Source organism: Manis pentadactyla, chromosome 9 (assembly GCF_030020395.1).
Source record: "Manis pentadactyla isolate mManPen7 chromosome 9, mManPen7.hap1, whole genome shotgun sequence".
NCBI lineage: Eukaryota > Metazoa > Chordata > Mammalia > Pholidota > Manidae > Manis > Manis pentadactyla.
This window is the reverse complement of record NC_080027.1, coordinates 91,492,085-91,564,173: the sequence shown is the minus strand read 5'-3', so window position 1 is coordinate 91,564,173 and position 72,089 is coordinate 91,492,085. Positions and strand designations below refer to the sequence as shown.

General features: G+C 43.1%; 1 protein-coding gene across 1 annotated transcript; it reads right to left on the bottom strand.

The window, feature by feature from the left end:
• Positions 1-22,073: 22,073 nt before the first annotated feature.
• ACBD3 (acyl-CoA binding domain containing 3) lies at positions 22,074-69,721 on the bottom strand. The gene is made up of 8 exons (XM_036903657.2): positions 69,378-69,721; positions 37,238-37,379; positions 36,419-36,559; positions 34,314-34,472; positions 32,463-32,637; positions 29,138-29,324; positions 27,459-27,743; positions 22,074-24,134 (listed from the first exon to the last, which is right to left on the bottom strand). Exons 1-8 carry the CDS (start codon positions 69,649-69,651, stop codon positions 23,923-23,925), a joined length of 1,575 nt encoding a protein of 524 aa, XP_036759552.2. The 5' UTR covers positions 69,652-69,721; the 3' UTR covers positions 22,074-23,922.
• Between the last annotated feature and the right edge of the window lie 2,368 nt (positions 69,722-72,089).

The following is a 72,089-nucleotide window of genomic DNA, read 5'->3' as shown; positions in this document are numbered from 1 at the left end:
ATTCGAGGTTCCAGCTATCACCCTACCAAGCTGTTACAATATCTTGACTATATTCCTTATGCTATACATTACATCCCGGTTACTTATTTATTTTACCATTGGAAGTCTGTCCTTTTTTTTTTTTTTTTTTTTTTTTTGTGAGGGCATCTCTCATATTTATTGATCAAATGGTTGTTAACGACAATAAAATTCTGTATAGGGGAGTCAATGCTCAATGCACAATCATTAATCCACCCCAAGCCTAATTTTCGTCAGTCTCCAATCTTCTGAGGCATAACAAACAAGTTCTTACATGGAGAACAAATTCTTACATAATGAATAAGTTACATAGTGAACAGTACAAGGGCAGCCATCACAGAAACTTTCGGTTTTGCTCATGCATTATGAACTCTAAACAGTCAGTTCAAATATGAATACTCATTTGGTTTTTATACTTGATTTATATGTGGATACCACATTTCTCTCTTTATTATTATTATTTTTAATAAAATGCTGAAGTGGTAGGTAGATACAAGATAAAGGTAGAAAACATAGTTTAGTGTTGTAAGAGAGCAAATGTAGATGATCAGGTGTGTGCCTGTAGACTATGTGTTAATCCAAGCTAGACCAGGGCAATAAAACATCCACGGATGCAGAAGATTTCTCTCAGAACAGGGGGGGTGAGGTTCTAAGCCTCACCTCTGTTGATCCCCAATTTCTCACCTAATGGCCCCCCTGCGACTGTGCCTGTCTTAGGTTGTTCCTCCCTTGAGGAATCTTACCCGTCTCTGGCTAACCAGTCATCTTCCGGGGCCATACAGGGAAATGTAAAGTTGGTAAGTGAGAGGGAAGCCTTATTGTTTGAAAAGGTTAGCTTTTTACTTCTTTGCATATTTATGCCCTGTGGCTTCTATGCCCATCATTTGTCTTGAGGTATCTTTACCACTTGGAAGAATCATGATACTTGGTAAATTTGATATGAGTATGCCTCACTTTTTATAACTTTTGCCTTCCTTATTTACTTGAGGAGATGACACATTCACATGGTTCAGAATCCAAAAGGCAAAAAAAAGCTGTTCACAGTCAAACTCCCCTTTCCCAGTGTATGGAGGTAGACTAGGCTCTGTGTTCCAGCAGAAAGGTTTCAGCTCCAGAAATATGCAAACCTTTCCCTGCTGGCGGGGTGATGGGGATGCCTGCCAGCAGCATCTCCAGTACCCCCCCTGCAGGCAGGATGGCCTTGACATAGCAGGACTTGATGCCGTGTCCATCAGGAACCCAATGCATGTTTGTGGAAGGGACCTGCAAACAAGGGACCAACAGTATTTGATTAATATTCAGCCACACATTAAGGACCTGCTGCATGGTGTTAAGTGTCTTATTTCTGATTCTTCCAATGACTCTGTGAGGGTTATTTCCATTTTACAGGTTGGGAAACTGAGGCTCAGAAAACTCAAGTAACTGCCTGAAGACACTCAGCTTATGAGGAATTTTATTGGTCATCCATGGCCGTACAATGAATTACCCTAAAACTCGGTGGCTTAAAAAAGGTGTACACTTATTATGCCTCTAAAATGATTTATTATCATTTTCTGTGGGCCAGGAATTCAGGAGTGGCTTTGTTCTGGCTCAGGGTCCTCAGGAGATTATATGGTCAAGATGTCAGCTGGGGCTGCAGGCATCTGAAGGCTTGGCGGGGGCTGGAGAGGTCACTTCCAAGGCTGCCTCACACTGCTGGCAAGTGTGGGCCGGAGGCTCAGCCCTCCCACATGGGTCTCCCTGAAAAGCTACTCACATGGCCTCAGAACATGCTGGCTCGCTCCCCCCAGAGCAAGTGATCTGAGAGGGAGTGGAGGCTGTCAGGCCCTCCGTGACCTGGTCTCAGAAGTCACATGTCACTTCCACCACATTCTAGTCTCCATAAGCCAGTCCCTCAGTCAAGCCCAGCTCACACCCAGGGGCTGGGAGTTTGCCCTGCTTTTGGAAGGGAGTGTGTCAAAGACTGTAGGCACATTTTAAGACCATCACAGGGCTGGTCCAAAGCTTCAACTTTGGTCTACAGGAGCCCAGTTTTCACTCATGCCTCAGGAGGTTTGTGGAGCTAAGCTCTCAGGATGCGAGGCAGTGGGGTGATGCCCCCATCTGGGCACATCATGAGGACGAGATCCTGCGAGGGACCGGAGTCTTGGGAGCTCTTCCTACGCTGGCTTTCTGACTCCGGCCAACACAGAGCTCCTGAGGATGGCGCCGTTCCTGGGGGGAAGGGTCCTCTTTTGCCACTCAGGAGAAGGGCAAATGCTGTACTCTGGATGACATAGGGGCTCTGGTATTTGGGGAGTTGGTCGGAAGTTGGGGGGATTTTCCCTCATCAAGGGACTGTCACCTCCTGAGGGACAGCATCAGTGGTCGGCTAGAAGGTTCCCTTAAGAACCCGGGACACCGAGAGGCGATGAAGAGGGTCAGTGGTGAATGTGGGGTGCTGACCACACATCTCGTGGCCTGCTGTCCCTGTGTGGCTCCGCCTCTGGTGGTGCTGCTGTGGGGGACGGGCGGTGCTGTTTCCGCCTCGCCTTGGGCGGCTGCCCCCTGTGTGTGGGAGGGACGGAGAAGGGGAGGGGCAGCTTTCTTCTAGAGGCCAGGTTCCTGAGGTCAGACCCAGGCGGCCGTGGGGGCCGCTGTGGTGAGCTGGGGGACAGGCAGGATAGATCTTCAGGGAGGAAAGGGCATTTCCTGGTGGAGGTGTATTTCTAAGGGAAGGAGACAAAGGGTCTTGATGAGACATAAAAGTTTTCCTGACTGATGGCTGAAGTGGGGAGGTGGGGAGGCTGGAGCTGCCTTCCTCCAACCCTCGTGAGATGGGGAGAGGCCGGCAAGGGGATGGCCCACAGCCGCCAGCACAGACCACGACATGACCAGGCCTCCTAACTAGGGTGTGCTGAGGAAGCTCTTTCTCTTGTGAGACATCTGTCCTGTCCCAGACAGAAGCTCACAGTGGCCCTCAATATTCAGCCTACCAGGGACCAACCACACAGACAGCACAGCCTTGGACATCACCAGATAACAGGGAGGAGATGATGAGGAAGCCCAGAGGGGTGGAGGAGCCCAAAACAGGTGAGGACAGATGGAAGAAAGACCAAGGAGCTTTGGAGAGAGTCTGGGCTGTGTCTCTGGGAAGGCACCCTTGGTGCCACTTTGTAGATGAGGAGACTCAATCTCAGAGAGGTTGAGTGTCTTGCCCCAGGTCACACAGCTGATAAGTAGTGAGTCAGAGTTTTCCACCCGGGTGTTAGGAAGTAAGCAGTACCCTCCACAAGTCCTATAACAATGTCCTTAGGTCCCCACTCCCACCTCCAGTGGACAGCCTGACTCCAAATAAGCATCAGGAACTGTGGGGAGAACAAAAAATGAACACTTGGAAAAAGAGGAATGGAATCTACCATAGGGGCGCCTTCTGCACATGCCTCCCAGAGGGTGGAGCCCACCTCTCCTGAATGGGCTATAAGCCCTCCCAGGCTGCAGGGCTCTGGGTGGCTGGGGGTAATGGGGGACTGTGGTGAGGGCAGCCAGGTGGGTCCCACCTTAGGTTCAGGTCACAGGCTTGGCCCCACTTGCAGAGAGGCCCAGGGCTGCAGAGAGAGGGTGCTTTCCACCTAAATGGGGGTGAAGAGGGTCCTGTCAAACTCCTACATTCACTGGCTTCCACCCCCCAGCCCAGTGGATGTGCACCTGTGTGTTCCACTGGCTCTTTGGACTTAATTAAAATTCACACATTTCAGGGGACTTAAAAGCATTGAATGAGCAGTGGTACTTGCTGACAGGCGGGTCCCTGCCCAGCACCAGATGGCCCAGAGAAGGGCAATGTTGTGTGGCCAGCCCCCAGCACGGTGGCCTGGGGCTGGTGGGCCACAGTGTGGTTCCACTTCACGTGGAGAGAAATATCCTGCTGAGTTCAGGAATGCTGTTGGGGGTGGTGATGGGCGTCCCCATGAGGAGCACCCACCCAGGCAGGGCTGGAGGCTGGCTAGCACATCTAAGTTGACTGGCCAGGCTGCCCCCTGAATGGTGTTCAGGTCTCTTCCAGCTGGGCATAGAGAGCAGCCAAAAAATCTAAATCGTAGAATGTGAGGTTCAGAAGGGAAACTGAGACAGAAAGAGGGATATAGAGGGAGTAGAAGAAAATAGGTCCTATCCAGCTATTTAAGGCACCTTTCAGGTGACTCCAGGGCTAGCTGCCCCCAATCACATGCCTGCCATTGACCCTGAAGGAGTTCAGAACAAGTCTCCCCAAAATGTGCCACTTTGACAGGTGGACTACTTTGAGCCAAAGGCAAGCGAAACCCAGAGTGTTCCAGAGAAACTCTTGCCCCTCCCTAATTACCTAGAAGAGTCAGAATTGGGGGTCTTTCCCAGAATAATGTACCCCAGGGATTCATTTTATCTGCGTGACCCATCTGTGTGGCAGGCAAACTCAAATTACCAGACATCGGCTCCTCTGGTTGCCCCGTGAATTGCCCTCCCGCTTTGAGGCCCCCGGACCCTGACCCAGTCAGTCCTCGGCTCTGCCTCGAAACGACTCCTCTATGCGGGGTTCCCGGATGTATGAAATTTAATTTGATTTTCTTTTGTTAATTTGTCCCATGTTAATTTAACTTTTAGACCAACCAGAAGGACCTTTGCAGGCAGAGGAAAATGTCTCCTCCCCGCAGCCCTCTGCCCATGTTTGCCAGGGAAGGCTTGTTTCCTGGCAGGCCAGGTTCCCCTCAACACAGTGCGCTTGAAGAACGGTCTGCTCCTCATTTCCTAGGCTACGGCCACCCTGAGCAGTGACGCCACAGCGTGGGGGTCGGCGCACCTGGGAACTGCAGGACCTGGTCCTACCTTCAGATTGCTTTGGATGATTTTAAAGCGCAGTGACAGGGCAGCCTGTGCAGCTCCAGAAACGGACATGGGCCTCCACGCGAACTCGCGGCGCCCGCGTCCCTTCGCGGGAAACTGGGCCCCAGGAGAGCCCCGCCGTGTCTCAGCGACCCCTCAGGGCTGTGCGGGGCCTCTGGAGACGCGGCCGGGCTGGGGACTTCAGCGCTGTCCCCACACAGTCATAACCTGCCCAGGCCTGGTTCCGCGCCCCAGGATCCCCGCACCCGCCCCGGTCTGGGTCGGCGCCCCACCGGCTCCCGCGCAGCCAGCAGAACACCGCACTCGGGCCGCACGCCCTCTGGTGGCCGCAGTCGGGAGCCCCGAGTCCCCCAGCTGCAGTCGGGCGGGGCGTCCTCTGCTGGGACCCGCTTTCCTGCCAGAAAGAAGCGCATCTGTTCAGCCAAGCTGGTGTGAAACTGGGGAAATCGACAGGGACCCCCGGTCAGTGTGGTGAGGGCAACGCGCCCAGCGTCTGGCCCGCGTGGGCGATGTAGTGATGGGGACCCGCCGCTCGGCCCCTTTTTGTCCGCCTGCCGGCAGGCACCCCAATACGGAAAACGTCCGCGCCAGGAAGGGACACCGGCCACACAGCCGGAGCCGACCTCGGGTCGCGGGAGCAAGTCGCGCCCAGTCCCCGCGTTTCCCCATCTCGGGCTGCTTCCCCACTCCGCCCCCAGCGGCTCCTCCCCTCTCCTCTCAGGGCAGGGCTGAGGCCCAGAGCACAGGATGTGCCAACCCCGTCCCTGGGGCGGGGGGCACAGTCTACTGGGTAAATCCCCAGCCCCTCTGGCTTTGCAAAATGCCTTTATTCGCAGCCACCTCCGCGGGTGGCTTTCTGGCCTGAGTGGGGCTGCTCGGGTCCCAGCCGCCCGGCGCGGCCACAAGAGGACGGGCGCTCCTGGAGCGCGGGTGCAACCGGGCTGGGACCCAGCGGAGGGGGGCCACCGACTCACCGCGAGCGACAGGGGGCGGGCGGGGGACGGGGAAGGCTAGGGAGCCGCCAGGGCCTCCATGCTCCCGGAGCTTGGTTCGGCGGGCGCTGGACGCATAAGTACCTACACACCAGCCGCGTGATGGAGGTGGGCCTTGAGCTGGGCGAGCTCTGGCTAGCTGGAGGACTGGGAAGGTCTGAGGGGAGTTGGGGACCTGGAGGAGCCTGGGCCTTTGCAAGGCCGGGCGGGCTGCCTACGGGAGAGAAAGTTGGTTGGGTGGGGATGAGGCTGAGGAGGCCGGAGGGCTGGTGGAAAGTCCTTGAGGGTAGCAAGGGCGCCTGTGAAGGCCCCCAGGGGTGTGGGTGAAATGAACCCTCCAGCCTACTGCTTGTAACAGTGGCGGTTGACTGCAGTATCTGTGGACAGTAGAGCACCAACAGATGTTTGCACAGACAGCCTCTCTTTCCTCCAGCCCCTCCTGGATGGGCTCACCATGGTCAGCCCAGCTGAGGCCCTGTCAGTCCCAAGTGGGAGTTCCCAAACCTCCCATGTTCCCAGCTCCCTTGAAAATCCAGCAAAATCATCCCCTGTGGTTGTGAAAACTACCTTTAGGCTGTCACATCGCCTCTCAACACCTGGGTCCTGACAGCTTCCTGCTGCTGCAGCTCCTTGCTGCATGCACGACAGGCTATGGCACTCACCAGTGCCCCTCACCCACTGTTACTTAACTGTCACTCTTGGAAGAGGCCTGCACCCTACAGAGATAGCCACCCATCAAAACCTACTCTATGGCTTTAAACAGAAAGGGAGTGGGGGTACTGGGGAGCTTGAGGGCTGCTGGTGGGGCAGGAACAGGGTTCAGAAAGCAAAGAGGGGTCATGGGAGTTTGGGGGGCCTCCACCACCACTGCGCTGCAGCACCATGGGACAAAGCCCCTGCCACTGTCACTCAGCTGGCAGTGAGGGGAAGCTAATGTCCTGGCATTTCTGCCTTACTCGCTCCTGGGGGAGCTCTCACTGCCCCAGCCTGGGTTTGGGCCCTGCAAGCCAGCTGCCCACAGAGGGAGGGGGAGACAGTTGGACCCCTCAAACCTCTGACATATGAGCAAAAGCCCTGCCTCCATGACTGCCCAGGTGGGGAATGCCCCCAACAGGAAGACGGTGTGGACACTAGGCAGCCACAGGGCTCAGTGCTGAGCGCCTTTGAAGGGCCTTCACCCCAGCCCACACCACACAGGCTTCTGAAAAGCCCCCCTGGTCAGAAATGACATTGCGGGAGGGGCTGGCAGCCAGAGCTGACTTTCAGCTGCCAGGTGTGAGTGGAAGAAGCCAGAGGACTGAGCAGGGCATCCTGAGGGCGAGGAGAGGGGCCAATGTGGGGCTGGTGGTCCCGGAAGGGAGTCAGAGGCCAGGGCTGCTCCTCCTGAACCACTGGACAGTGGCAGGGACTCCGAAGCTGAGGACAGAACATTGCTATGTTTGTTTAATTGACCTTTTGTTTTGATAACCTAGAAAGACACACAGAAAGGGTGCGAGAGGAAAGGCCTCCTCCACCCCTCCCCTGGGTGAGTGTCCTGACTAACTCCCCCCTTTACATTTTCATACCGGTAGGTACATAACAGGTCAGGTTTGGGTTTCTTTTAGTAATGGGAATCTTGCCGCATATATTGTTTTTTTAATGGGCTTGGTGATGTTTCCAGCCCTGACAGCCCTTTCCCCATTACATAACATTGTGCAGAATCAGCATGGTGGGCCATGTTGACTGACATTGGACTGTTTCATTCTGTTCTGTTAAAATTATGCTCACTTTCGTGCATCAGTTTAAGTACAGGGGCTGAAATTTGGTGGGGAAAGTCTCAGTTTGAGTCCCTGCTCATCTGAGATGGGGGTGTTTTTTGACTTGATTGAGCAGGCCCAGTGGAGTGCCTGCTGAGTTCAGGAGAGCGGCTGGGTTGGGACCTGGGACTGAAGTCCAAAGTCACCACTGATTTTGCTTCTGGACTACAGCCCGCACAGGCCCAACACTTCCACTAGGTGGCACCAAAGCCACACGATGAGGCCGAGGCTCTGCAGCCTGCGCTGGATAGTGTCTCCAGGGTCTGGTCCCTTAGGCTCTCCTGAGCCACTGGCTGCCTCTAACACCAGGAGGCTGTGCGGTGGGGAGCAGGGTGACCACGTCTACAGGTTGAGCCCCACCCAAGGGCTCCAGCCAAGGTGGAGGTGTAATGCAGGCTGTGGGACAGACTGGCAGCCCAGGGGGGCTGCTTTCTTATTCACACAAGTTCAGACAGTGCTTGCAGTGGGGTAGGCCAGGGAAAACTGCAGGGGAAAGCCCTGTGTTCCACAGCCTGTACCTGCAGAGGACCTCAGCTCCTGCAGAAAATATAGGGTCCAGAGGGCAGATGGGATGAGGGTTCTCTTTGCTGGGCACTGAAGTGTTGATGGTGGCTCTAGGATGGTCCCTACCTCCAAAGGAGCTTTCAGCAGTGGAAGGAGTAGACCCTGGACAGCTGTATCATGTGTCTCTGTCACACTGCTCTATCAGTTTGGAGTCAAAAAAGGTGGTGCGAGGAAGGCCCTCTGAAACCACTAAAGCCCTTGTCTGTGGGGAGGGCATGGGCTCACTGCCATATACCTGGGAAAGTTTCAGAGCAGCAGGATTCCCCCTTCCTCATGTTTCTCCACTTGCTTGCTGTTCCAAGGTCAGAGTCACCTGTCTACTTGGCCGCCCACCCCTAACAGTGCCCAGGCCTGGTCCTTCCCCAGCACCCCAGGATCCTGGACTGGGGCTCAGGCCTGACTTTTTAAAAATAAACAGTTTGCAGAGAAACATTAGCCCCCCGCCCCAGTTCCTAAGCATACTGCTGGTGTTCAATGAACTTTGTGGCCTAAGAACAAGGAAGAGTGGACAAAGAAGAATCTGGCTGATTAGAGTTCCCTTTCCTTAATTTTTTGTGCTGGGGCAAAAGATCCAGTGTCCTAGTGGATATCCCAAAGGCGGCTGCACCACCTGTGGGTGAGTACCCCCAGCACAGGGGGCAGGGGCACTATGTGTGTGGGATCCATTTCCTCTGCTGGAATATGGGGAGCCTGCGGCTGCTCCAGAAGTGATGTTTGGCATTCTGCCTCCCGGGATGCGTCCCTGGGATTCCTGAGCAATATGTAGAAGTCCATTCACCCTGAAGCCACTAGGCTGAGGGATCACCTTTAGCTGGAGATGTGAGAGCCTCAGTGGTCCCGGCCTGGCTGGTTGTGCCATCCCAGCACAGCGGCCAAACCTGGAGTGCGTGGCTTCCAATGCCTACACTGCAGCCAGCACAGGGCCCAGGCCTGCTGGCCCTGCCCAGATTGTAGATGCATTAACAGTAACACTTGTAGGTCACTCCATTCTGGGGGTGGTTAGAGAATGAAACACAAGACTCAAAGCTAGGGTGACCAACATCCTGGTTTGCTTGGGGACCCGAGCCTCAGTGTTAAACCTGGAAGTATCCCAGGTACCCGGGATAGAGCAGGTTTTCTGACTTCAGCGGGCACCAGAAACACCTGGGGACTTACTAAAACACAGACAACTGAGTCTTACCCCAGAGTTCCTGATTTAGAGGGTCTAGTGTGGTCTCACCTGCACTCCTAACAAGCTCCCAGGTGCCCTTGCTGCCTCTTTGGAGCCACTGGCTGGAATGGAAGGCTGAGTTGGGGCACACTAATCCCAGTACTTCATTCCATCTGACCCACCCAGTGGCATGGCAGGAAATGGAGGAGTCAAGTTCCTGTGGCTGTCAACCAGGAGAAACCCACATCTTGCTGGCTGGTGTGGCTGAGCACTGTGGAAACCAGGCTTAGCTGGGAAGTGCCCAGCCTCCTTGGCACCTGCTTCCAGGGGGAACTTTGGCCCTTGGGGAGGAGTGAAGTGAACAAACAGTGCAGGGATGAGCCCATGGCCAGGGAGGAAGCAGCCCAGAGTGACCTCAGGGCCAGGCCTTCAGGAAAGGAAACTGCCCATCCCAGGGCCCCTGGCTTGAGTATTAGAGCTACAGGGACGTCTCCAGTCACCAGGTCAATGTCTTCGTGCAGAAAGCAGGTTGAGCTGACAGGACTTGCCAAGAGGCCCTTGGAGAATGAGATGCAGTCAGAAGCAGCTTTTCGCCCTCCAGCCACCTTCCCACGTAGTCCTCCCTCCTCACTCTCCGCCATGCCCGTGCTGCTGCTGCACTGTGCTAACAGCTTGACTCCTCCCCTGGCTGTGAGCATGTCCCTGGGAGGGCCCTGCCATCCTGGGCATCTCAGTCCACATCGGCACCAGCCACCCTGACTGCAGCAGGCAGATATGGCTGCCAGGCATGCACAGTTGTACCCAAACTTCAGGGTCACCACTGCAAGTGCCTGGACCTGCCCTGAGTCTGAATTGTGGGCTTGGGGTGGGGCCCAGGCGCTGGTGTTTCCAACAAGGGCCCATGCTGGTGACTTGGAGGCAGGTAGCACTGGCCATACTCTGAGAAACACCACCTTAGCATCACCTCCCACAGAGGGCCACCCGAGAAGAGGTGATGAGGTGACAGAAACCCAACTCAAATGGAAACAGTTCACTGATTCCAAGGCCCAAAGGACAGAGGGGAGTGAGGATGTCACCGGGTCTTGGGACAGTAGGAGATGAGGTCTGGAATGAGTTCTCTTGTCTCACATGGCTAATTTCTCCATCCAGCTGGAACATCTTCCACCAGGGGCTGACTTGCTCTCCCAAAATAAGAGACCCTGGGAGAGGGCTGATTGGATCAGGTGCTTCTCCCTGAACCAATGAACTATGGTTAGGTGAGCAGGGCCTACCTGGGCCCCAATAGCCCAGCCCTGGGCCAGAAACACTCAGGGTCTGAGGAGAGAAATGTAGTAAAGAGGGAAAGAAGACCACCCACATTTGTGGTTCCAGTCTATGGAGGCTTTTCCCAACCTGTGGGTCTTGGGGCGGGAGATCTGGTGTGGTAACTGCCTACAAGATGGCCCCATGATTCTTGACTCTCATATGTCCCCGTGTAGTCCCTTCCACACTGAACAGGGCTGATCTGTGTAACCAAGAAGATATTGACAACATATGGAGTCTTTCCAAGGCTAGGCCTTAAACACTGAGCTTCTTGCTCACACAGGCTCACTGGCTGTAGGGGAAGCCAGCTGCCATGATGTGAGGACATGTAGCCATGGGGAGCAGGGCAGGCACAGGGGTGAGAGAGGCACTTATTTCAGGTACAATGTTTAAAGGGTGCCAACAATGTCTGTAATCAAGGTAGATCTTCTAATGCAGTATTTTAGAAAATAAAAATCCATGCAGAAAACAAAATCGATGATGAACAAGATAACCAATTTTTAAATACAGTCTCAGGAATAGTACTAACTAAACCGTACTGGAGCCTGACACTAAGAAAAAAATGAGCCATACTGGCCTGAATGACACATACTCAGTCCCTGGCAGGAGACCCTGCAGCGAGAACGCCTGTGTGTGGTCCTCCAGCCCCAGGTAGAAGGGCAGCCAAGCAGCGCCTTCCCCTCTGTGGGGACGAGGGTAGCTGAGCCCAGGGGGCTGTGGCCCACCTTCCAGCAGTGCCGGGTCTACAAGTTGATGGTAACGCATAACCACCACCATGCGTGCGGGTGCTCTCCATGTACCTGGCCCTCGGCCACACACTTCTCCTGTGGTACCTTCATCCCTTAGAACAGCTTCTGAGGTAGGTTCTGTCATTACCATTTTACAAATGAGGACACGGACGTACAGAGGGTACCTGCCCACGTTTACAGTGAATGGAGAGGTGGGATCTGGCCTCATGCTATCTGACTCCAGAAACAACAATCTTAATTATGTTTGGGGAAATGGAGTCAGACAGCCCTGAATTTGAACCTCAGCTTAGCCAAGTATCTGCCATCTACCAGTAAATTACATGGCTCCTTAAGGCTCAGATTCACCTCTGTGAAATGGGGTAATAAAGGACAGCTTGTTTATAGTGCCTTAAGTCGGCACAGTGGTTGGAATGAAGAAACACTCAGCATTAGCCCCTGATGACTTTTCTGCCAGGTGGAAGCAAGCTGTTGGCAGTTCCCACTCACAGACAGGACAGGGGGGCTGCCTGGTGATCCTGGGGGAGGCGGAGAGGCTCCTGCATGCCCCCAGCTGGTGCTGTGCACGTCCCACCTGCCCTTCGCTCTTTCATCCCTATCCCCACTTGTGGCCTCTGGGATCAGTCCCAGTGGCTGCCTGGCTGTGGGCCATGGAGAGGGCCAGAGTGTCCGCACTCATGTGTGTCTGCTCAGGAAGGACCCAGGGTCAGGCTGGAGCAGGCCCCATTCTCCATATGGCAACAAGAACCTTCAAAACCTACACCAGACCATGATAGCCGTCAGTGTAAGCTCCCTTTCCCCCTTTCTCTGATCTCATGCCCCTTCCTCTCCTCACCCCCCACCCTGGCTACACTGGCCATCCTTCTCCCTATACATGCTGTGCCCACTGTGGACCTTTGTACCTGCTGCTCCCTCTGCCCTGGAGGGCTCCACCCAGGGGTCTGCACAGGGCCAACTTACCATTCAGACCTCAGATGACACCCCTCAATGAGGCCTCTCTGCACCTCTGAGGACACCAGTGGCCAGTGCAGATTCACACCACCATCTTTTGCTTTTTGCACTGCTCTTTCATCACCTGACCTTATTTTTCCCTTGTTGACACCTGTCCCCTTGTTCCCATCGTCTCTGCCCAACAGCAGGCCAGCTCCCTGGCAGAAGGGCCCTTGCTAGGTTCGTGCCAGGGAGCACCAGTGTCTGCACAGGTGAGCAGCCGCCCAATGAGCTGTCACTGAATGCTGGAGGGCCCCCAGTCCCAAGTGCATCCTAGCTCTGCACTGGGGAAGCCTGGAGACATCCCTGCCCTTAAGACAGCACCTCGGAACAAGTGTTGCCCTGGCAATGGCTCTCTGGGCACATGCTGCCCACCTCCCTCTGTGCCCCCCCATCCTCCCTCAGAGTTGGCCTTTCTCCAGCACCCTCTCTGCTCCCCTGCAGTCTGCCACACATTCTGCTCCAGGGGAGATATTCCTCCTTTTAGGGGAACCACCCATTCCCTACTCCAGTTTGGAGCTGGGCTGGCAGCGCTGACAGGAGTTGGTGGGCACTGGAGGGGCACTGGGTCCTCCAGAGCACAGAGCAGCGAGCACTAACTGCTCTGGTCACAGAATCCTTTGGGAACAGAAGTTCAGAAAAAGGCCTGTATCTCGGTCTTGCACAGGTTTCCAGGGGGCCTGTGTCACACAGTCTGTCCACGGGGTCCACGGTCCAAATGAGGAGCCTCCCGCCCCAGGTCCTCTAAGCTGCCAACACTGTCCACTACTTACAGGTTGCCGAAGGCACTTTACACACAAGACCTCCTTAAACCAGCTAAGGAAGCCATGCAGGAGCTCCTACTCCTGGATTACAGAGGAAGCGCACGGGCACAGGGCGGGAGGAGGGCTGCGGCCAGAATCCAAGGAACACCGGCCTTTAGGCCTTTAGTAGACAGAGGCGGAGCACAGGAGAGGTGAAAGAGCGCCCAGAGGCGGCGGGAACCAGGCTCCCTGCAGCAGGAGGAGCTCGCACTGCCAGGAGGAAGTGCGCAATGGGGCCCGACATCGCAAGGCAGTCCAGACACAAAGGTGTCAACAGCCTTCACCACAAAGATTATTCGTGGCCTCCTGGGGCAGAAGCCAGCTTAATGAGACAGTACAGACAAGAAGCTTAGGACTTCCTCCTGAGAAGCTGGCATGTGTAAAGGAGAGGAGATGGTGCAAAAGCCAATGGGGGCCAGGCTTGGATGAAACTCATGCATGCTGACAGCGGCCAGGCAGGAAGAGGCCCTCATGGTGCAGAGGCCTCAGGGACACAGGGTGGGATGGGATGGTCAAGTCAGGATGAGGACGCAGGGCAACCTCACTTGGATGGTGGCTGCTGGGCCTGTAACGGCTGCTGTAGGGGATCAAGGTTGTGCAAGGTTTCAGAAGCCCTGTGGCCGTGGGGCCACATGACCTGCAATACCCTGGGCAGGGAGCCCCTCTCCAGCAAGTGCAGGCCCAACATACAAACAGGCTCAAGGGGCTGGTTCTCTTCTTGCAAACCCCCCTCACGGAGCAGTGGGCCTGCCCCTTTGTTAGGGTGGGTGCCTGAGTGACGGTCTTATTAACACATGGGTCACAGACTCGAACTGTTCCAAAAAGCAGCAAAATTCTCAAGACGGGGGTCACTGGCCTCTCTTTGCAGGTAAACACAGTACAAGCCCCACATGGTGACACCAGGGAGTTGTTTCCACAGAAGGGGACTGGGGAGCTGCAAGGCTCCTTTGGGTTTTGCTGCCAGTGCACGCTGAGGTGGGCGCAGCATTTCCTAGTTTTTAAAGCTTACTGTCAGAAGGGAGTTAACTAGGCATCTGCGGACTCAGCCTTGGCTCTGCGGCTTTGAGCTTGACAAGTTCCAGAAGGCCTTGCAACAGCTTCAGGGGCCCAGCCTGACCCCAAGCCCACAGAGACCACCCACTGAATGTCACTGGAAAGGTGGCTATTCCCCATCTGGGGATGGCAGCAAGTCTGGGGCTTTCTTTGGTCACCCTTTTAATTTAATTTAGTCTCCAGAATTTGGGGCTGACTCTGTCAGCGGAAGAAGGGATGGTGAGTATGAGAACTGCCTGGACCTGGGGAGATCATCCTGAGGATGGGACCAGCAGCTGACAGGTGAGAAGGATCTGGTAATTGGAAGCTCCTCACCCCCTCCCGTTCTTGGGACCTCTCCAAGGACACAGTTTAAGGCAGTGATGTGGTGCTGAGCCCATGTTGGCAGGGTACAAGGCAGAACCCCGTAAGAGACAAGCTTGTATGTGCTTCCCTGCTTATCACACCTGCCATTCACCCACCTGGAGCGGCTGCCTCTCCTTGGTGTCTCCCTGCCTTCCACGCGCAGGGGCTGGTTTCAGTCACACTGGGGAAGCTTCCAGGGTTGCCACCAACAGCTAGGAGAGAAATTCTGTCACAACCTAGAGATGAGTTCATTTGGGCCAGGGTCCTCAGGTCACATGTGAGAGGGTGAGTCCAGCTGGAGCAGGCAAGCATCTGGCCATACCCACAGCCGGTGGCAGGCTCTGCCCGTCTGTCCTAGGATGTCAGGGAGGCTGAGGAAGGCAGCCTTTCAGACACTGGCAACTAGTATGGGAAGTCAGAAAGTACTAGAGACTATGGGACACCCATGTTTAGGAGAGAAAAAACACAAATCTTCATTCTGTCTTACATAATCTTATGTATCCTCGATGTTTTGTTGTGTAATATAAAGATTTTCCTATGACTCTACAGAGGTATATATCCCTAAGGCAGAAAGTATTCATAGGATGTTAATAAATGGAACACAAAGGCAGAGTTTGCCACAGGATCTTTAATCCTTTAAGGGATCTGATTATACTCAAGAGCTAAATTAATTTGTTCCAGGAAGATTCTGTACCACTATCCCAGCTGGCTTACTGTGAAAGGTTTCTGGGGACAGGTATCTGCCACCAGAGACAATTAACCGAGGCTTCAGGCTATTGCTGGTTCCTTATTAAGAAACAGCTGAGCTCTGGAAAGTATCTGACAATCACCGCGGGCAATATTACAGGCCCCAAGCCTTCAGTCTCCCCACAAGTTGCTGAGAAAAGGACCTTTTAAAAAAACAGACAGAAGCCCCTAGAAGAGTCATCAGAGGTCTGACAGCACTTCCTGAATGCACACTTCAAAGTACCATCACCAGTTGGCTGGCAAGTCTTTGTCCACAGCAGACCTGGACTCTGAAGCTAGTTCTCAATGTAATGCTGAAGCCCAGGGGGCAGACAGGAAGGGAATTTTCCACTCTGTCCTCTAGTGCCTCTGCACTTAGGTTGTTGAGGTTTAGCAAGCCTGCCCATGCCCCTGGCTAAACAAGCAACGGCCTTCAAAAAAATCAATCTGCCCAACACAGAGAATGAGAGAAGATATTTGCCAATCATGTATGGTAAGGAATTTATATCCAGAATATATAAAGAACTTCTTCACCTCAACAAAAACAAACCAGTTAAAAAATGGGCAAAGGACTCAAACAGACATTTCTGTGAAGGCGGCACACAAACAGCCAATGGGTACGTGAAAAGATGTTCAACATCACTAGCCATTGGGAAGCACAAATCAAAACCACAGCAAAATACCACCCACTAGAGTAGCTTTTTCATTTATATATAAAGCAAGTGTTGAAGAAAATCTGAAATCCTGTTCATTGCTGGTGGGAATGCAGCCACTGTGGAAAACAGTAGAGCAATTCCTCAGAAAATTAAAACTAGAATCTATCACATGATCCAGCAATCCCACTTGTGGGTATATTATATATACCACAAAAGATTTGATAGGTAGGGTCTCAAAGAGACAGGAGCACACCCGTGGTCACGGCAGCATTATTCATGATAGCAAAAAGGTAGAAACAACTTAAACAGCCATCAATGGAATACTATTTAGCCCTTAAAAAGGCAGGAAATTCTGACACATGCTACAGTATGGGTGAACCTTGAAGACACTGTACTCAGTGAAATAGGGCAGAAACAAAAAGGACATACACTGCGTAATTCCACCTATATGACAAAGTGCTGGTGAGGGTACGAAGCAACTAGAACTCACACAGTGTTAGTGGGAATACAGAAATGGCACAGCTACTTTCAAAAAGTTTGGTAGTTTAAGAAAAATTAAACATATATTTACCATACGACTTAGTCAATAAGCCCATTTGTAGGTATTAACCCATGAGGATGAGAATGTAAGTCCACACAGATACCTGTACACAAATGTTTACAGCAGCTTTAATCCTAATTACCCCCAATTGGAAAAACCCACATACCGCCAACAGGTAAATGGATAAAGTAGGCTACATCCATACAAGGGGACACTTTTCAGCAATGACAGACTCCTGACACGTTAGCATGGGTGACTCTCAAAAGCATTATGCTAAGTGAAAAGAGCCAGACACCAAAAGCTGCCTGTATATGATGACATTCACGTGACCTTCTAGAAGAGGCAAATCTACATGTCAGGAATCAGATCAGTGGCTGCCAGGAGGCAGGGACAGGGAACTGACTCTAAAGGGACAAGGCAAAAAATTCTGGCACCATGATACTTAAAATCACAACTAAAAGGATGCATTTTACTATTATGTAATTTATACCTCAATATAAGTCTCAATATAAACCTGATATTAAAAAAAAATGTAATAGCAACAAAAATGACAGATTAAAGATCTACTTATAAAACAAAACTACACAGATACATATGCAAAATGGTAGACCCCTACTTCACTACATATGCAAAAACTAACTCAAAATAGACTAATGACCTAAATATAAGACCTAAAATTATAAACCTACTAGAAGCAAATAATACACAGGTAAATTTTCATGATTTGGATTTGACAGTGGATTCTTAGATTTGGCAGCAAAAGAAAAAAATAAGATAAACTGGACTTGAGAAACATTAAAACTTCTGTGCATCAAAGGACATCATCAAGAATGTAAAAAGGCAGCTTATAAAATGGGAGAAGATACCCACAAATCACGTATCTAATAAGGGTTTACAGACACTAACACTTGAATGAACCTTGGGAACATTAATGCTAAGTGAAAGGAGAGACACACAAATGTCACGTACTGTGCAATTCCTTACACAACATGTCCACACAGACAGAACAGGCTAGTAGTTGCCAAGAAGTGGGCAAAGAAGAGAATGGGAAGTAACTTTTTAAATGGGTCTGGATGTTCTTCTGGAATGATGAAAAAGTTTTAAGAGAGGTGATGGTCGCACCACACTGTGAAGGTACTAAATGCTACTGCATTGTTCACTTTAAAATGGTCAGTTGCTTGCTATGTGACTTTCACCTAATACAAAGAGAAAAAAAAAAAACAAATGAAGAAGCTCTTATGTATTGACATAGGAAGATTGCCAAAACAAAACTCTAAGTGAAAAAAGTTGTGGAGTACATTGGGTAGAGAAGAATTTAGAAATATGTACTTATTTTACTTGGATGTGTAAAACACATGAAACTGGTAATACTGGTTGCCTCCACGGATCAAAGTTTGAGTCCTCAGGTGACTTGGAGACAGGGTAGGAAGCTCTTTTTTTTTACAGAAGCCTTGGTATCTTTGAATTTTGAACCATGTAAATGTATTAGTATTCAAAAAACTAGAAGGGAAAAATAAAATTTTAAGGAAAAGCAACCAAAACTAGCCAAAATATACAAAGGATAATTAACCTATGAATGGTCTGGAATAATTTTAGTTATCCCTACAGAAAAATAAAGTAGTAACAAACTCCTATCTCACACCCAAAATAAATTTCAGGGGCACTTGAGACCTAAATGCAGAGCACATTTTAAAATACAGAAGACTACGTTTCTATCCTCGGGGTTGAGGAAAACTTCTTAAAAAGATAGGGAAGACACAAACCATGAAAGCTTAATTTAAAATAAAAGTAAAAACTTCTAAAGAAAAGACATTATAAACAAAGTAAAAAGACAATCCAAAGTGTGGTGCCCAGTTATCTGTGATGCATGTGGATCAAAAAATTATAGTATCCAGACTACTTATTCTTACAAACCAAGAAAAAGCCCAGCATATTAATGGACAAAGGATATAAACATGCAATTCACATAAGGTCAGTAACATGAAAAGATGCTTATCCTCACTGGTTATTAAGGAAATGCAAATTAAGCCACAGATGAGACTGTTAAACACTCACTGAACCGGTAAAAAATAACAAAATCTGTCAAAAAATGTGCAACACAGAAACTCATATATTGTTTTTCACAGTTTTAATTGGTAAAGTTTTGATCTAGAATACCTGAAGAAATACAGCCTATGACTTCTCTTTCTTTGTAGATACACTACAGAAACTCTTACTGTGGGCTTAAGGAGACACATACAAGGATATTTGTAATAGTGGAAACCTTGGAAAACCCCTAAATGTTCAAAAGCAGGAGGATGACTACATGGTGATAGTGTCTACGTGATGGATTACTATGAGAGTAGAGCTTTATGCAGCTCATCACTAAAAATAACGTAGATCAGAAAAAACTGTTGAGTGATATTATTTTATAAAAATTCAAACATTCTGCAAAAACCTGTATTATCTCCTTTTTCTGAAAATAACTTTTAATAATGTATATGATTATATGAATGATAAACATCAAAGTCAGAATGATTATCCTTGGCAGAAGAAAGAAGAATTGTAATTAGGAAAAGCACACAGGGCTCAAACTCTTCCATTAATGTTTTATTACTTAGATAAGACCTACAGCAAATAAGGCAAAACAGCAAATGTGGCCAGTGTGGGTGGTTGGTGGTGGGTAATAAACACTCACACTGTGCTCCACACTTTTCTGTGGGCTGATTATAACTGAAAGTCAGGAAAAAAAAACAGAAGGAAAGTTCCCAAATGATGACTATTCCTAGGGAAGGCATATAATTTTTGTTTTACTCTTTTTACCCATTTTTATGGTCTAAATTTTTTTTACAATAAGTGGGTATGGCTTTTTTAATGAAAAAAAAATTCAATGAAAGTTCTGTATTTTAAAACATACAACTGGTTACTGCAGTCTTACTGTCCACTAGAACCCAATTCCTTTTCATAATAAACACCCCTCTCCAAGTTTGGCCGGGCACATGACTGCCCAGCAAGACATGGCAGCTGAAAGGTGCATGTAAGTAAGTATTTGTTGATGAAAAAGGAACAGAAATAAGGGACTTCCCCATAAAACTGTATATATTCCCTCTCCTCCCACCCTGGTTGAACAGGGAATGTGATCCTGGCAAGCCTGCTTCTAGCCATGCATACACAAGCAATACCACCCCTTGGAATGGCACAGCAACAAAATTAAAGAAATTGGAGGGCTCTCAATCACATCACAAATTAGTGGAGACCACCTGCCTTGCACCACTTGCCTCTTCTGACCTGTTAGTAAGATCAACCTCTTATCTGAGGTACTTTACTTGTGAGTCTCTGTTGTCCCAGGTTAGCCACTGTCCTAACTAATGATGGCAAGGAAGACCACTTAAGGGGTGCACATTCCAACTCTTCTACTGAAGATAACCATTTAAGAACTATCTTTTAAAATGCAATTTAAGTTCACATTGAACTGGCCACATCTCCAGTAAGATTTTTCATGAAGTAGAACAAGCTAATGATTAAATTCATAAGGAAGAAAGGTATAAATATAGCCAAGAAAAAGTATCAAAAGAACAGGGGAGATTTGCCTTGTATCAAAATATATTTTAAAACTATAGTTAACTTATAGTATTAGCATATAAATGGTCAGATAAATAGAAGAGAGTCCAGAAACAGACTCATATGTATGGAAATATACAAAAGCCATAAAGGAAAAAAAATTGAACAAAACTGACAACACAGCTTATAATGTCTATGATCACGTACACACACACAAAACACCATAAACAAAATTAACAGAATAGCAATAAGGAGAAAATACCTACATATAATGTATAAGTAGTACACAAACTATATTTTTAAATGCTAGTAAAACATAAAAAATTACCTAATTGAAAAATGGGTAAAAGACACAAACAGGCAATTTATAGGAGGAAATACAGATGACCAATACAAATAGATGCTTAACTTACTAGTTATTAGGGAAACACACATTAAAATGAAATTTTATTTTTCACCCACCAGACTTACAAAACTTAAGTCTGATAATATCAAGTGTTTCAGAGGAAAGAACACACGAAAAACTCTCTATAACACAATGTGAAATTTTAAAAATTGCAAAATGAAGACCTTATGAAAAACATGTTTACATTTCTGTATTTTGCCACACCAAAAAGAAAAAGTTTTATCGCATTCAACTGGAGATATTTCAATGAATCATCTTGGAAAGGGTAAAAAATGTTTTAATTGTATAGGTGTGCTATTAAAGAAAGATTAAAGAAAGTCAGCATTTGTAATCGAATTTGTACTTGCAAGTCACCAGTTCCTCATGGGGATGAACTGAGCAATCACACAGAAGCTTTCATTGCAGCTACAAGAAATGAGTGAGTTCCAGTTTATATTCTTCCTGCATGTTTGACAGCCTGAGGCCAAATGCCAATGTCACTTCTGGAGAAGTCAACCACTGCGTTTCCTGGTATTGAATTAAGTACCCCAATCAAATCGCAACTTGTAAGCGGCATGTCGACTAATAAAAACAGAGCTAATACTTCATCTTTCATTACAAAATAAATCCAGCAGAATAAGCACTTGAAATAGTGACAGTATAATAATTAATTCAAGTTAACGGTATTGAAAAGGACAGTAACCAACTTGGTCTTAAACAGCTTTCTATAAGAAAGTTGAAGAATTCTAGGCAAATAAATGTGAGAAAAGTCTAATGTTGATTTGAACACATTTTGAAAAGTTAGTGAATAGAAATTCATTAGCACTTGTTTTACCCCAGGAAGACAAACATGCACATATTTTTAAGTTGTTGACAGAAGTACTGAGTTAAGAAAAAAGTTGGGGACGGACGCAAAGATGGCTTTGGTTGTAGCTCTAAGCCCCAGGGAATTATTAGCCACCATTTATTATTTTGAACTGGCTGCTTCTCTTCTGTTAAGATGAAACTGGCCAAGGTTGAGGAGCACAGCTTCCAAGATGAGCTCACATACACCAGCTCTCCCTGGCCTTACTCTGGTCTGGCTTCATGTACTCTGACACAGCAAAAAACGTGACATGATCGGTCTATTCTTCTCTCCAAATTTCAAAAAAGAATTTTGTTAATGTCCAAGGCACCCTTGGACATTTTGGTGGGGTCATCTGTAGAGTACTTTCTGGCAAGCCATACATATTGGGCCCCAACTCTGCCCTTGACTGCTTTGCCTCCCCTCAGGAAACAGGCTGACCCCACGTGCTTCGGGAAACATGGGACACACAATGGTTGTGCAGGGGAAATAATCTTATGACAACTCACTTTCAGTAAGAAAGACCAGTATTTTCCTTTCATCAAGAAGTCTGAAAAATGTAAATCTATGTCAACTCAGTAGGGTGATTCACAGCAAAAACTAGATAACTAGCCAGAAATAGTCTGTTACTGTTATTTTAACTTTTTAAAACAGAAAAGATCATTTAACACCTTTCTTCTTGTCCTACCCAAATGATGAAATACAGAATGAATGCTTCAGAGAGTAACTCTGAGTTCTTAATGAAACATCAACAAGTTATGGATAAACATTTTAATTGGTTAAATATATTATTTTCAAGACCTTTTTGGAATCATACTTGTACTGTACTAATCAACAGCCAAAGGCAATAAAAAAGTTTAAAACCAAAAAAGGTTCTGACATGAACATGTGACAGGAACCTAAAGTAACATACACGCTCCCAAGAACAATATTTTTAGAAGATAATTCATCTTAACATGTGCAAGGACAAATCTGTAATCAAAGGCTGGAAGAAATATATATTAGTGCCTGCTTTTAAAAGTTTATTTTACATTTTAAATACAGTATTTTCTCATTAAAAAAAAAAAAAAGCTAGGAAGTGCCTAACCCTGTGGTTTCTTTACCATATATACATGAGAAATGATGGACAGCCTGGCTAGTGTTTCTGGTTTAACAGTGTGGATAGCTACCAGCTGCAACTACTGAATCCAGAGTAAGAAACACAAGGTAAGCACTGCTTAGGAGAAAATAACCCAGTTTCTGAGCAACCAAGAGAGAATAGTTAGGTATGTACAAAACCAGGTATTAAAAAACAGAAATGCAGCACACAAAAAACAAACAGCTCCTTACATAGTAAACTTCTATAGAATACACGCAGCTAATCAATGGAAACCCTCCTATGGGAAAGTGATTTATGATTTGAAAATTTTAAAATCGAAGTATTTCAGTAACAACATGTAACAACAACGTTATGTGTATGTTGCCATTTTTATCACTTTCTATCTATACCACCCTCCCTTTTGGAAACAAGAATCTTTAGATTAGTCAATCACTTATACAAATTTGAGACCATTAATCCGTATTTGTTTTCAGTACAGAAAACAAAGATGTACCTCTTCCTATCAAGAAAGACATAATACAGATTAAAGCTATATAAAAAATTTAAGCATGGGCATATACATTTCCAGTTCTCTCTAGTAAGTAATTCCAAGTGGGATCGTGTAGGGGTTGTGCCTAAGTAATAACAAATTAAAAGAAAATGGAACGTCTCTGGCAGTGATTTCCACTTAGCGCAATGTCATTCCTCATACACAAAATTATGTTTGAATGATTTTATGTGTTTTAATTCAGTAGGTGCCAATCTGAGTTTATGAAACTCTAACTATGCTCTATAAAGCCAAATTAGACAAAATGAACTATTTTTGTTTTGTTACTGGTAGTACGAATAGCAGATGAGGAGGAAAGGCCTGAGGGTTTGTGGAGGCTGCCAAGATGATGTCTGGGGTGCTCCACGTGTCCTGACACTTCAATTATTAGTCAGCTTTGAACATTCTTTAGATTATATCAGAAAATAATTCTCTGTAATGTAACTCTAAACTTAAACAGCTGCTCTGAAGCAAAATCAACCTGGGTCATTCACAACAAGATCAAACTGAGGCAATTAATTTTTTTATTATAATCTGTGAAGTCGTAAGTGTTTTGAGTTTTTAAAATAGTGACCTTCATCGAAATCAGCTGTACCTCATGGAGACTACTAATATAAGGATTTCAAATCAGAGGGTCCTGTAACTATGGGCTCTCATAAAACACATGGACAGGCAGCGGCCAATCACCCATCAGCCGAGTGGGGTCAACTCTGGGACGTCTTGTTGGAGACTTTAAAGATTTAGCATGAGGCTCATATGCCTTCATCCACTAATGACTGCTGTCAGCACCCAGAGCTGGTTGAGTCTGAGGAATCCCTTTACCCCCAAATAAATGCTTCAGTCTCAAGGAAATCCTGCTTCCCAACACGAGTTCACAAACCACCAGACAAGAGGGCAAACACTGACTGCGATGCTCACAAAGTCAAAAGAAATTTCCAAGTAAAATGCCATCTTCTGCCCAACCTTAGACTCCAGACTCGGTAACATCTTTATCTAGTGTAATAGACTCTGTAGTAGACTGACTTTGACCTCCACAAGGAGTAGGAGTTGTCAAACTTGAGGAGATAGACTCCTCTCCCTGGGTACTGGTGGCTGCCGGCATACACTTCCTCGTGACAGTCCCGCCGGTACACGGGCACGATCTCGTCCAACGGGGGCTTGCTGGCGTTCTTTTTGGCTTTCTCTTCACAACTGATATTTTCTGTGAGAGAAAATAGAGACAAGTCAGTGGACAGATCCAGAAAAACTACATTTGCACCAATCCCTGAAACTCCACCCTTTGAGAAAAGGCTGACTAGGAATTCTCTTGAACCATTCTACACCTTATGTGCACGGCCATGAACGGGTTCCTTCCTTTGTGCATTTGAGCCATGGCTGTGTACCAAGCCCTGCCTGAGCCCTGGGAACTGTGGTGAATTCTGGTAGGCAGCATGCCCTTCTGCCTTGACTACTGCTCCTGTTCTGAGCCCCACCTCCCCTTCCACATCCTTTCAACCCCCAATTCCTCCCAATATTGGGATCTCACTCACATGAGTAAGACCAAGGAAAATGTTGCTCTGATCCACCTTCTTCTCAATAATGTGAGTCCTCCTTATTTTAGGACCAGTGACGGAGCATATGAGGACTACTATTTTCTATGTATCTTAAAATTGAAGAGTGAAATGAGAAAACCACAGTAGAGAGGTAGGCATTCGGAGACATTCTAACAATTCAACTGTTTTCATTAGGCCATGTAACCCAGGGATGATCCGGGTGGCAAAAGTGAGTTGATTCTGGGTTTGCCCCTGTTAATTGTTTCAAACTGTAATGGTATGAGGTTAGGAAAAAAATTCCTCTAGAAACCCAGAGTAAGAAAACTGTGAACCAGCCTAGAAGCCTCAGCTTAACATATTAAATATGAACAGCCTCAGGGAAAATTGGTCAGGTGGATATTCAGCCCAGAAGATAGAAGACTTTCAGGTTTATAACATAGCAGAGTGAATTCTGTTGACATGAGTTAACTGTGTGATGCTTGCCAATGGCCACCAAGAAGAATTTAAACAAGGTAAGTCTGAGAAACTCACTGTCTAGGAGCTTAAGGAGATGTGACATCCTGGATAGGATCCTGGACCACTAGGTAAACACTAAGGAAATCTGAATAAATAGGGACTTTAGTTAATAACAAGTATCAATATTGGTTCAGTAGTTACAATGACCGTACCATAGTACAATATAAGATGTCAACAATAGGGGACCCTGGATGGCTGTGTGGGGTACTCTTTGTACTATCTTTGTAACTTTTCTATAAATCTAACATATCCTAAAATTAAAAAATTATTAAAAAGAAAAAAAAAAGGAAATGACACTTATAAAGAGGCCCAAGTCAGATATGCTTTATCATAGCTATATATTAAATTAAATGCCCTTCGTTTGCAAATGAGAAATACAGAGCCAATCAAAATGTACACTATTGCCTATAAGGATATCCATCAAAGAGATTACTGGTTCATTAAGTCATGACCCAAATTTTGTTCAAAACCTGTAAAATTAAAGGTTACTGAGAGAGATGAACAATGCATCTTTCATCAATATAAGCAAAGAGTTGGGACCTGGAAACAATAAAGTAGAGAATTAACAGCAGATGATGACTTATCATCCATGCTTCTTCAGAGAAAATAAACTATCTTTTGAGACCTAATGGAGAAAAACCAAAGCAACAAACGAAAAAACTGGACTCCTCTTCCATCTCAAACTGAGCTAAAAGGACCCCTCCATAAAATTCACAATGTGGACAAGACATGGGAGGTTTCTTAGGGAGATGGCACAGGAGCCTCCCTAAGGGGGAGTATGGCATATGGACAAATGTAGTTTGTGAACCGGTACATCTTCAAACAGAAGAAAGCTGTGCTCACTAAAAGCAAACAATTCTTGGGAGCAATAGCTCCCCACTGTTTTACTGTTAATAGGTTTTAATAGAGCGGTTTGAGCTGTGACTCATCTGGTTAGGAAGGGCACGAGGACAGGTAATGAATACCATTTCCACTGAAAGAGCACTATATAAGAGCAAAGGTCAAGGGTGATGGTTCTCACCTCTAGACAGGCACTGGATCCCAGTCATTTGCTCCTCTTAGCATCAATAACCCAAAATGATAACCAGCTGAGGGCTCAGATAGGCAATAACCTCCTTGAAGAAGCTTGCCAGAAGACAAGCCAGGAGAAACATGTCACCTCAACCTACTTCTGAACAGAGAATTGGCCTGTGTATTCACAAGCTCGTCACAGATTAAGTACGATAATGTGCGCGCACGCATACACACACACACACACACGTGCGTGCGCACGCACGTCCGGTTGTGATGAGGCCCTGGATCCATCAGAGAGGCTGATGCAAGGCCAACTTTCTGGCCCGACGCTGTGAGGGCATCAGAGCCCATGGCAGAGGCACCTGCCCTGCACCATGCTTGTGTGACTTTAGCCTCTTGGTTTTTCAGTCTCGTATCTTGTCTTTCTGGTTTACTTGGTAATATTTACAGGCAACACTTTACCTTGTTAGATGTACTCAGAAATAAAGATGCTGAAAACAAAATACCATGTAAGACAGAGCAGCTTCGAAGTGAAACTGGCCTGTGTGTTCTCATGCATGACCTGGGGTGGAGAGCATGGCATGGTGCAGTAATTAACCTGATTGACTCCATTTAATAGCTTCCCTGCACATACTTACAACAACTTCTTTACAGTTATCCTAGTGTCATATCCTAGTGAAACCATGTGATGAATCACCAATGCCCTTCGAGAATAAGCAGTCTGGTTACCAGTCACCTGAAAGGTGACTTAGTTCCAAGAACTGGGAAGTGCTTCTCCATTCTCAGTCAGCGGCACTCTTCCAAATCATTCTCAATCAAGGCAATAAATATTTAAGTGCTACAGTGTGTAGAACACCTTTAGTTTTAAACTTCCTGGATAACAAAATTACGGAGACCATCTTCTCAATTAAAAAGCAATGCATTTTATAACCTACTTCTTAGACCAAGACAGTTTAAGCTGTCCTTGGAAACACAATTTTGTCTACTTAGAGAAAGTAAGAAATTACACGCCAGTAAAGTAGGGGAAGAATGATGACAACATTTTTAGGGAGGATGTTCTAATGAGTTTCTGTATTTACACTTAAAAAATCTTAGAATAACTACCTAAAAGCTAGTATCAGAAACATGTTTAAATAAATTTGAGTTGGCCGAATGCCTTGCTTGCTCCTTAGAAATTTTTCAAAATGACCTTGCACATTGGCTTTTCAACACATAAACATATTCAAAATAAATTGCCAACAGACCTTCCCAGCATTCAAAAGCGAACTGTGCTCAGCGTCCAGTCCCTACAGGAGGGCTGGCTTCTCACAGTCTCCTCAGCCCAGGGCCCCAGTAGTGAAGAGATGGGTCCCTGACCAGCTGGCAATTGTTAATCAGGAAGCACAGGTTGGCTGACATCTGAACTGCTGCCATTTTTGCCAACACACAACCTAGTAGTTACTAAATATGACCAACGGCCGTACCTTCCTCCTCCTCCTCATCATCACTGGATTCACTGACATGCACGCTGACAGCAGTGTTTGGAGAGTCTGTCCATTCAAAATATACCCCAAACCCAATGTCATAATTGTCTGTAGCAAATTCCCAAAAGAGATATGATCCTTCTTCATGCGTGGGTACTCGCACAGTGACCACTTCTCCTCGGCCCACTGTAATCACAGAATCTGCATCCTGCCGAATCTTCTCTTTAAAGTCTTTGATCTGGGGTCGTGTCCACATGGATGGAGCTGCTATTACTGGAAGAGATTCTAAAGGCAACAGGAATTACAAGAGCTAAAGACAATGAGCCTTCACCTACTACAGGCAGCAACATGTGCATAGAACCACCCAGGCCAGTGGCACTTAGGCGGAGGGTGTGGGTTACAGGGGACTAGGTAAAAAGGGGTGAAATCTTATTACTGAGCACTATCTACATGTACTGGGTGTACAGTTAGTCACAGAGCCTTTGAAAAAAGACTCATTTGAAAATACAGGTAACCTCTTAATAGGAGAAAAGGGGAAGGGGGAACCAAGGTCTTTCCTGAAGCTATTTTGTGTTACTTGTTCTAAAAAGCTAAGGACGATCACTGAAACCAACTTTGTGATGGACCACACCACTGTCCCTGATCACTTTCACCAAAATGCTTCTCTCTTCTCAGTTAAGTCCTACTCTTCCTTCAGCTCTCTCAGCTCAGTTGTCCCTTCCTCAGGAAAGCCTCTGCTGACCTCTCTGACTAGGTCATATACCCCAGATCACATGCTCCCAAACAATAATGTACCTCTCTCCCCACCGGAGTATCTATGCCAGTGACAATTTACATTTTATGGGGTTATTCTGCCTCACCACCGTACCTCTAGCACCCAGAGTATCTTCAACTAACTGTTGGTTGAAGGAATGAGCTGCCCGAGCTGCCCATGAAAAGCTGGTATACCTTTGAAAATGCTAAGTTACCTGCTGGGTAACATGGTACCTCAGTTTCAAAAAATGCACTGTAATATGTGGTATGCAGCCTCCAAATCAGCCCCAGTGATCCTTGCCTCTGGGGATCACCACCCACAGCATATCAGGGCTGGTATGTGTGACCAACAGGATACAACAGAAGTGCTAATGTACTGGAACATAAAAGACACTGCCACTCTGCCTCGTTGTCTTTTGGATCATGTGCTCTGGAGGAAGCCAGCTACTGTGCTGAGGACACTCAAGCAGCCCTACAGTGAGGCTTCACAACACAAGGAACTGAGGCCATCTACCAACAGCCGGCACCAACTTGCCAGCCACATGAGGGAACCCCACCCTTGGGAAACAGAGCCTCTAAACAAGACTACAGTCCCAGCCAACATCTTGACTACAACCTCATTAGAGGTAATAACCACCACAACTCAGACAAGCTACTTCTGAATTCCTGAACCACAGAAACTGTGAAAGATAATAAATGTTTGTTATTTTAAGCTGGTAATTTGGGTGCAATTTGTTACGCAGCAACATACAGCTAACATATATAAAATGACAGCCCAACGTCTACACGACTGTGAGGCTCACCAGAACCATCAGATTCAGACTGAAAAAGCATTTGACTCTGTCACAAATACCTAACTGCTCTCTGATTTGCTTTTCATGAAATCAGGATGGATGAACACACGTGCCAGCCACTGCCAGCCATACCTTTTGGTCCATTCTCTAGGGCCTCTTCTGCAGCCTCTGGTTCAAGTTCTTTTTCAGAGCTGTCAGTGTGGGTTTTGGCCTGTCCATTAACTGACAGCACATCGCTTGGTGCAGCTGCATTCGCTTTCGATGATGTAGGCACAGAAGCCCCAGTGACTGCTACTTCCTGTTGTTTCTGTAATGCTGCCTACAAATCAAGAAAAAGTGGGGATTCATCGATCAGGAAGGCTAGCCAACGGGACATGTGCACTGGAATGCACCCTGACTGCATGGTTTTTCCCTACCAAAGCACTCTGCTCCAAGATTACTAATAAACATTATTAGTTTTTATCTTATCAGTGATAAACTTTAGTAGTGTAGTATCAAACTGACAACTACAAATGACAAAAAATTAACATGGATAAAAAAACAAAGTTAACATGGACAAAGAAATAAAAATAAAACCCTTGTAACTGAGGAACAAATTTTTTATGACCTGAGGATTACCTTAAAAAGTAACCAGGAAAAATTAATGTATGTAGAAATAATCAACCCACAATAAAATTACTAAGGGCAAAAACAGAACATAGTAACACTTGTCCTTAAAACTGATAGAGGAAAATCTTCTTGATAAAATTCAGATAAATCAAATTTGAATCAAGAAAATTAAATTTGGTAGAAATAAATTGTCACAGAAGCAAATTCACAAAAGTAGAAGCTAGTTGGTAAATCTGATATGTGATCCCCAGGGTGACCAATAAAATTAAATACGGACAAGTATTCTGATGAGAAAAACAATTAATAAATTAAACCTTCACTGTAAATTATACACAAAAATTTCTTATTGCAATTAATTGAAAATTGTTAATCATGTCGTACAAAACACTGACCTAAGAGTTAAACAGGCTTCTAAAATTGAGTGTGAGCTCTAAATAGTGCCTTAATGAGAATTCATCACTGTTTACATTATTATGGTCAAAATATGTGTTAAAATATTCATAAACATGAATCCAAAATGTCCTCTGAGTCAGAATGACAACTACTCTGACTTATAATGCTATAGATGTGCTTTGAGTGGTTTTAAACTTTATATAAATGGAATTTTGGATCTTTTTGTGTCTGGCTTCATCTATATATAGGGTCGCATGTAATTACCTCTTGTTTGCATTACTATAGGACATTCATTCCATTGTGAAAATACAAAATTTTTCTTTATCCAGTCTACTGTTGATGAGCATTTGGGCATTTAACTTTTTAGATTAAAACAGTAAGTTGTAAGTGAGCATAAGTTTACAAAATAGAAGAAAGAAGGAAGGGAAGAAGGAAAAGAAAATATAGGAAGGAAGCCTTCGTGATCTCATGGCTTAGGGTAATGATATGTTCAGACACATTCATACTCCTATTTGCTTCACCAACCAATTACTTAGATGAACAGTAATGCCTCTCTCTGCTTCTAGTGCAGGCTGCTAGCACACCTGACATTTTAAAATACCTTCTTCCAAGGCCTAGATACTCAGTAATTTCCATATTAGTTTTTTAGAAAGAGTATTAGCTTCCAGAAAAAGTACATACAACCAAAACATTTCAGCATACTCAACATTCTCTGCCTGACAGGAAAGCAAAAAAAAAAAAAAAGAAGCATTTCTGCTGATGAGCAGGCCCAGCACAGATGGCCCTCACCAGCTGGCCTTCCTTCAAACTCTCTAAAATGTACAGGTCCCTTCCTCTAGACCCCCTGCCCCTGCCATGAATATACACCAAACTATGATTACTTATACGCACATCTTCTCTTATATGCGAAGTTTTTTTAAGCACAGAAAGATAAACCTTGAACAATGTAACACCCCCATAACTGCACCTCCATGTTAACAAGTGTCGTCATTTGGTTGTTTTGCTCAGTATTTATACAGAAATTAATATTTTATGGACTGAAGTTCCCTTTGTTTCTTCCCGGTCCCTTTCCTTCTCTATTCCCAGAGACAATCAACTTAATAAACCAGGTTTGATAACTGTAACCTAAATTATGGATTATAGTTCTTTCTAGTTCTGTTTCAAAGATTCTTGGTTTTGCCTTGACTGGACTATTCCCATTCAGTGATAGCGACCAATGAACAGTACAGCATGTATAAGCTATTGCCATTGAAAAATTATCTTAGTGCTATCAAAGAATCAGGAAAAGGGGAGCGATATGCTAAGCAGAAATAGTCTTTAGAGGGCAGAAAAGAAATCCCTCAAGAACATCACTGACTGTCCTGAGCAGACTCCAGCTGAGCAGCCATCACCACTGCATGAAACCTGCAGGGCTTACAGCTCCGAAGTGCTAAAGCCTCAGGGAAAGACGTTTTAGGGACTGTATTATAAATTCTCAAAGAATTTAAAGAGCTTGGCAAAACAACAAAGATCATTTCATCTAACAAGAAAGCTGAGCAAGTATAATGCAACACTTTTCTTTACTCCGATTTTCTCACAAGCAGTAACTGCTTTGTAAGTGAATATAAGTAAGAAAAATTTGGTCAAGTTAAATCTAAGAAGGCATTTAATGCCTCCACCAAATGTGAAAAATGCATGTAAAAACAGTTATCTTCCATGTGTATAAAACATTTTTACAGAGCAACTACTGTCTCATTTTATTCCTCTGTAGTTCTCTGAGATTAACAGGACAGGTGCCAGGATTTTACACAATGTTCTTGCTGAATAGGAGAAAAGGCATACAAATCAGTATGGTAGGTAACTTGTCTGAGATCAAATAAGACAATGGCAAAGCCAGGACAGAATCCTGGCATTACACCTTGCCCCAATACCAGTCCTGGGTTTGTTCCTTGAAGCCACTCCTTCCTATGTGGGTAGAGGCAGGGAGTCAGAGGACCACAATCTGTGCTGGGCCTGCTCATCAACAGAAACTGCGGGCAAGCGCCCTCTGACTCCTCACCCTAATGCACGTCAGACACCCCAGTCCTGGCCCCAGCCCACAGAGGCAGCTGAGTCTTAGGGGACCTGTCCAGACCCCAGAGAGTGCACTGCCTGAAGAAGCCCTTGAACTAACCCATTACTCAAGTTCTCATGGTTCCAGGACCACTAGTAGGCTCTGTATCAGACTCACTGGGATGATACCTGGCCCATACAACATCCAGATACCCTCATGACAATGCAATAGTGGCCACATCGTTTGTTGCTTTGATGGTATCATTTTGTTTCCTAACTGCAAGTGCAACACGGAAGTCTCACTTAATAAAGGTCACCTGAACGTCATTTTCCACCTCAGAAGCTACCTAATGCAAACTTCATCGAGCCTGCACCCTGCGGGAAGAAAGCCATCCCAGGCCAGGCTCCGGGCTGTCTGCCGTACCTGCTGTTGTGCGAGCTGGACCTGGTACAGCTGCTGCATGTACTGCTGGTAGTGCTGCTCCTGCAACTGGCGGATGAGGACCTGCTGCTGCTCGCAGTTCCCTGGGTACTGCTGGGCTGCGTACTGCTGGAACTGCACGGCGGTCTGGGAGTTTAACGCTGCCATTATCTGCTGCCTAAAACGTTAAAACATATACTAGTCTGTCTCCAGGAGGCTGTTCATGACAAAATAAAACGTACTTGTTTATTTTTATAATGTCTAAGCTTTAAGAGCTACTGAGCTAGTAATGTATACCAATCAGCATGTGTCCCAGGTCCAGAAAAACATTTGAGAAAATAAACTTGGCTTGTAATTTTTTAACTTCAATCTTTCAAGGAAAGCTTGGGATGGAGAGGGAGAACAGTCATACATCTCACATCATAATCACAGGCATTTGCTGTGAACTTACTATGTGCTGGGCAGTGTTCAAAGCACATTCTTCATTCCCACTTCGTTCTTACAACCCAGTTTCACAAAGGAGGAAATGAAGATGTTCGGTGACTTGCCCGAGGTTACACTGCAGTAGATGCCAAGGCCAGGATTAGAGTCTAGGCAGTCTGGTTCCAGTCCATCCTCTCTAGCATGATGCTGCAAGAGGCTGGACTCTCATCTGTGCCAGGGGTGAGATTACTTAACTATTGGCCGTGGCCTCTCTGCCTGAATACATGAAAAGCAGGGAGAGGCAGAAGAACAGTGAGATGTTACAAGTGGCCTTAGCAAGTATAATAAGGCCAATGCAAATTTGAGGGCCTTTAGCAGTTAATTTAAGCCTGCTCTTAAAGAAAAACACTGAAAATAATACCTGGGCACACTTGCGTCAGAGACACTACCTTCTGTTATCTACTATAATTCTCATATTTTTCTTTCACAGAGACACCACATGCTTAACTCAGTTTCATGACCCGCTTAACAAAAACCTCAAAATCATCTATTAATACATAAATAAACACATAAAAAGAAACATAGCAAAATCTTACAAACTCCAAAATAGAACGTGACACTGGGTCCCCCTAGGGCACCCCCTCCCCTACAAACGAGTGGTATTCATAGTCTCTGGATGTTCAGAGTACAAAGAGGTGTGGATTGGTTTGAGATTAGCAACAAAGCTTTTCTGAGCAACTACTCAGAAATAAGGAGGAATCAATGGACTCTCATGTTCTCTGGTTTAATCTAGACACCATGCTATCTCTGGAATCAGGTTTTATGGATGTTGATCCCTTCCTCCCCATGCCCACAGCTCCCTCGTGAAGAACCAGTCCCTTCTGAGAGAGCTGCTCTCACAGCCCTTGCTGACTAAGACATGGTGTCTGTTTCAATCCCTGTGGTGCAGACAGACACCTGACATAGGCTGGACCAGCTGGATTCTGTCCTGGGGATCTGTAACTGGGTCTCTCAAATTTCAGCCAGTCTCTGTCAAATGCACAAAAACATAGACCACATAAATCCAGCCTAGGATAGCCTGTGAATGCCAAACACAGAGTAACGATTTGCAGAGCATAGGAAGAATGTAACAGACACGAGCTGTGAGAAGTAAAGACAAGGGATCCTGTGGCCCCAGAGACAGAGAGCAAGTGTGCACCCTCAGCTCCTGATCTAGAGCCTAGGCTCTGAGAGCTAATCCCAAATTCTTTCAATACCTTCCTCTTTTTGCAACCAACTGAAGCTTAACCCAAGGCTCTCCCGGGGCGCAGATCATTGGTACAAGGGTAAGTAGCTTACGCTGGTCTACCTCCTAGTCACAAACACCAAAATGATTGTGAGCACAGGGGTCAGGGCGACAGCCTACTTCTCAGAAGTCATGCAACAGCTTACTTTTGCTGCTCCAACCGGAGCCTCTCCTCTTCCATCCGCCGCCTCTCTCCTTCCTCCCGCCTAAGCCTCTCCCCCTCTTCTCTCCTCCGTCTCTCTTCCTCCTTTTGCAGCCGTTCTCTTTCTTTCTCTTCACGCTGCCTTTGTTCCTCCTCCTCCTTCCTGCAGGGAAAGGAGAGAATGAGCCCTTTACAAAGAATCCTGTTTGAAAAATATAACTTTACTTACCAATGAAAACTAATATGACCCTTCAGAGAACAATGGGGTGAATACAAACATTTGGAATGGATACACTCCACTGGAAGACACCTATCATATGGAGTCAGTCTTGCACTACACAAGATTACAGCAATGAATACCTACTGCTGCATAGCAACAGAACAAGAGGTTCGCCAACTAAGATAGTACTTAAATCATTAAGGAAGACCCTCACCTGCAGACACCCCCAATATATGCTCACTGCACCGCTTTTCCTTCACATCATTTACTGCAGTACAATTAGATCTGTGTGATAAATTCAGCAATACATCTGCCTCACCCATTAAAGTACATATTCCTTAAGGGCAGAGACTGCCTAGCTCACACCACTGCACCCTTGGGGCTTAGCATAGTGCTGGAAAGAACAGTCGACAAGTGTCTACAGAAATGAAAGTCCACTCTGAAATGTTGTGCTGCCATAAATAAAGAATTCACCCATGTGGCCTCATAAATAAAGACATTTAATATTTGTTTAATGAAAAGAACAGGTGAATACATAGAAAAGGTCTGGAAAGACACACCTCAAGTGTGCCAGTTATTATCCATGGAGTTAAAGGGAGATGGGAGGGAAGGTTTTCAGTCTGTGTGTGTATGTCACCATAAAAAGAAAATATTTACATTGCATACATTAGTGTACGATTTCTGAAACTAAACAATTTTTAAAGCTTTTAATTTAAAAAAGGAAAGAACAGCTGGACAACCAGGTGCAGCCCCACCCAACAACCACACCTAGACCCCTTCCCCAAGGAGAAAGGGAACCGCTATGCTTGGAACAGATGCCTCACGGGGCACAAGTGGCGTGGAGCACAGGGTGGCTGAAGACGGGATGAAGGGAAGTCTGAGGATACTCTCAGAAGAACCACTTCTTGGTCCTACCACGAATACTGTCTGGGTCACCCGAGTTTACTCCCCAAATCCTGTAAGTGATTAACACACAGCTCAGCCACAGCCATACTTCAAATATAGTAATAATATGCCCACTTTCAACACTTCCCACTGGGAGAGGGCAAGATGCTCTACAAGCCAGAGATTAAACTTCAGGAGTGAGGATGCCCAGTCTTAAATTCCTTAGAAGAACTCTATGTGGACTTCATCTAATGAGAGAAGTATAGTTTTTAAAGGAAAAATACAGTTGTATGTGTCAAGATGAGCAGTAACTTAAATATTCAATTTATCATTAAAAAAGACCTTAAAAGAAAAGCAATAAATACATGCTTCCAAAGGCAATATAGCCATACCTCACTGATCCAACATCACCACACAATGGACTATGGCACAGTAAAGGAGGAACTACATTTCCATTCTTGTAAAAATAAAAATTTTTCCTTTAGAAAATAACCTTCCTTTGGTTAAGTATCTTCTAAAAATCTATCAAGCTATTTCCTATCCTTCTGAACAGGAATAAATATTATCTAGTGTACTGTCTGTTGATGACCCAGGAGTTTTAACTACATAACAATTGTATGTGATAATGCTGTGGGGGTGAAGTTTGTATTAAGTGACCCCTGATGCCACACTTCGGTAATTCTCGTGTCTTATTTTTCGTGGTTGCAATCTTCTACCTAATAGGCTGTTTTCTCTTTTAATCTGTTATTTCAATCCCAGTTAAGGTGGGAAATCAGAAACAAGTGTTTCAAAAGTAAATATAATATAATCTGAGAAAAAAATTAATATGAAAAAATTATAGCATCATTTTCATTACCTAGAAATTTTAGATAAAGTTATCGGAAACATAACCCCTACATAAATAAGATGTTAACTATAATTCTACTGTGCAGACACTCCATAAAGCAAAAGCACCAGTACTGGAGCTGCTCAAGGATACAGTATTCTGTGCCCTCAAACCTCACCTTTTCTTTTCTTGTTCTTCCTTCTCTATTTTGTGGGATGTAACATATGTTGAAAAGAGATGGCAACACCTATTTAGAAGCTTGACAAACTCCACCATGGCATCCTCTTTAGACATGGTTCCCAGAGCTGCCCATTCTCTCCTGTAAGGAACAACAAGAAAAATCACCTCTTCTTCCTAACAGAATGAGAATTTGATTTAATTTAAACCTAAATATGAACACTTCTCAATTACAAAATAAAGAATGATTTTACTATAAACAAAAGGCTCAAAACTTCATGTTTCAAGCATGCAGTGATTAACTAAATTAGATGTGCGCATACAATCCAAACTTACTGCCGTAAACAACAATTTGTGTACAGTCTGTGTAGTTTACATATGAACTGCCGAGAATTTCCATACCTTTTGAATGGCAAAAGGGTATCAACATTTTATTTTCCTTTTCTATCATATTTTAGCCTTAACTGAATCAAATGCTCAGAGTATTTGTTTTTGTCACAACTCTCTGTATGTCTCAATATGGGAATCAATTACTATGTATTTCAAATGGCTGCTTTTAATATTTAGGAAGAATCAAATGAAGCTGTACTTGTCTTATGTTCACAATCAGATGAGTAAACTTCTTCTATAATATTTAACCATAAACATCTCCAAGATTTAACAGGTAAACATCTGAAGACTCCATAAGCTGTAAGTAAAAATGCTTGTTTTAGTTCTTATTCTAAGCTAATGAACCAGCTGTTTACATCTCAACCAATTCACTTTGCACCCTTTCCAACATTACTCTCGTTAAATTCATTACACAACAAAACACTGTTACCTTCTGTCATTCCCCAGCACATCAAAGAATCCAACCTCAGGACAAGTGTCTGGATTATATGGACCCATAAGAACCTGCTTGTGCAGTGCCACAAGCTTCAGTTTTTCTTCATAAGTTGGATGAAATGCTTTACCATCTTTTTCTGTGAGAAACAGAAGCACAGAGAGAACAATTAGCATTAGCAAAATACATATTTTCAACAGTATATGAAGTTTTGCTATAAGGTATAACCTATTATAGTGAATTTTTTATTTTAAATACCAAATTTTAATAGAGCCCAAGACAGTAACCCTTTAGGCTGAATAATTTAAAATGAAGCCAAGTACTAATATATATATTAAAACTACAACAGGGAAACCATTCTGTCAAGCTACAGTCAGGCGCACACATATAAGAGTACCACTTGATGTCTTGCACACATATTAAAAAGGTACAATCATTTTTAAAGTTTTTTCTTAATAATTTTATATCAATCACTTTTAATATGATCATGCACAAGAGATTACATATACTTTGAAAGGCTATATTCAAAACATAATCCATCCCACTAAGGCAGTGTGACATGGTCAAAGGGGCTTTGGAATCAGACAACCTAGGTTTAAATCTCACCTCAGACATTTCCTAAAAGCAGTAGGACCATTTAACCTCTCATTTTGTTCACCAATAAAGTGAGGAGTCCCCTACTATTTCAGAGGTTATGAGTTTTGTTAATAACTATTAGATCCTTTTCCTTCCTTCATATTATGATAGGCTCTGGCAGGTCTCCAAAGGACGGTTAAGAGCAAAGCCAGTTTGACTTTAGCTACCACCAACATTCAAAAGCAGTATGAAACAGGTGCAGGTAAAATGGAAAATCCGTGGAGAGTAATTCTGCTTCTTTGATAAATGGTAGCATTAACTATTGGTTGATTCTAATGATAGTAAGAGATTACTAAGTTAAAAGAAAAAAAAGGAGGTAGGAAGTAGTACGTATTGCTACAAGTTTTATCCAAGTACATAATAGTCACCTAATAAAATCACTGATGATGGATGACAAAATTAGTTAAAGGTTATGAGCAGGATACACAAGACGAGAGAAAATCGAAGTTGCCAATAAGCATCCCAAGAGAGCCAAACTTACTAGTCAAGGAAATGAAAACTGAATCCTTAAAATGCAAGATCTCCTCTGCCCTCATACAGGTCAAAAAAGTTAGATAACATCAAGAGTTGGTAAAATGGGACAAACAGGTACCCCCTCTCATACACTAATGTTGAATATATAAACTGTTCCAGTTACATTGCAGGGTAATTTGGCAATATCCTTCAAAATTACTGATGTGTGTGCATATGATCCACAGTTCCAACTCCCATTTTCTATTCCTGGTAAGTATCCAAACATGTAGATGCAGGGGCATGTAGGGCTATCCATTACAGCACTGTCTGCTTGTTACTGTAAGTGCCTGAGAAGTTCAAGGAAACAGCTGGGTAATGCACTATATTCAGACTGTCATATAAATGAAGCAATTATAGGAAATTTTGCTAAGGGAAAAAAAGCAAGCTGCAGAAAACTATATGCAAACACAGCACCCATATATTCCGTCAATTCTATACACTTCCCGACTACAAATTTTAACATCTCTAAAAGATGAGGTTTTATAGTGTATGGTATTTTACAGTTATAATTGGTTTTTCTTTTGTAATAGTACATGAGGTAATAATCTTAGAATCGATGAAATTCAGCATGTAAACACACCCACATATACTATGTGGGTACATTTATGTGAATATAAAAGAAAAAGACCTAGGAGGAGTCACACTAAAGGAGACTGAAGGAGTATCAAAGAGAATGTAAGCCTTACTCGCAACATTTGAATTTTTCAAAGGATAATGTGTGGAAGAACAAACTCAACTGTTAAAGACATACTGCCTCTGATTGGCCAACTAGTGGGTGGGAGTGAAGAGGAGTTTCACATTTATATATACTTCTGTATATATAAGTATACATTCTTTTTTCAACAAGAACAAATTCATGCAATATTGGAAAAAATATTTTAAAAAGACAAAACTGTGACACTTACCTCATTTATTTAATAAAAATTGAAACATCTCAGTAACCTGTGAGTCAGCCACCTATCTTTGTTACTGAGGAAACAGTAGTACTAGACAATTGGTACCAAGACAATTAGTCGCAGGGAAGTAGGAACTTCCTCTCAAGCTTTTAAAACAGTATGACCATAGTTCTGTATTTACCAACTAAGAGGAAATTCCCACTTCCAAATCTAAGTATTAGAATGCTGTTTCAATCAATGATGGACATTATAGAAGATCTTTTTCATATTCACACATTCAACTTACCAGATATTTATTGAGCCCTGTGTGTATGTAAATCATTGGGCTAGATGCTAGGGATTGACTGTCCTCAGGAGTTTACAATCAATTAAGTTCCAATTAAAAATTTGTAACTTGGCAATACAGAAAATAATTGTGTCTAGGTGTATGTGTGTGTGTGTGTGTGTATATATATATATATATATATATATATCTCAGATTGTAACAGAATTGCATTGAGATAAAGAAAAGATTATTTTAGAGTTTATTTCTGACCTAGGGAGAAAAAAATTAAATCAAAAAGGTTGAGGTAGATCTGTTCCAACTCCTTAGGGTGGGCCAGCAGTTACTTTCTAACATAGTATATAATCAAAGCAAAATGGATTGGACTTTACAAAGCCAAAATACACCTTTGCATTTTCTTTCACCTAGAAATCAACAAGCCTGAAAGAATTGCTCTTTACTTCATTCTCTTCCCAATGATACCCCTCTGAAATACAATATTTAAAAATTAACTTAGTAAGAAAAATGGTATTATATGTGTTCACTGCTGCATTATTTTAATTTTTACAAAACTATTCAATAACACAAGCTTCAATTACAGTAATCCATTGAACAGATTATACAGCTATTGAAAAGACAAGTATAAGGGCTATATGGCATTTTAGAGAACAGATTGACGATATATTAATTAAAATACATAGAATTAAAAATTATATATGCACTGTTTACAACTCTGTAAAAATGCCTGCAAGATGTGACCAAAGACCCAAAGAGAATGTAGGAAGAAAGTTTTAAGAATCTGGGTGAGTGATCACATGCATAGTTCTTTAAAAGTCTGCAGTTAAGATTTTCTTAACAAGATTAGCTAGCTAGAGATCTAAGATGTTAATATTAGCGTGTTAAAACATACAAAACAATAGCAGCTACATTTTGGCTACTATTTACCAAAAAGCCCTTCTCCAATTTTAAAGGTGTCCATAACCTTCCTTTACCATCTACCTTAATTTTGCACATAATTAATCACCGAAAGTTTCTTGTGCTAATTATGTCAAGGTAATAATTAGAAATGTAGTTCCAGGACAACTTCCTTCTCACCTTCCCCAAATCGTGATGATTTGAAAAACAGCTCCAACTTCTGATCTTGGCCTATTAGTTTGAAAGATTATTATCTATAAGGTTTTTGTTTTTTAAATCCAAAAAAAGCATACACCTGACTATGTCATTTTACCTTGAGCCTTATAAAGGGAAAATATGCTGCTGGTGATGCAAGAAAGGGTATACAGGCCTGAGGAAGACTGGGGGTAGAGGGTATAGTAGGATAAAACTTCCTTGTTTTGTTCCGTCAGGATTCCTGGGATATTTTCTCCTTAAAAAAAAAAAAAAATCTGTATTCTGAGTGTGGTTGCTTTGACCTAAATAAATATCAATAAACTTAAAATCAGTTGGAAAACTTAGTCACTGGAAGACCAAACACTTTTCTGTCATGTAATACAGCAATTTTCAAACATATACACACAAAATTCTTCTTCTTTGCTGCAGGGAGATGATTTGAAGCCAACAGGGCTAGTGGACATGAAAAAAATTTTAATCTATGACTACTCTAAAGTTATTTTAATGGAGGGTGGGTCCATTCCTTATTAGGTAATAAATCTGCTTTGTATTTCAAACACCTAGTTGTGTGAAGTAGGTGGGAGGACCTTGGGATAGGGAGAGTAAACAAGGAAACTACCTTTATTCACAAGGAGTCTATCTCCAGCCCTAAGAAGTGATTCATTGGTAGGGTGAGTTTCAGGATTTTTGGATGTCATTTTAACAGCTGCCCTTTTTACATCTGACAGAATTAAGAAATACTGCCAATCCACAGAGAATTTTTCAGAAGAGGAGTATCTTATAAGTGCTAGTTCTGGTCAAGAAGTCAAATGAATCTGTTCACCACCAGGAACCCCAGTGATGAGCACAAGGCTGTGTTTTCACCTAGCGCTCACCACAAAACCATGCCCAGTAAGTTTCACTGAGGAAGAAATTGATTTTACAGAATTAGCAAAACAGCAAGTCTGTTCTTTTGAATTTATTGGCATTTCCACAGAACCTTTTATGTAACTTAGTTTTAAGAACTGCTTTTTTAAACACATTTTTAAATTAAGGTATCATTGATATATAATATACTCTTATGAAGGTTTCACATGTAAAACACTGTGGTTACTACAATCACCCATATTATCAAGTACCCCCATACTCCACTGCAGTCACTGTCCATCAGTGTAGTAAGATGCCACAGAGTCACTACTTGTCTTCTCTGTGTTCCACTGTCTTACCCGTGACCCCCCATACCATGTGTACCAATCATAATGTCCCTCAATCCCCTTCTCCCGCCCTCCCCACCAACCCTTCCCCAACCCTCCCTTTAGGTAACTGCTAGTCCCTTCTTGGAGTCTGTGAGCTTGCTGCTGTTTTGTTAAGAACTGCTCTTAAATCCTATTACTAAATCTTCAAATTAATCATCATTATTCTAGTCAGGGACCAAATCTGCCTTAAAAGAAAAAAAATTAAAAGAAAAGGAAACATTCCAAAATGTTAATACTAATAATTATATCTGAAAGTTTGGATTACAGATTTCATCATTATTCATTTTTTTATTTTCCAAATTTACTTCAAAACACATGTATACTTTCCTAGCAAATACACATATTTTTTAACAAACGTTTTTTAAAAGTTAAAATGGCAACTTATCTTTCAGCCTTTGGGATGAGGTTTACAGATCAATTCTCTCCCCTGAGAAAAACCTGGGAGGATGTGCAAATAATCCCAACCACTTTCACAAGGTAAGTCTATCTCCAGCCCTAAGAAGTGATTCATTGGTAGGGTGAGTTTCAGGATTTTTGGATGTCATTTTAACAGCTGCTCTTTTTACGCCCACATTGTGTTGATGTTCTGAACTTCAAAGAAAACGCAGAAAATGATCTATATCTACATCACTAGGCAAACTATAAGTACTACAAAAATGTTCTCTTTTAGTTTTCAGATGGGTCTGGTTCACACATCACAAGGGTTTGTTTTGTCTAGTTTTTGAGTTGGATAAGAATAATTTTCTTCAAAATTTCTGGTTCCCAGGGAATTAAATGTGGAAATTTAGCAAGAAATAAATTATAACTAACATTAATTACATAGAAAAAGCCTTGTTGAAACTCAAAAACCTTTAACCAGGACCATATTCCCAAAGGAAAGTTCCATTTCAGTCCTGCCAGGAAGGACCACTGTTATCTTCCTAGGTTCCCACATGTACAGGGCTAATTAATTAGTAGTTATTTAATTCAGCTGATTTTCAGATTCTGCTTTCTATGGTGGCCAAAGAGATAGACGTTTGATTAGAAAGAAGCTGCAGAGCTCTTTTTAGGTGCAAGTATATAAACACACACCAATGAAGTAGAAAATAACTACTTCTGCTACCTAGGGGAGTGTGACTACAAAGCTAGCCACTTTCAACTGAATGGACTGAAAGGGATCTGTTGTTGGTATTCATCCAGCAATAATTCTTAACAAGTTAATTTTCTATAAACTTGAAGACTATAAACTTGAAGACTAGACAGGGATGCCCACTCTCCCCACTGTTATTTAACATAGTACTGGAGGTCCTAGCCACGGCAGTCAGACAAAACAAAGAAATACAAGGAATCCACATTGGTAAAGAAGAAGTTAAACTGTCACTATTTGCAGATGACATGATATTGTACATAAAAAACCCTAAAGACTCCACCCCAAAACTACTAGAACTGATATCGGAATACAGCAAAGTTGCAGGATACAAAATCAACACACAGAAATCTGTAGCTTTCCTATACACTAACAATGAAACAATAGAAAGAGAAATCAGGAAAACAATTCCATTCACAATTGCATCAAAAAGAATAAAATACCTAGGAATAAACCTAACCAAAGAAGTGAAAGACCTATAACCTGAAAATTATAAGACACTCTTAAGAGAAATTAAAGGGGACACTAACAAATGGAAACTCATCCCATGCTCATGGCTAGGAAGAATTAATATCGTCAAAATGGCCATCCTGCCCAAAGCAATATACAGATTGATGCAATCCCTATCAAATTACCAGCAACATTCTTCAATGAACTGGAACAAATAATTCAAAACTTCATATGGAACACCAAAGACCCCGAACAGCCAAAGCAATCCTGAGAAAGAAGAATAAAGTAGGGGGGATCTTACTCCCCAACTTCAAGCTCTACTATAAAGCCATAGTAATCAAGACAATTTGGTACTGGCACAAGAACAGACCCACAGACCAGTGGAACAGACTAGAGACTCCAGGCATTAACCCAAACATATATGGTCAATTAATATTTGATAAAGAGGTCATGGACATACAATGGCGAAACGACAGTCTCTTCAACAGATGGTGCTGGCAAAACTGGACAGCTACATGTAGGAGAATGAAAATGGACCATTGTCTAATCCCATATACAAAAGTAAATTCTAAATGGATCAAAGACCTGAATGTAGGTCATGAAACCATTAAACTCTTGGAAAAAAACATAGGCAAAAACCTCTTAGACATAAACATGAGTGACCTCTTCTTGAACATATCTCCCCGGGCAAGGAAAACAACAGCAGAAATGAGTAAGTGGGACTATATTAAGCTGAAAAGCTTCTGTACAGCAAAAGACACCATCAATAGAACAAAAAGGAACCCTACAGTATGGGAGAATGTATTCATAAATGACAGATCCGATAAAGGCTTGACATCCAGAATATATAAAGAGCTCACACGCCTCAACAAACAAAAAACAAATAATCCAATTAAAAAATGGGCAGAGGAACTGAACAGACAGTTCTCCAAAAAAGAAATACAGATGGCCAACAGACACATGAAAAGATGCTCCACATTGCTAATTATCAGAGAAATGCAAATTAAAACTACAATGAGGTATCACCTCACACCAGTAAGGATGGCTGCCATCCAAAAGACAAACAACAACAAATGTTGACGAGGCTGTGGAGAAAGGGGAACCCTCCTACACTGCTGGTGGGAATGTAAATTAGTTCAACCATTGTGGAAAGCAGTATGGAGGTTCCTCAAAATGCTCAAAACAGACTTACCATTTGACCCAGGAATTCCACTCCTAGGAATTTACCCTAAGAACGCAGCAATCAAGTTTGAAAAAGACAGATGCACCCCTATGTTTATCACAGCACTATTTACAGTAGCCAAGAATTGGAAGCAATCTAAATGTCCATCGGTAGATGAATGGATAAAGAAGATGTGGTACATATACACAATGGAATATTACTCAGTCATAAGAAAAGGGCAAATCCTACTGTTGGATTCTCCCAGAGGAGGACGCCGCCCCAAATCACTCACGAAAGGCGTCTCTTGATGCAACAAGCAAGAGGAATTTATTCAGGAACCAGCTAGCTGGGGTCCAAGTTAGCCCGACGCAGCGGGTCTCAACAAGGACCCCGAGCACTCAAAACCAACGGTTTATATAGCATTTTCAAAACACTTAACTCTTAGTAATTTTCCACAGCTGCACATTATCTTTGCAAGACAAGACCACTCCTCAATTGTTAGGGAGGTTCTGCACGATAAGCTTGGTAAGTAGGATTAACTGACCAAGGTTAGCTGACCGAAGGCCACAGCTGCCCCCATCCCGGTGTTCATGATTAACTTGTTTTCCAAGGCCTTACCCAGTTCCAGTTTTTTTTTTTCTTTTAAGTCACAACCTCAGAAAACTGCTTCTAGGCCCTTAAGATGGCTACTCCTATGCTAACTTATTCTCATTCTTACATTTCCCCACTTCTCTTTTTGGGGCATTCCAATCATGGAATGTTTGTTTCTTCTTGATGTGTGAGCGAGTGATACTGTTGTCTCAGCATTAGTACTTGAACAGCACTTACTCTCTCTCTAACAAAAGATATTAGCCGGTTCAAAACACAGGGACCAAAAGTAAGAAGCAGAACAAGAATGAGCAAGGGTCCGGCTAAAGTGGATATCAGAGTTGTGAGCCATGGGGACTTAGTGAACCAGGACTCAAATAGACCCTGGCCAGCCTCTCGCTCTCTCTTTCTCTGGTCTAGCCTTTCCCTAAGCTTTGACATTGAATCTCTTATTATTCCGGAGTGGTCTGCATAAAAGCAGCATTCTTCTCTTAAAGCTGCACACAGTCCTCCAAGGCTCATAACCTTTCAAGCAAAAACTTATTAGTTGCACACTCAGGGAATGTATGAAGATGTGCTGACTGAAGCGGGGCCGGGGCCCCAAACATTATTTCAAAAGGCGTTAGTCCAAAGCAGCCGGGAGTGTTCCTGACTCTAAACAGGGCAAAGGGAAGGAGGACCAACCAATCACATAAGCCAGTCTCTATGGACAATTTAGTCAAGGTCTCTTTTAGAGTTCTGTTCATCCTTTCTACCTGTCCTGAGCTCTGGGGCCTGTATGCACAATGCAATTTCCAATCCATTCCCAGGATCTTGGCCAATCCCTGACTTACCTGGGCAACAAAGGCAGGGCCGTTGTCAGAGCCGATTACCTTTGGGATCCCAAATCTGGGAAATATCTCTTCAAGGATCTTTTTAGACACCGTCTGGGCTGTCTCAGTTTTTGTGGGGAACGCCTCTGTCCATCCTGAAAATGTGTCTAGGAAAACTAGAAGGTACTTATATCCATACTTAGCAGGCTTAATTTCAGTGAAGTCAACTTCCCAATAAGCTCCTGGGCGATCTCCTCGAAGTCTTTTTCCAGATATTGCTTGATTTTTGCTCACGTTTACTAATTGACAGGGTACACAATTTTTTACAACCTCATCAGCCAATTTTCCTAATCCAGTAACATGATAAGGGGAGTCTCGAACCAAGGTTTTTAGATTTTTTGCTCCCAGATGTGTCAATTGATGTAATTGCCTTAAGTATTCCTCTGCCTCTCTCTGGGGCAGGACAACTTTCCCTTCTTCAGAACCCTAATTTGTTTATACAAATTAGATCTTCAGGTGTTCACTGGAAGCTCTTAATGTGGGTGGCTTCTGGACACACTTGGAGGGGCAAAATGTTCATTCCCTGAGCCGCTTGCTTTGCGGCTTGGTCTGCCCTCCGGTTTCCTCGAGCTATTGGAGAGTCATCTTTCTGATGTCCAGGGCAATGTATTATTGCTACTTCCTTAGGCCTATGGATGGCTTCTAGCAAATCTAAAATCTCTTGTTTGTTTTTAACATCTTTCCCGGCAGAAGTTAACAGCCCTCTCTGTCTATAAATAGCCCCGTGTATATGAGCAGTGGCAAAGGCGTATCTGCTGTCAGTGTAGTCGTTAAGTCTCTTACCTTCTGCCATCCTTAGGGCCTGAGTCAGGGCGGTGAGTTCTGCTCGCTGTGCAGAGGTGCCCGTTGGGAGTCCACTGGCCCATATAATCCGGTCATCATCTACTACTGCAGCTCCAGCCATTCTCTTACCATCCATGATGTAACTGCTCCCGTCCGTATACCAAGTCAGGAGTCCCGGTCCTCCTAAGGGCTGATCTTGCAAGTCCTGGCGGGTGCCTGTCTCCTCAGCCAGGATTTCCTGGCAGGTATGAAGCACTTCCTTCCCCGAATCGGGGAGCAGAGTGGCCGGGTTTAGAATGGCAGGGGGGGCAAACTCCACACGATCACGATTCAGGAGTAAGGTTTGGTAGTGAGTCATTCTGGCATTCGACATCCATCTCTCGGGTGGCTGCCGAATTACACTCTCTAACAAATAGGCGACAGGTCTCTTCCAAGGTCCCCATTGCTGGGTCAACACTCCCCGAGCCACTCCACTCCGTTCATCCACAAAAAGGACGAACGGCTTAGTCACGTCTGGCAAGGCCAGAGCGGGTGCCGACAGGAGGGCCTTCTTGATCTCATCAAAGGCCTGTTGCTGTTCAGGTCCCCAAACAAACGGGGCTGCCCCTTTGGTTAGGGAGTACAGGGGGGCGGCTAAGGTGGCATATCCGGGTATCCATAATCTACAGAACCCTGCTGTTCCCAGAAATTCGCGGACTTGGCGCGGAGTAGTAGGGACCGGGATCTGCGTCACAGTCTGCTTCCGGGCTTCAGTAAGCCACCTTTTCCCTTCTCTCAGGGAATACCCTAAATAAGTCACTTGTTGTTGCAGATCTGTGCCTTTTTGGCAGATACTCTATACCCCAGCTTAGCAAGTTCAGTCAAAAGGGCTTCAGTGGCCTCTTGGCAGACTTCTTGTGTAGGGGCGGCTATCAACAAGTCATCAACATAGGTGAATTCTTGAATCCTTGTAGCAAGCGAATCCAGGTCAATTGTCCAGTAGTTCCTGTGGAGGGGACCTTCCACTCAAAAGCAAACAGCGGTTGGCTACTCTGGTGCAGGCGCAAACAAAAGAAGGCGTCTTTTAGATCTAAGACTGTATACCAAGTGTTTTCTGGGGCCAGAGAGCTTAGCAGGTTATAAGGATTCGGCACAGTGGGATGAATGTCCTGTGTTCTCTTATTAACTTCTCTTAAATCTTGCACTGGTCGATAATCTCCTGTTCCCGCTTTCTTTACAGGCAGCAAGGGAGTGTTCCATGGGGATTTACATTTTACTAATATCCCCTGCTCTATGAGCCTCTGGATATGGGGCCTAATTCCATCTCTGGCTTCTTTACTCATTGGATATTGTCTCACAGTTACTGGTGAGGCTGAGGCTTTCAATTCTATGACCACCGGGGGCTGATTTACAGCAAGCCCCATACCTGCCGTCTCCGCCCAGGCCCCTGAAAACTGGTTGAGCCACCTTTGATTAACTCGGGAGGGTTCTGGTTCCTTAAAAAGGCGGTACTCGTCTTCTAATCTTATGGACAGAATACTTAGGCCCAAAGGTTTCTTCTCTCTATCAGTCACTCGGGTATCTTCAGCCTGAAAGGATATTTGGGCCCCGACTTTGGTCAAGATGTCTCTTCCTAACAAGGGTGTAGGGCATTCCGGTATAACAAGGAATGAGTGGTTTACTTGTCCCACTCCTAAGTCCACTGTTCTTTGGGTAGTCCATGCATATTGTCTCTGACCCGTGGCCCCGAACACCCAAGACTTTTTGCTAGAAAGGGGCCTCTAGCTTGGGTCAGTACTGAATGTTGAGCACCGGCATCTACCAGAAACTCAACGGGTTGCCCCTCCACCTTCAGAGTTACCCTAGGCTCAGGGAGGGGCTCCGAGCCCCGTCTTCCCTAATCCTCATCTTCTAGCAGAGACAACACCTTCTTCGGAGGTCCCCGCGGTGGTTTCTTAGGGCATTCTTTCACCCAATGCCCCTTCTCCTTGCAGTACGCACACTGATCTTTATCCAAAGGAGGTCGGTTGCCCAGGGACCCTGCCTTACTAGTTCTACCACTAGAGGGCGGGCGTCCCTTACTTTCTACTACTGTGGCCAAGATCTTTGTTAAATTTTTCTCATACTTCCTATCCCTCTTTTCTTCTTTACTTTCCCTTTCCTTTTCCTTCCTTAACTCCTTCTCTTCCTCAGCGACAAATCCTGTAAGCCTTCCAATCTCTGAAGTTTTTTTTCTAATGTCGGGTGCCGACTGTCCGATAAAAGCAAGGGCCACTGAAGCACTATGCCCCTCAGAAGTGGGATCAAAGGGAGTATACCGCCTGAAGGCTTCTATCAGGCGCTCTAAGAATACTGCGGGTGCTTCAGTAGCTCCCTGGCTGACCTCTCTTACCTTGGCCAAATTGGTGGGGCGTCTTGCGGCCCCACGGAGACCTGCCACCAGAGCCTGACGATAGATGGTTAGTCGCTCCCTACCTTCTGGAGAATTAAAGTCCCAGTTGGGTCTAGTCAATGGGAACCCCCTCTCTATGTCATGAGGGAGTTGCGAAGGTCGCCCGTCGGTTCCAGGCACATTCCTTCGTGCTTCCAGGAGAATCCTCTCTCTCTCTTCCGTGGTGAAGAGCACCTGCAAAAGCTGCTGACAGTCATCCCAGGTGGGCTGATGGGAAAACATCAGGGACTCTACCAGACCAGTTAGTTTCTGCGGTTCTTCTGAAAAGGGCGGGTGGTTAACGTCAGGCTAAGGGGGGTCGTCACTGCCTGTCCCATTGTCAGTATAACAATAATTAGACACGTAAAAGACACAAAAAACAAAGACACACACAAATTAGACACACAGCGGCCGCGTTTAGTTCTCCTCAGAGTCTCAAACAGAAACCGAAAGGAATCAGAGGGTTGATACTCTCGGCGCCCAAAAATCAATCCTATCTCATCAGGTTCACTTTGCCGGAAAAACAGACGGGAGGCTACCAGGCATCCCTGGCCCCCCAACCTCCCCGAGGCGTCCCCCAGGGTTGCAGCCTGCGGTGCTCCTAGTACGTCTACCGACCGCAGTCTCGACCCCTTTACGGGATCGAGACAGCTGCCAGACAACGGGTACCCTTTCAGAATTCTGACCAGTCTCACTGAAAAACAGAAAACAGAATACAGACAACCCAAGGCGCCACTAATCTTACCTCTTCCTCCAAGAGCGACTTCGGGAGTGAAGCGGAGTGAGCGCATATCCCGGACGAGCCCCCAAATGTTGGATTCTCCCAGAGGAGGACGCCGCCCCAAATCACTCACGAAAGGCGTCTCTTGATGCAACAAGCAAGAGGAATTTATTCAGGAACCAGCTAGCTGGGGTCCAAGTTAGCCCGACGCAGCGGGTCTCAACAAGGACCCCGAGCACTCAAAACCAACGGTTTATATAGCATTTTCAAAACACTTAACTCTTAGTAATTTTCCACAGCTGCACATTATCTTTGCAAGACAAGACCACTCCTCAATTGTTAGGGAGGTTCTGCACGATAAGCTTGGTAAGTAGGATTAACTGACCAAGGTTAGCTGACCGAAGGCCACAGCTGCCCCCATCCCGGTGTTCATGATTAACTTGTTTTCCAAGGCCTTACCCAGTTCCAGTTTTTTTTTTTCTTTTAAGTCACAACCTCAGAAAACTGCTTCTAGGCCCTTAAGATGGCTACTCTTATGCTAACTTATTCTCATTCTTACACTACCATTTGCAGCAACATGGATGGAGCTGGAGGGTATTATGCTCAGTGAAATAAGCCAAGCAGAGAAAGAGAAATACCAAATGATTTCACTCATCTGTGGAGTATAAGAACAAAGGAAAAACTGAAGGAACAAAACAGCAGCAGAATCATAGAACCTAAGAAAGGACTAACAGGTACCAAAGGGAAAGGGACTGGGGAGGATGGGTGGGTAGGGAGGGATAAGGGGTGGGGGGGAGAATAAGGGGGGTATTAAGATTAGCATGCATAATGGGGGGGGTGGGAGAAAGGGGAGGGCTGTACAGCATAGAGAGGACAGGTAGTGATTCTACAGTATTTTGCTATGCTGATGGACAGTGACTGTAAAGGGGTTTATAGGGGGGACCTGGTATAGGGGAGAGCCTAGTAAACATAATATTCTTCATGTAAGTGTAGATTAATGATAACAAAAAAAAAGAAAGAAAGAAAAGGGAGATTACTCCCTGATAGGATAAAACTAACTGTAAATCAACGATTAATCCATGCTTTAAATATCCTTAATTTTGATCACTTAAAGGGTGTCAGATGATTGGCTATGGAGGTACATTTTTCTGATAATATTCCTTTCTCTTTAAAAAAAAAAAAAAAGCAGTTCCTGCGTGGTGACCTCCAATGAGTTCTACACAATAGTATAAAGGGCATATCAATGTGTGGGCAAAGGGTCTGTTTGTGTTTATACAGAGGATCAAAGCCTAATTGGGCTACCCAGAAAATGAACTAAGATACGATACGAAGAAGAACTTCCAACATCAGCACTCTCTGGTATAGTCATACCAGAAGATGATCATCAAAAAACCTCAACAAAGATCCAGGCGCTGCTACAGCTGTAGCTGCATTCATCCCACCAGTTCCTGGACTTGCCATGGGAATGAAGGAGATATCTAAGCTGGCCTGTGCATACAGTAAAAGAACAAATTTGACTGGATCTATACTGTCGGAACTCAACCAAGAACTAGGAGAAGTGCAAGTTGTAGCGCTCCAAAATCTTACGACTACAGACTATCTACTGTTAAAAGAACATATGTGATGTGAACAGTTCCCAGGAATGGGTTGTTTTAACTTGTCTGATTTCTCTCAGACTGTTCAAGTTCAGTTGGACAATATCCATCATATCATAGATAAATTTTCACAAATGCCTAGGGTGCCTAACTGGTTTTCTTGGTTTCACTGGAGATGGCTGGTAAATATAAGTCTGCTTTGGTTATGTAACTGTATTCTTATTATGTTAATGTGTGTGCGCAATTTAATTAGTAGTTTAAAACCTATACATGCTTAAGTTACTCTACAAGAAGATATGTCAAAGAAATAATCAATCTTCCCATGTTTTCTTCCGTCTGCTACTTCTATAGCTTTTCTTCTTTCTTCCTAATTATAACCCTTAAATAGAATTCGTGCCTCATATCGAATTTACCGAGTATCATAATTCTTCCAAGTGGTAAAGATACCTCAAGACAAATGCTGGGCATAGAAGCCACAGGGCATAAATCTGCAAAGAAGTAAAAAAGCTAACCTTTTCAAACAATATTGCTTCTCTCTCACTTACCAACTTTACATTTCCCTGTATGGCCCCGGAAGATGACTGGTTAGCCAGAGACGGGTAAGATTCCTCAAGGGAGGAACAACCTAAGACAGTCACAGTTGCAGGGGGGCCATCAGGTGAGAAATTGGGGATCAACAGAGGTGAGGCTTAGAACCTCACCCCCCCTGTTTTGAGAGAAATCTTCTGCATCTGTGGATGTTTTATTGCCCTTGTCTAGCTTGGATTAACACTTAGTCTACAGGCACACACCTGATCATCTACATGTGCTCTCTTACAACACTAAACTATGTTTTCTACCTTTATCTTGCATCTACCTACCACTTCAGCATTTTATTAAAAATAATAATAAGGGAGAAATGTGGGATTCACATATAAATCAAGTATAAAAATCAAACGAATATTCATATTTGACCTGATTGTTTATAGTTCATAATGCGTGATCAAAACCGAAAGTTTTTGTGATGACTGCCCTTGTACTGTTCACCATGTAAGAACTTATTCACTATGTAAGAATTTGTTCACCATGTAAGAACTTGTTCGTTATGCTTCAGAAGATTGGAGACTGACGAGAATTAGGCTTGGGGTGGATTAATGATTGTGCATTGAGCATTGAGTCCCTATACAGAATTTTATTGTTGTTAACAACCATTTGATCAATAAATATGAGAGATGCCCTCTCAAAAAAAAAAAAAAAAAAGAAACATACTTACAAACTTCTAGTTAGAAATGGTGGAGTGCACACACACAATTAATTACCTCTGGTCCTTATGAAACCCCATTAAAAGGAATAAGGAAGCCAATTCAGAGAACCCTGGAAAGGTTCAGGAACTGATAGTTCCAGGTTCTTTAAAAGCTGGAGTCAGGTGAGAAACAGCTTTAGTTTAGCCTCTAAGAAACAGGTACCCCTCCCTCCCACTGGGTTTGGCAACTCCAAGCAGGCAGGTGAGGCTATGTGCCCTACATTAGCAGAGGGCTGGATGTTTACCAGAGACCTGAATCACAGATGCTCCAGATGGGAGGACCCCAGGCTGGGAGAGAACTGCAGGGCTAAAACCAAGAAAAGAAATGCAACTGTCCCTAGCTGGAAGGGATTAAAGACGGTGGCATGAGAGGTGAGACAGAGGCTTCCTCCTAAAACTGCATATAATACGAAAATATAACTAATACAACGAATCCTGAAAAAGCAACAGGAAAGAGGGCTGTGCCAAACTGCATACACCTGGAGAAAAGAGCAGACTTCACGGAACAAGGTAACGTACCAAAGCCATGGCCCGACCCAGTGGGACCCAAGCCCTTCCCTGACCCCAGCTCACTAGCGGGAGGAAGAGAAACAGAGCAGGGAGGGAGTGGAGGCCTGGGACTGCTGAATACTTAACTCCAGAGATCTGCTCTGGGAGCACAAACCTACATTTCATGGTGCTTGTGTGGTACTCTCATGATTAGGGGGTTGGAAAGTGAAGACAGGCAGAATTCCTGGAGAGACTGAGATTCCAGCCACTTGTGGAAAGCAGGGATCCATATTCGGCTGCTCTGGGACAAAAGAAAGGCGGGCAGTCTGAGAGACTTCCCAACAGCAAGAGGGCTGCTAATGGGGCAAGGACTGCACAGAGCTTACTGCTCAAGAGAAAGGACAGGTAGACAAAATTGTCCAGGTGCACACCGTCTTCAGGTGTTCCAGCTCCCTGGCTGGCTACATAGCTTCAAGGATTCCTTCTGTGATATGCAGCCTACAGTGTCTTTCTCCCGGCCAGCCCCACCTGGCTCGCAAACCATCAAACCCTACCCTGGCGTTAGGCCAGCCATGGGGAAGACCTGTCTACAGCAACAACAAACGTAAAGCATAGAGGCTTATACCTGTGTGCTCAGTCCACTGGTTCAGGCAGTGGAGACAGGCATATCAGCCAGGAAGCAGGAAATAGCTCTTTCCTCTCTCAGGCACCAATACCACTCCCATGTGACCCTTGACATTGCTCCAGGGGCTGAGCAGCTCCAGAGAAGAGAGCTTCTGGGCACTAGAGGGCATCATATACAAATACGAAACACCAAAGGAATCTGGTTCAAAGTAAAATCATTAACACAACTCCTGAGAAAGATTTAAATGACACTGACCTCATGAATTTTCCTGAAAGGGAGTTCAAAATAAAATCATTAACATGTTCGTGGAGGTACAGAAAGATATTCAAGAACTCAGGTATGAATTCTGGTCAGAGATTCAATTGTTGTAGAGCACAATGGAGAGTATTAAAAGCAGATTAGATACGGTGGAGGAAACGGTAAATGAAACAGAAACTAGAGAAGAGGAATACAAAGAAGCTGAGGCACAGAGAGAAAAAAGGATCGCTAAGAATGAAAGAATATTGAGAGAACTGTGTGACCAATCCAAACGGAACAATACTCATTATAGTGGCACCAAAAGAAGAAGAAGAGAGAAAAAGGGACAGAAAGTGCCTTTGAGGAGGTAATTGCTGAAAACTTCCCCAACCTGCAGAAGGAGATAGTCTCTCAGGCCATAGACATCCACAGATCTCCCAACACAAGGGACCCAAGGAACACAACACCAAGACATATAGTAACTAAAATGGCAAAGATCAAGGATAAGGACAGACTATTCAAAGCAGCCAGAGAGAGAAATAAGATCACATACAAAGGAAAGCCCAGGAGAAACCTTACACGCCACAAGGGAGTGGCATGATGTATTTAATGCAATGAAGCAGAAGGGCCTGGAACGAAGATTATTTTATCAGGCAAGATTATCATTTAAATTTGAAGGAGGGATTAAGCAATTTCCAGATAAGCAAAAGCTGAGAGAATTTACCTCCCACAAACGGTCTCTACAGTGTATTTTGGAGGGACTGCTGTAGAGGGAAGTGTTCCTAAGGTTTAATAACTGTCACCAGAGGTAATAAAACCACAGTAAAGAAAGTAGAACTGCTAATTACTAAGCAAATCCAAAAGTAAATTAACTATGCCCAAAGTCAATCAAGGGATAGACAAAGAATACAGATGGAGGAGGAAGAAAAAGGAGGAGAAAAAAAACCCGTTAGATTGTGTTTGTAACAGCATATTAAGTGAGTTAAGTTAGATGATTAGATAGTTGGGAAGTTAACCATTGACCTTTGGTAACCATGAACCTAAAGCCTGCAATGGCAATAAGTACACACCTATCGAAAATCACCCTAAATCTAAATGGACTGAATGCACCAATCAAAAGACATATAGTCACTGAATGGATAAAAAAACAAGACCCAGAAATACGCTGCCTACAAGAGACTCACTTTAAACCCAAAGACATACACAGACTAAAAGTGAAGGAATGGAAAAAGATACTTCATGCAACTAACAGAGAGAAAAAACCAGAAGTTGCAGTACTTGTAGCAGACAAAATAAACTTCAAAACACAGAAACTAACAAGAGACAAAGAAGGACATTACATAATGATAAAGGGGTCAATCCAACAAGAAGATATAACCATTATAAATACCTATGCTCCCACACAGGAGTACCTACATATGTGAAACAAATACTAACGGAATTAAAAGGGGAAATAGAATGCAATGCATTCATTCTAGGAGACTTCAATACACCATTCACTCTGAAGGACAGATCAACCAGACAGAAAATAAGTGGCGACAGAGGCACTGAACAACACATTAGAACAGAAGAACCTAACAGACATCTACAGAACTCTACACACAAAAGCAGCAGAATACACATTCTTCTCAAGTGCACATGGAACATTTTCAAGAACAGATCATATATTAGGCCACAAAAAGAGCCTCAGTAAATTAAAAAAGACTGAAATTGTACCAACCAGTTTCTCAGACCAAAGGTATGAAACTAGAAATAAATTATGGAAAGAAAATGAAAAATCCCACAAACACATGGAGGCTTCACAACATGCTCCTAAATAACCAATGGATCAATGACCAAATATAAACAGAGATCAAGCAATATATGGAGACAAATGACAACAATAATTCAACACCACAAAATCTGTGGGACTCAGCGAAGGCTGTGCTAAGAGGAAAGTATACTGCAATACAGGCGAACCTCAGGAAAGAAGAACAATCCCACATGAGCAGTCTAAACTCACAATTAATGAAACAAGAAAAAGAAGAACAAATGAGGCTCAAAGTCAGTAGAAGGAGGGACATAATAAGGATTAGAGCAGAAATAAAATTGAGAAGAATAAAACAATAGAAAGAATCAATGAAAATGAAAACAAGAGCTGGTTCTTCAAGAAAATAAACAAAATAGATAAACCCCTAGTCAGACTTATCAAGAAAAACAGAGTCTACATACATTAACAGAATCAGAAATGAGAAAGGAAAAATCACGATGCACACCACAGAAATACAAAGAATTATTAGAGAATACTATGAAAAATTATATGTTAAACTAGATAACCTAGAAGAAATTGACAACTTTCTAGAAAAATATAACCTTCCAAGGCTGACACAGAAAAAACAGAAAATCTGAGCAGACCAATTACCAGCAACGAAATTGAACTGGTAATCAAAAACCTACCAAAGAACAAAATCCCTGGACCAGATGGCTTCACCGCTAAATTTTATCAAACATTTACTGAAGACCTATTACCCATTCTCCTTGAAGTTTTCCAAAGAATAGAAGAAGAGGGAATACTTCCAAACTCATTCTATAAGGCCAGCATCACTTTAATACCAAAACCACAACAAAAAAAGAAAATTACAGACCAATATCCCGGATGAATAGAGATGCAAAAATACTCCACAAAATATTAGCAAACCAAATTCAAAAATACATCAAAAAGATCATCCATCATGATCAAGTTGGATTTATGCCAGGGATGCAAGGAGGGTACAACATTCAGAAATCCATCAACATCATCCACCACATCAACAAAAAGGACAAAAACCATATGATCATCTCCATAGATGCTGAAAAAGCATTTGACAAAATTCTACATCCATTCATGATAAAAACTCTCAACAAAATGGGTATAGAGGGCAAGTACCTCAAAATAATAAAGGCCATATATGACAAACCCACAGCCAACATTATACTTAACAGCGAGAAGCTGAAAGCTTTTCTTTTAAGATTCAGAACAAGACAAAGATGCCCACTCTCCCCACTTCTATTCAACATAGTACTGGAAGTCCTAGCCATGGCAATCAGACAACACAAAGAAATAAAAGGCATCCAGATTGGCAAGGAAGAACTTAAACTGTCCCTGTTTGCAGGTGACATGATATTGTACATAAAAAATCCTAAAGACTCCACTCCAAAACTACTAGATCTAATATCTGAATTCAGCAAAGTTGCAGGATACAAAATTAATATGCAGAACTCAGTGGCATTCCTATACACTAATAATGAACTAGTAGAAAGAGAAATCAGGAAAACAATTCCATTCACAGTTGCATCAAAAAGAATAAAATACCTAGGAATAAACCTAACCAAGGAAGTGAAAGACCTATACCTTGAAAACTACAAGACACTCATGAGAGAAATTAAAGAAGATACCAATAAAAGGAAACACATCCTGTGCTCATGGATAGGAAGAATTAACATTATCAAAATGGCCATCCTGCCTAAAGCAGTCTACAGATTCAATGCAATTCCCATCAAAATACCAAGAACATTCTTCAACGAACTAGAGAAAACCATTCTAAAATTCATATGGAACCACAAAAGACCTCGAATAACCAAAGCAATTCTGAGAAGGAAGAATAACGCTGGGGGCATTATGCTCCCCAACCTGGCACTCTACTACAAAGCCACAGTAGTCAAGACAATTTTGTATTGGCACAAGAACAGACCCATAGACCAATGGAACAGACTAGAGAGCCCTGATATAAAGCCAACCATATATGGTCAATTAATATATGATAAAGGAGCCATGGATATACAATGGGGAAATGACAGCCTCTTCAACAGCTGGTGTTGGCAAAACTGGACAGCTACATGTAAGAGAATGAAACTGGATTATTGTTTAACCCCATACACAAAACTAAACTCGAAATGGATGAAAGACCTGAACGTAAGTCATGAAACCATGAAACTCTTAAAGGACAACATAGGCAAACATCTCCTGAATATAAGCATGAGCAACTTCTTTCTGAAGGCATCTCCTTGAACAAGGGAAAGAAAAGCAAAAATGAGCTCACAGGACTACATCAAACTAAAAACTTTCTGTACGGCAAAGGACACCATCAACAGAACAAAAAGGCATCCTACAGTATGGGAGAATATATTTGTAAATGACGTATCCAACAAGGGGTTAACATCCAAAATATATAAAGAACTTACATGCCTCAACACCCAAAAAGCAAATAATCTGATTAAAAAATGGGCAGAGCATCTGAACAGACAGTTCTCCAAAGAAGAAATTCAGATGGCCAATAGACACATGAAAAGATGCTCCACATCACTAATCATCAGGGAAATGCAAATTAAAACCACAATGTGATATCACCTCACACCAGGATGGATGGCCAGCATCAAAAAGACTAAGAACAACAAATGCTGGCGGGGATGTGGAGAAAGGGGAACCCTCCTACACTGCTGGTGGGAATGTAAGCTAGTTCAACCATTGTGGAAAGCAATATGGAGGTTTCTCAAAAAACTAAAAGTAGAAATACCATTTGACCCGGGAATCCCACTCCTTGGAATTTATCCAAAGAATACAACTTCTCAGATTCAAAAAGACATATGCACCCCTTTGTTTATCGCAGCACTATTTACAACAGCCAAGATATGGAAGCACCCTAAGTGTCCATCAGCAGATTAATGGTTAAAGAAGAGGTGGTACATATACACAATGGAATACTATTCAGCCATAAGAAAGAAATCCTACCATTTGCAACAACATGGATGGAGCTGGAGGATATTACACTCAGTGAAATAAGCCAGGCAGAGAAAGATAAGTGCCAAATGATTTCCCTCATTTGTGGAGTATAACAATGAAGGAAAACTGAAGGAACAAAATAGCAGCAAACTCAGAGACTGCTGAAGGGGCTAGTGGTTACCGAAGGGGAGGAGTGTGGGAGGGCAGGTGGGGATGCAGGGAGAAGGGGATTGAGGGGTATTATATTTAGTACACATGGTATAGGGGATTACGGGGAGAATAGTGTACCACAGAGAAGGCAAATAGTGAATGTGTGGCATCTTACTACACTGGTGGACAGTGCCTGCAGATAATATGGGTAAATGTAGTAACCACATTGTTTTTTCATGTGAAACCTTCATAAGAGTGTATATCAATAATACCTTAATAACAAATTAAAAAAAAAAAAGAAATGGAACTTTCCCTAGTAAATGGTAAACAGCCCCCACCTCCATTCTCCTGCTCAGTTCCTGAATGCTGCCAGTAAGATTCACACATCTTAAGCAGGAGTATTTTCAAGAAAAACTAGCCCAAAAGGAAAGACCTACAGATAACTGATCTGAAAGATACTTACGTTTGAGGGTGCCCTTGAGACCTCTGCCTCATCACTGTGTAATAAAAGGCTTCTATTCAAGGTCACAATTTGCTATTAATGCCTTACCGTTTAACATGAATGAATACCCAAGAACTACCAGGCATTTGAGAAAGTTTTCAACATGGGGAAAAAAAAGTCCAAAACAGATTTTTAAAACAAAAAACCAAAATTTCTATTTAATATCCTTAGAGAGGAAGACTAATATGTCCATGAAGCAAAACAAAGTAAAACTTGAAAGACCATTCAGAGAATAAACTCTTGAAAGTAAAAAATGCAAAAACAAATTTTAAAACAATTTTTAATATGAAAAATAAAATTGAGGATATCCTGGAAGATACAGTAAAAATATAAAGATGGAAAAGATAAGAGAATACTAAATGTAATCCAAAAGATTCACTATCTGGACATTAACAGCATTAGAGTGAAAACAAGAGGAAAAGATGAGAAGAAATTATCAATGAGATAGTACAAGATTTCCCAGAAATAAAGGATACAAGTTTAGAGACCAAGACCAAGATAGAGAGGACAACTAAACATTCAGCACAGTCATTAATTATAAATAGTAAATAAACAAAAAGGAAATAACAAATTTCTGAACACTGGAGATAGAGAAAATGCTAAAAACTTCTAAAAAGAAAACAAGTCACATGCATAGGATCAAGAGTAAGAATGACTACAGATTTCTCAAGAGTATGAATACTGAAAGCTAGAAAACAATGGAATAATATCTTGGTATTTGAGGGGAAATTATTTCCAACCTAGATTTTTATGCCCAGTCAAATTAACCAGATGTGACAGTAAAAATAATCAAATTTTTGTAAAGGCAAGTCTTAAAAATTTTACTTCCTACAAACCCTTTTCTCAAGAAGCTACTTGGGGTGTGTGTGTGTGCATTTCCAAGGTAAGAGAATAAACAACAACAAAAGAAAATAAGGGATTTAGGGAAGGGAACCTACATCATAGGGAGGTGAAGGTAATCTCCAAGGTAACGGCTAGGCAGCGAACTCAGAAGGTAGAAAGCTAACACTGATCAAGAATTTAAGAAGCACGTGGAGAGCCGTCAACAAGTAACAATTGCCTCTAACTACACAAACCACAAAGGGTTTGCACAAGAACCAAACTATAATCAAAGTGCACAATCTGTCTCACCCATGAATAATATAAACAACACTGATATGATCACAAAATGGGATGGCATAAACTTAGGAGTTTGGGAAAATGGAAGGAGTGAGAAACGCACACATGTAAGTTTGAATTAAAAAAAAAAATTAAAGCAGCAGCAGGAAAATGGAGACAAATATCAGGAAAAAACAGTTAAAATAATGGAAAATGGTTACCTGGCAGAAATGGTCTTGGAGATAGAAAACAATGAACAAGGAATGTTACTTTTCATTATAAATTGTGTAGTACACTTTACCTTTTAAATGGCTTTGGTTTCCACTTGGATGAAAAGGTAAAATGATTAGTCACATGCTCCATTTTAGCACTCAAATCTGTAAGATATATGACATATGTGGTAGGCAGAGGAACAGTCAAAAGAGGCAACCTCCCAATCCCTAGAATCTGTGATCACATGAGGTTACATGAAAGGGGGGAATGATGGCCGCAGCACACCTCATCCTGGACGACCTATGTGGGCCCAATGTAATCACAAGGGTCCTTATAAATGGAAAGGGGGAAAGAAAGATTTGAAGATGCTATGTCACTGGCTGTCCAAGTGGAGGACGGGGCCACAGGCTACAGGAAGAAAGCCTCTAGAAGCTGGAAAAGGCAAGGTAACAGGTTCTCCTGAAGGAGAAAAAGAACAGAGCTCTCCTGACACTTTGATTTTATCCAGTGAGACCCATTTTGAACTTGTTCCCTCCAGAACTGTAAGACAACATGTGTCACACTAAGCCACTAAATTTGTGGTAATTTGTTACAGGAGCAACAGGAAACTAATATACAAAACACATTTTCCCAAGCAATTAAAAACATAAATGGTTTCTAGATTGTCATTAAATTCATAAGTATTTTATTTTAATTTTTTATTAAGGTATTATTGATATACACTCTTATGAAGGTCTCACATAAAAAAACAATGTGGTTACTACATTTACCCATATTATCAAGTCCCCACCCATACCCCAATGCAGTCACTGTCCATCAGTGTAGTAAGATGCCACAGAGTCACTATTTGCCTTCTCTGTGCTACAGTTTTCTCTGTGATCCCCCACACCATGTATACTAAACATAACCCCTCAATCCCCTTCTCCCTTCCTACCTACCCACCCTCCCACACCCCTCCTTTGGTAACCACTGGTCCCTTCTTGGAAATTCTTAAGTATTTACCTTTACAGTTCTAATAGCAAAATAATTTGATAACAGCATTATAATCACAGTTACGAAGCCCAAAGCTCTGAAAGATTAAAATAAGTTCCTTTCACCTGAAATCAATTATATGGAAGGTTATTAGTCTCACACCTCAATTACTAGAATAAGGTTAGAGAGAAATTTGTATTTTTCTTCTCTCTGGAGGTAAAGGTAAGAGGGATGTAACAAATTATTTCAATGTCCCTTCTAGCCTTTACTTGATGAAATGAAATCTGTGGGTTGGAATGGATGTTCAAGACAGGTGACCAAACTACACAAAGCTTAAATCCCCTCTACATATCCATTTGGCCTACAATAACTTGTTATTGGATACGCATATAAAAAAGATGTAAATTATAGTATCAATAACCTAAAATGTGAGGGAGGCATTAGTACAGAGTTCCTGTATACTGTAAAAGTTACCAGCCTTAACTAGTATAACCCTAAGACATAAATTATGTAAGCTGTGGGACCACAAAGATAGATCATATGGTAGATACAGGGAAGATCAGGAAAAGGGATCAAAGTGCATCCACCTGGCAACTGCTAAGCCATGCCTGAGCAAGTCCTGGTGACGGGAACTCACAGTCCCCAGCAGTCCATTCCGTCTTTGGATGGCTGTGATGTTTAGCTCTTAATTCTGCGTTGACTTCTTTTCTATCCACAGGGTCTGTTTCTAGTTCTCAGCATTAAATAAAACATCTAACACATAAGCCCTCAAAAAGCAACAAAATACCCATCATGTTTGCCCTAAGTTCTCTATTCTGTAGGCTAGAATCCCCAGCTTAGTCACTCATACTCCTAAAGACCTGTGCTTACATCCCACTAACTAAGCATGTAACATGGACAAGTTACTTAACCTTTCTGAGCCTCAATTTTGTTAGCAATAAAATGGAGATAACTTCTCCTTAGGGTTCTTGTGAGGTTAACAATGTGCTCCAAAGTCTCGATCTAGTGCCTGAGCAGCACAGACACCGACTAGACAGCAGCTACTGCAACACCGATGGCAGAGATCTGAGTCTCCACACTACACAAGTTGTTCTCCTCTGAATGAGCTCCATTTTGTCTTTAACCCCAAAGGATGATACTCCAAACTGAAAGCACTTTCCAGGTATTGATCTGTGCAGACAAGGGCAAGACCATTTATTCCTTCCCTCATCCTAGATACTATATTCCCACCATAGCTGCCTAAGATCAAACCCATTTTCTTTCAGGGCCTATCACATTGTTGCCTCCCAGAGAATACACTTCAAATAAAAGTCATCTTTCAGAAACATTAAAATTAAAACCACAGCTACCCCATGTTGGACTGAGAAAAAAAAACCTGGCTGATAAATTCTTATACTATGTACAAGTTTAATACAGTGTAGTATTTCTAAGCCAATGAATATAAAACACTTTGGAAACTGCCTAGCATGTACCAAGCACTTTATAAAAGTTGACTCCCCACCCTCATTAATTCAACACACTTCATAATAAATTCTTATAAGTTCTCTTCAGCAACATAGCAGCCATAGAATACCAATTGCCAGGTACTCTACTATGAGCTTACAATTTCTTGTAATTCTTACAAGAACCCTTTGAGTAAAGAAAGGCATACAGTTTAAACAACCATGGAAGAATGAGGACTGTCCCCCTAATAGTGCTGACTCCAAAGCTCAACTGCTGAAATACTGAGCCAGAGTAGCTCTTATTTTAGTTAACTGATAGAAGTACAGTAGTCCCCCCTTCTCTGTAGAGGATACGTTCCTAGACCCCTGGTGGATGTCTGAAACCATGGGTAGTACTGAACCCTATATATACTGTGTTTTTTCCTAACACACACACCTGTGTTAAAACTTGTAAATTAGGCACAGTAAGAGATTAATAACAGTAATTATAAAATAGGACAATTATAACAGTATACTGTAATAAAAGATGAATGTAGTGTCTCTCAAAATCTTATTGTGCTATACTCATCCTTCTGGTGATGTGAGATGATAAAACGCCTAAATGAAATGAAGTGAGGTGAATTTCACAGGTGTTGTGACACAGGGTTAGGCCACTATTGACCCGACAATTCGTCAGGAGGAGGATCACCTGCTGTGGACTGCAGCTGATGTGGGAAACTGAAACTGAGGAGAATAACTGTGGATGAGGAGGAGCTACTGTAAAGGTTATCTTCTGAGTGCTGGTGACCAGGCTGTGCTCACTTTATAAAAACTCATCAAGCTATACATTTTTGATCTGTGTACTTTTTTGCATGTGTAGTAAATAAAGGGGAGGCCTCAAGCAATGTTCAAATCACCTACATTAAAAAAATATATAAACAAACACAAAGAGTTGACCCTTGAACACAGGTTTGAACTGCGTGTTTCTTATACACAGATTTTTTTCAATAAATACTGGAAAAACTTTTGGAGATTTGGGACCATTGAAAAAACATTTTCTTTTCTCCAGCTTACTTTACGGTGAGAATACAGCATACAATACATGTACACAATGTGTGTTAATCGACTGTTTGTTATTAGTAAGACTTCTGGTCAACAGCAGGCTATTAGCAGTGAAGATTTTAAGGATCAAAAGTTATATGTGGATTTCCAACTACAAAGGGGGTCAGTGCCCCTAATCCTCACCTTGTTTAAGGATCAACTGTATAAACATATCCTTGAATCCAGTCTTCAAAGGAAAACTGTAGTTAAGCTCAGATTTAAGATGAACTAGCAAATTAAAAAATAAAATGTTTGAAAGGCATTAATTGGTGCTTTGATTTTCTTTCTTTTAACTGTTTCTTAGGTCTATACATTCTCCTATACTAAAGTCTAAGAGTAAACACAATAAAGAAGGGAAAAATAAGCTCAAAATTTAATACATGTTCAACTTGAAATTATGTGAGGCCGGACCACTTAAGTCCAGGAGACACACAATAATTATGTATGTTACCAAAGAATAAATTACAGCTGTACAGTATTTTAAAGCACCAATAGGGGCCATCTATAAAAGTTCTCATAAGGTTGTATGTTTAAAGAAGACAAAAGGAAACAGAACTGCTTCAGCATGTCAATATGATTGCTTCTTTGCTATCAGTAGTATAACTGAGTGAAATCAACAGCAATGCCCTCAGAAATGCATTAACAATTCCATAAACAAACTGAGTTCAAGACTTAAGTTCCTCCAAATTCAACCAGAGCTTCCTTTTATGTATCATATCCTCAAAATACTCTTCCCCGACACACACCCCTATATCTGACTCCTAAAAAGGACTAGAAATAATGACCAATTCATTAGCAATGAGTACCACTCCTAATACCCAGACTATGGTTTTTCAAATGTCTCTTCCCACTAAAAGGAATCATGTCTCCCTGGAGAAATGGCTGATTCCTGCTGAGGCAGGAAATGTCTAAGATGAACCTGGACCATCTCACCATACCAGACAGCAGGGTAGCCCTGGGAGGTTACTAGTCATGTCAAAGGAACTTAGGCTCCCGCTTGCCAAAGATGGTTCAAGTTAAGCATCAATAACCTAAGAGTTAAAAAATATATGTATATTATGTTTGAAAGCATGAGTACATAATGACATTCAAAAAAACTGTTCCAATGTAATAATGTTTATCAATCGCACCTCAATTAAAAAAAAATAAGCACACCTTAAACAAAAAACTGTTACCTTCCAAGGCTGTGAAGGAGACAACTCGAAGGAGAAAATCTTGAAAAACTAATAAAAAAGGGGAAAGAAGCATTAACCTACCCTTTCTCATTTGAATTTGTAACCCAGACCAAACAGTATATGAGGAAAAGTACTGCAGTGAAGACAATTAGAATATCCCCATTTTTCAATCCCTAATGAATTAATGTATCTATTTTCAATTTACAAGATTAAAAAAAATCATCACAGTAGCTAAATGTAGGCCTCCCAAAAGATCTAATATTGTATTAGGAGCAATGGGATCCAGTGTATCAATATTTGAACAGGAACATTTACTTCAGTCCTTTGGAGGTGATTTTGCCCCCATTTTGTTCAAAACTTCAAAACTCATAGCAATGTATGTGAGAATTCAGAGTACATGGTTCTCATACTTTTCCAGGTATCTAAAGAGACTGTCAATAAAGCGATCACATGTACATGAACAATAAGAGTCTTTCCATTGGCCCTTAATATTTTCAAGCAAACACACTAAAGAAGTTCCAAAATGTGGTAAGGCATCAGTGTAGGCAGCTTTAGTTTTGAGTATTTTCTCAGACCACCACCAGAAAAAGCAGGGTCCTATCTGCTTCCATCTCCAATGAACATTATTACATTGGAAAGTGGGAGAACTGTCTTTGGAATCGTAAAACTAACTCTGCTTCTTACTACAACTAACTGACCAGCCTGAGGCCAAGTTCCTCAACTAGGAAACTGGGATAACTATACCCTCACTGAAAGGCTGTGGAGGATCACACAATATAGTGTATGTATAGCTCTCAAAACAGAACCTGACATTTAGTGAATAACTGCTCAATAACTGGTAGCAATTATTATTCTGGAATGTTAGGTTAATGCCACCATCTACGAGCTTAATGTAATGAGGCAATAAAGTATTAGAGAAGGAAAAATTCACCCCAAGAACTCCAAAAACCAAAATACAGTTCCCTGGGTTAGCTCCATCCCAGAAGTATGAAGGTTACAATAAAGCCAACCAATAGTCCTTCCTAAAGAGATAAGAAAACCACCTCAATCTTGCTAAACTAGAATTGGGCAAACTTTGCTCCTTTAAAAACCTTCAAAGGCTCCTTTCTACCTACAAAAAAGCTATTTACACATGACATTCAGGTCCTTCCACGGATCTACCACTGACTTACTGTTTCAGCTCTCTCCATCAAACCACTTTCTATTTGCCATTTCCCAGACATATGTCTTGCCCTCTCATGGCTCTAGACTGTTCTCTGCAGTATCTGCTCCCTGGATCCTGCACATTACAGTGCACTTCACATTGCATTGTCACTGGGTCTTTAACTCCTTTTGGACTCAAAGTTTCTTAATAGCAAAAGGGAATGTACTATTCATTTAGAGTGGTACCCTAATATAACACTCTATCCATAAGGATTCAATAATGTCTAAAGTTTAGATGGTAAAATTCTAACTTACATTTACCCATATTTTCATCTAATATTTCATTTTTGCCTTCACAAAATTAGGAGTAGTTAACATAATGGGTTCAGTCACTGGCCTGTGACGACTGTGACAGGGATGGAATAAGAAACAAGGTTCCTGATTCCCAACCCAAGTTATTTTCAATGGAAAAAGACATTCATTCTTTCAAGATTCATATTTACTTCACAGCATAAGATAAATTATTTCTAATTCTTGTGAGATACCTGATACAAAACCACAAAAGAATGACCAATTAGAAGTCGTCTCAAGACTGATAAAAATGCCAAGAATTACAATGGACAAATTCACACATTAAAACAAAGGCAGCAATACTTGATTCACCCCACTTTCCGTAATTCTCCTGACAGCTTTTAGATCCTTCCTTTCAGACCTTCCTGTCCAATTAGGCATCTAACATACTAATAGCTTCTTCATTGCTAACTATCTAATGCTTCATGCAGAAAGGTAGCTTTTAATTGCTACACTAGTATTTCTCCTTTTAAGTATTTGAATACTGCTTTGAGAGCTTAACTTAGGAACTGAGTGAACCACCCCTGTCAACATAGTTTTTTCTCTAAGGTCACTGATGAGGCCTCCCAATTATAGGTTCCCATAGGAGTCCCACCACTCAACAAACATGTTAAAATAAGGTTAGGTTTAGACCAAATCTTAAATCTGAGACATCAAATTTCATTTAGTCAAGCTATATATATAATCGAATCTAGAAGAGGAAAATTAATTGTCTAGGCATTTACATGGCAAATAGAATCCAGAGTTTCCTGACCCCAAAGCAATGCTGTTTACTGCACATTATTCTTTCAAAGAAAATATTACTATTTTCAAATAAGACAGGCTCTTATTTGAAAGAAGATGAAATTTTAAAAAAATTATTACCTATTTATCTCTTTGTTAGTCATGTTGCAAAAGCTAGGATTAGAAGTTTGATTCTTCTCTATTCTTATACACTCTTCTGCTACCATATAATCTTACTGAACATTGAGAAAATACGTTGTAATAAAAATTTTAAGTAAAATGTAGTTATATGAACTGTACAGAAACCACCAGATTTTTATGTAAGTGGTAATATATCACTGCCAAAGGAAACTCTAAATTCATGCCAGTGACCTAAAGGTGAAGTGATCTAAAACCCATTAGCGATTTACCAATTTCCTAGCTAGCTAGTGCAGAGAGCTGAACTCATTGTGAAATGATGTATATTTCAAGGGTAAACTTTTTAATAAGAAATGCAATGACTGTGGAATGATCAAATGTTCTGAAAAATTTACAAAACAGAGACATTCATTAGTTTGTACAATTAGTTATGCTGTAAGAAAACAAATAACTTTTGCATGTATCACTACAATGAACTACTCAAGTTGAGCTAGCAAAATATGTTCTCCAAAAGGTACTCCCTCTGGGAAAAGCGTCATAAACAATGCTGTCCTGGAATGTATATGAAACCTAGCAACCACTCTTGAAGTTTCGTTTGCTTAGTCTCCCTTTGCCCACTCACCCTACGAGATCTAAATATCTCTAATCAAACTAACGGGCACCAGTCTTTCCCACTGACAAGATCATGTGACTGGGATCACCAACCATTCGGCTGAGCGAATCACCCAATTAAAAAAAAAACCACACATCACAATCTTGCTCTAATAAGCAAGAGTCATTTTACAATTAAATCTTCGAGAAGCAAAGAGGGTACTTTTAGGCCTCAACTCTTGAGAATTCACTCTTGCATACTGTTTACAAAGTAGAATTTTAACTATCTAGACGATACTTGAACATAGCGGGCACCCCTTTTCTTCATAGTTTGACAAGCCAGAGGGGATGTATTCTCTTAATACATTACTTCCTCCTCCGGGACACATCACTACTGCCAGGTGATCAGGTCTATTTGAGTTCCAGTCCGAGTATGACTGGAAAGGGTATTTTGGAACTGATGAAAGATTTGCTCACTACAGAAAAGGATAAAAATCGGCGGGGTCTGATTTGACAACCCATAGGAAACAGAAAAGAAATGCGACGGTAAAACGAACAACCCCAGAATGGGGTCCTCCGGGAGAGAAAGGGCTCATTCTTCTACCCTGGCTCGTGATAACCCGAGCAGCTCAATCAGGTGAAATGTCCCGCAACTTCGCGGAGGCGGGCCTCGGATTGGAGAGCCTCTGGTCCAGGCCCTTCGGGGGTGTGACCAAGCGCCAACTTCAGGTGCCCCCAGGGCGGAGCTCTGCGCCCAGCACGCGTGGGTGAGATGAGACTGCCCGGTGGAGCGGGGCAGCAGAGGTGGCGGACGGGCCGGCAGGCTCACCTTTGAAGAAGCGCAGCGCGAGGCCGTACAGCTCCTCCAGGCCGAAGCCCCATCGCTGCTCCAGCCGCCGCGCCTCCTCCTCCGCCGCCTCCCCGGGTTCCGGCCGCTCCCCGGCGGCGCCCGGACTCCGGCCGGACCCAGCGGGCGAGGGCGGCGGCAGCGGCGGCGGCAGCAGCGGGGCGCCCTCCGCGCCGGGCCGCTCCTCCGGGTCCGGGCTCAGCGTGAGGCCGTCAACGGAGACCTCGAGCCGCTCGGCATTCAGCACAGCCGCCATCTCCGGCTGCTGCGCCTCCTCGGCTGGGACAGGCGGCAGCCACGTATCGACTTCCTGCGGACCTCTGACCTCCGCTAGCCGACACCGGAACTTCCGCCGCCGAGGAGGCTCGAAGGCGGGGAGGGCTGGGCTCGGCGCTCCGCCCCCACGGGTGCTGTACCCGTCTCTTCTTTCCCCTGCACGGCCCTGGGCCCGGCTGTCTTCTGTTCAAACCCCCGCACTTGAGCTCTTGCGGCCCTCCATCAGGCTGGCGGGCCGTGACCCGGGGTGGCGCACTCACCCCGGGACGGAGACCCCGTCCTCAGGATTGTGCGGGGGTCGCGGCTCCCCCGCCCCCACCGATCCGGGCAGCCCTACAACAGCAGGTCTGAGGAAATGCAGGGCAAATGCTTTTTCCTTTAAGTAGGAAACCGGCTGCGGAGAAATTCTGTGGCTTCCCCGAGGCGGTGGTAAATGGGCAGAGCCTGGTTTTGCGAGAACTGACGCCCTTATAATTTGTGGGGCCCTCTTTAAGGAAAAATCACAAAAAATTAGATGCGAAAAGTCAGGGAGGAAAGTGAGTATGTACTTAGAACCAGAAAGAAATCCCAAATGACATAATGGGAAGTTTTCAAATCTCAGAAACATCATAAGTACCATAAAAGTTTTGTTAACTCCTGACGTGCTTCTTTCTATAGGTGTCCAAAAGAAGTAACGGTTTGTTTTTTTTTAAAGATTGAATATGCCCTTGACATTATGTATATTCACCAGTGTTTAGACTTCATGGGCCCCATTTATGATAATTTTCCCCACGGTTTTTGGCTGCATATTTTTGACCCCTCTTTCTTATTGAGACAGGGACCACGAGCTTAAACAGAATAGGGTGAGGGCCTCTGGAAAAAGCAAGGCCGGGTATTTAGTCAGAGCAATGTAACTACATGCAAGGAAACCCCCTACCAAAACTCTTGTGTGGAACATTAAGCTCCAGAGTCATTCTTCAGTGAGATTAGTTAATATTCCCCAGATAAAGAAGAGTAGCACATGTTTTTATTATGTTAATCATTTGTAATCATGTGCAAGATTCACCTTAGCATGCTAAAAGGCCCAGGCCTAGGTGCTGTCTTTCCTCCTTCAGATCTGATGAGGTGATTTTGCAAACTGAGCAACGAATTTAGTGTGCAGACCAAGCTGTAAACAACATAGTAAAAGGCAGGAAGGATTCCACCTTAAAGATAAGATTGCATTTTAACGCCCAGGAAGTTTAAGAAGTAAGATTCTTAACTTACTCTTTAGCAAACAGACAATACCTCAGCCCACCTTGGGGGCTGGGCAGGCAGCCTTTTGATATGCTCCCAGACCAAGACGCCAGTATCCCAGAGATAAATCAAGGCAGGAAATTCCTTATGTTAAGTTAATTCTAAATATTCAGGGACGACTTAACAAGTCCACACCCCTAAGCTTTTTTTTCATGTTCCCAAATATCAACTGCCTATAAAACCCCTAGACAATGCACCACTAGGGGCTCTCTTGTCCCCTCCCAGCTCACGCCAGGAGCTCTGTCTGTCCTCTCACTGTATCTCTCAATAAAAGTCTCCCTAGCTCTCCTACCTTGACTGTTTGCTAAGTTCATTCTTCGACTCTGCAAACAAGAACCCTGGCATCACTATGGCAATTATTTGTAATGTCTTCTATAAAAAAAAAATAGATAAGTCTTTTTTTTTTTTAGCATTGTTAATACTACGTTTCAGCTTCACAGCTCAATTCTGTTGCTAGTGTGTATTTTTTTTAAGATTATTGTCAAATCTGGGAAAATTTGTATCAAGGTTTCACTCACACAGGGCCATTTGGCTGCTTCCGGGAAATTTTGTGTATGACTTTTACTGGATCCCCAGCGTTTTTCAGGACAAGAGTTTTCTGCTATGTTAAAACAGGATTTGATGCATTAATATGAATACAACGTGATTTCACATACAGACAGACTCACTGTAATACAACTACAAGTTTGTGTCCTATAAACACAGGAATTCTAATATATAACATTTTGCATGATTCACATAAAAACAATAACAGACTCACTGTAATACAACTACAAGTTTGTGTCCTATAAACACAGGAATTCTAATATATAACATTTTGCATGATTCACATAAAAACAATAAGTATGGGGTATTTATAATTGTATATGTGACATTAGTAGTTTGCTGATGAGTAAGAGCCTCCATTTGAGGTTAGGTTTTTAGATTAGACTGAAAATATTGATCCCTCCACTTGTAATATTTTTACTTCTGTTGGTTGGAAGGATTTTCTATGGACAAGTTTCTCCTTTTCTTTCAAATCTTGTTTTTCCTCCACTATCCATGCATGTCCTATGCCAGGCATCACAGAGCTCCTTTGCCCTCTGGCCCTGTACCTTTGTGACATGGTGCCAGCTGAGTTGGCACAATGAGCAGTAGGTATAA

Excerpts from the sequence above, each read along its gene's own strand:
- ACBD3 (XM_036903657.2), bottom strand. The coding sequence starts at position 69,651 with ATGGCGGCTGTGCTGAATGCCGAGCGGCTCGAGGTCTCCGTTGACGGC. Across the intron at positions 37,380-69,377 it reads CGCGCTGCGCTTCTTCAAAG|AAAAAGATGGTAAAGCATTT; the intron begins GTGAGCCTGCCG and ends TGTTTCTCACAG. Across the intron at positions 34,473-36,418 it reads GAAGAACAAGAAAAGAAAAG|GAAGGAGGAGGAGGAACAAA; the intron begins GTGAGGTTTGAG and ends CTTTCCCTGCAG.